Raw genomic sequence first — 69,062 nt, 5'->3', positions numbered from 1 at the left:
GAAGATATTAAAATTTGTTCTGTGAAAAAAGTATGATTAAATAATTGTAATTATTAATAATTAGCAGAAATTCCAAATTGATTTCTGGATTTGATGTGATATCTGAAAGTGAAAGTGTAAGACAAAAAAAAGAAAGGAGCCTCATCCACCAACTGTTCTTCTACTTTACCAATATTTTCATATTGTTCATAGGTATGAACAGAATCTACACACACTGAAATTGTCATTGTGTTTTCTTTAATTCTAAAGTTGTATAACACAGTAATTACAGTAATATTTTTTCATATATTGTAATATTTTTTTAAATTGTTATTATTTGCAAAGCATTATGGTTTTGAATAAACACCACACTAACACAGGCTGACTGTCCAACTAATAAACGTGGTGTGACTGGTGTAGTTGCTCCTCTCCTCCAGCTGGAGGCGCTGCAGGACCAACAGTGGTTGTAATGGACCAGAGGAGTTTGATGTCCCAGTAGTTTGGAGAGGAGCAGGAGGAGCAGGAGGAGCAGGAGGAGCAGGAGGAGCAGGAGGAGCAGGAGGAGCAGGAGGAGCAGGAGGAGCAGGAGGAGCAGGAGGAGCAGGAGGAGCAGGAGGAGCAGGAGGACAGGGTCCCGCTGTGTTACTCCGGCTGCACTACAGCAGCTATTCACAGCCGCGAGCCCACTACTGAGCGGCACGTGCGCGTTGACCTGCTCCGTGTCCGACCTGCGCCGGTGCACCCCTCCTTGAGAGCCATGTCGGTACCGAGCTCCACCGGTCCTCCAGCCTCCCGGGGACCTGGATTACAGGCGCGCGCCACCGCACCCGGCGAAGCATCCCTTCATTCATAGAAGGCTTTGTAGTTTTGCAGACGTGACGTCATCAGGGAGCATGCGGGCAGCGGCATTTGATGATGTGAAGAAATCCTGTAAGATTAAAAAGGATTTGGACTGTTAATTGTCCAAAGATCAGCTCCCGATAAAAAAAATTAAAAAACTTCTTTTGATAAAGAAAGCTTCATGTCCTTTAATCCTGCTGACACAAATGATGCTCCTCATGTTTTAATATGTACAATCTGCGATAGTAATCTGAGCATTTAGCATACAAATGGATGGAAAACTGTTTCTCACAGTCCCGCTGTGTGAAAATAAAAAGACAAAACAAGAAAAGCATAAATATGCAACAACAACAAAACAATAAAACAGACAACGTGGTGCAAATATGGGTCCTCAGTGCAAAGATTAGAGTTGATGGGGCGGGGGGGCGAGAGTTAAGCATTATGTAATAATATAATATTTATATGTCATGTGTAGGGTTAGTCTCATTTAATTTGTTTAATTGAAGTTTAATGAAATAACAGAGTAGTCATACAGACAGTTTTCTACCCAATGGCGCCGGATTGGACACTCTTGCCTGTGATTGGTTGTTTCGTTGTGGGCGGGTTAACGCTCGGAAGCAGTTGATTGACAGTGAGACATCTAATAAATTGCGTTGCATTGACAGCAACGGAGAATCGGAGGAAGTTGAGACTTTTATCTCCAAACTGCTGCTTTAAACTAACCGGTTTAAATAATGACGTCATGCCGAAGAGTTGCTGTGTAGTTAATTGCTCCAACAACGATGTGAAAAACTCTTATCTCCGATTTGTTTCCCTGTTATGTCCTAAACAAGATCCCGATAGAAGGTTTCTATGGAACCCCTCTATAGAAGGGGAGACTGAAGTGACTAATGAGAGATCAAATTCAACTTTATGATCTATCAGCGTTGTTCTCTGGCAGCAGAGTTCACGATAAACCGAGGCATGCTGCCCTGCGTCATTTCTGAAGTTATTTTAATCCGATGGTCTAAAACGGATCGGTTCAGTAACACTGTTTTACATCCACGTCTATGGAGAGAGTCGTATTTTTATTTTTATTTTTTTAAGAACTTTACAAACAGTGTATACAAGTACTCATTATTTCGTACAGAAAGGCAAAGGTGGAAACAATAGGACAGTGAACAGCACATCATAAAAGTAAAGAAAATAAATTAATAAAATAAAATATGAATGAATAAAGATGGATTCAAATACATAAATGTCCTTGATGCAAAAATATCAGAGGACAAAAAAGACAAAACAAGGGGGCGGGGACGTTTCTGAAAACCAAGGTTCCCGGATGTGTGATGCCGACGTTCTCCGACGCACCTGAATCACCGCACGTTGGAATCTGCGGCAATCAGTGACGTCATTACGTTGCGTTTGTTGTGACCGGAGTTTAAAATGGCTAACTGTGCCTGGTCAGAGAAAGTACTCCGACTCCTCCGCCGGATGAACAACTTTCATTCAGCAGGTAGACGACTGAACATGTCGCACACTGTACGGAGGACGTTTTTAAAGTAACCACTTCCGGCTTGTTCTCGCAGGCTCGTGCCGTCCCAGCTGCCTCAGGTTCGAGGTTGACGGAGCGCAGGTGGGCTGGATTCCTCCTCACGTCGCGCCCCTGCTGACCCGGTACCCGGAGGTGTTCTGCCCGCCGCGCGGTGGCGCTGTGTGCCTCAGTCCCGGGCTGGACTCGTACGGGAGGAGGTCGGAAGCGGTCGACGGCGTCCTGCAGAACCTCCGACAGGAGGGCACCCTGAGCTGCCTGAGAGGGTGGAGGGACGAGGTGAGGTGCTGCTGCACACCTTAGTGACGTCATAATGTCCCAAACCAGAGCAGGTGGGACAGCAAATGTCCTCACTGTCCAAAGGTGTCCTCACAGATACAGGAAGGTCACACGTGTACACACTCGGGTGTTATTCTGGATTATGGGACTTCTGTTTATTAAAGGTATGACGTCAGATTCTTCCCTTTGACCTGGTCAGGTGACCTGTTACACCCTAACCTGGTCAGGTGACTTGTTACACCCTAACCTGGTCAGGTGACCTGTTACACCCTAACCTGGTCAGGTGACCTGTTACACCCTAACCTGGTCAGGTGACCTGTTAGACCCTACCTGGTCAGGTGACCTGTTACACCCTACCTGGTCAGGTGACTTGTTACACCCTAACCTGGTCAGGTGACCTGTTACACCCTACCTGGTCAGGTGACTTGTTACACCCTAACCTGGTCAGGTGACCTGTTAGACCCTACCTGGTCAGGTGACCTGTTACACCCTACCTGGTCAGGTGACCCCTCCCTGATGTTCCTATGATCTGATCTTGTTCACTGATGTGTAACAGCTGCTTTCTTCCAGAGGTACAGTGTGATGCCGACGTTCTCCGACGCACCTCTGATGTGGATGGAGCGAGCAGCGACAGGTGAGCGTCTCCACGGGATGACGTCATGTGTTTGTTGTTGTTGTTGTTGTTGTGGGATCAGCTGACGGTGCCGCTCCTCCTCTCCCTGCTCCTCCTCCTCCTGCAGGTCTGTTCGGGGTGACCCGGTATGGAGTCCATGTTAACGGCTACACGATGGGGGGGTGTGGGGAGGTGAGCATGTGGCTGGGCCGGCGCTCCCTCTCCAAGCAGACGTACCCGGGCCTGCTGGACAACGTGGTGAGGACACGCCTCCTTCATACGTGTCCTCTGAAGCGTGTCTGCATCACGTGCTGCGTGTTGTGTGTCCCGGCAGGCGGCCGGAGGTCTGGCTGCCGGAGTCGGCGTCAAACACACGGCGGTGAAAGAGTGCCAGGAGGAGGCGCGTATCCCGGCGAGCGTCGCCGAGGAGGCTCGACCTGCGGGGACGGTCAGGTGAGCGCGATGAGGGGGGTCAAAGGTCAAGTCTGTGCACGCTCTGAGTTTCTCAGGTGAAACTCTGCAAACCAAAATACCTCCTCATTTAATAGTCTCAGCTCTTCATCATTAAAACAAACAAAACACAAAGAACTGGGATCAGAGGGGTTTATGGGAAATGTAGTCTTATCATGTGAACAACCGCTCAGAGGAAACGTGGGAAGTCAAGCAGGTGACGGTCTGATCTATCATTTATTAGGGAGTTCCACAACAACGGAAAGTCACCGTTGTCTTCGTCAACATGAAGCGAGACGAACAGGCGAGGTGACGTCAGAGAGAGATTTCCACCATGTGTCCTTTTACTGGAGGAGAAGCAGAACGTCCAGCGTCCTGACGCTTTATTTGGTGTACTAGAGGCCATTTAAAGGCTCCAGAGGTCACATCAGCAAACTGACATTATTTGCTTTTACTGAATTTAAAGACTTGAAAAAAAAGCCTGATAAAGTGAACAGAGACACGAGCCAGTGTTTGTTTCCTTCTGGAGAAACATGGCGTCTCCGCTGCCCGTCTAGATATGAAGCGCTCATTGTGAGTTCCACGTGATTATACTCTGTCCATTTTTAATATTATATTCCATTTCTGCCTCGTCAACTCAGCACACCGGACTGATAAAAGCCTTCAGGCTGCCTGATGAAAGTGACACGTGTTGTTGGGATCACGGCAAAGCGTGAATTAGACACGCTCGCATGGGAATCAGGCAGTTGGTGCTCGTCATGACGCAGAAGCCAATCTCAGACATAAAATAGAAAAGACACGAAGGTTAACGCAACCATCAACCAGCAGTGATGTCATCATCCATCAGTGATGTCACTATCCATCAGTGATGTCATCATCCATCAGTGATGTCATCGTTGGTTTGTGAACGTTATGAATCCTCCAGTTCAGATTCTGTCCGTCACCATCTTGCTAGTTCGGAGCAGTTTGGAGCAGGAAGTGACCATATTTGGACGAGCTGGGGGAGGAGCCAGCGGTGGATCTGACCGATCTGATCGGAAACCTGACGATACTACGTCCCGCCCACCGATAGCTGTAACCTGACTGCACCGCAGGCCTGTCAATCAAATGAATGAGGGATTATTTTCAGATTAAGCTCCTCCTCCAGTGGTATACGGTCGAACCGTTTTTCAGACCTGGAATCTGATACTCTGAACTTTGAGTTACAGTTTCATACATGAGTCATAACAGACTGCACTTTGTGTGTTCATTAATATGATTTAAAAATCATTTGAAGCTCTTATTCTGACAGCTGATGGACTCGGTGATGTTTAGTAACTTTGAGCTTCACCGTTCTTTAGGGTCAGAAAATTAAAGAAATGTTGAAAACGTTTCCAGGTCTTTCTGTGATGTCCAGCAGGTTTATTATTATCTGTGGAAGTGAAGACAGACAACTGTTTCTTCATCAGGTACTAGTTTGGAAAAAAAAACATTGACTGGGAATTTTTTGGCACAATTTTTAAGGAAAGCTGCCACAAATTTGAGTATTTTTAATCCAAAAAGTTGTCGGTGAAGGAGGAGGATCGTTGAGTGACAGCTGGACAGAAAGGTGAACTTTATTTATGATGAGCTTCGGCTCAGGTCTTCCACAAATGTGAAGACCTGCTGAGCTCACCTGTCTCTGCAGGAGTCTGGGGGGGCGGAGTCATCCCGGCTCCACTCTGAGGTGGTGGGCGGAGTCATGCCGTCTCCATTCTGAGGTGGTAGGCGGAGTCATGCCGTCTCCACTCTGAGGTGGTGGGCGGAGTCATGCCGTCTCCATTCTGAGGTGGTAGGCGGAGTCATGCCGTCTCCACTCTGAGGTGGTGGGCGGAGTCATGCCGTCTCCACTCTGAGGTGGTGGGCGGAGTCATGCCGTCTCCACTCTGAGGTGGTGGGCGGAGTCATGCCGTCTCCATTCTGAGGTGGTAGGCGGAGTCATGCCGTCTCCACTCTGAGGTGGTGGGCGGAGTCATGCCGTCTCCACTCTGAGGTGGTGGGCGGAGTCATGCCGTCTCCACTCTGAGGTGGTGGGCGGAGTCATGCCGTCTCCATTCTGAGGTGGTAGGCGGAGTCATGCCGTCTCCACTCTGAGGTGGTGGGCGGAGTCATGCCTTCTCCACTCTGAGGTGGTGGGCGGAGTCATGCCGTCTCCACTCTGAGGTGGTGGGCGGAGTCATGCCGTCTCCACTCTGAGGTGGTGGGCGGAGTCATGCCATCTCCACTCTGAGGTGGTGGGCGGAGTCATGCCGTCCTTTAACCTCCACCTTGTTTGGTTTGGTTTACTGCAGGTTTATTTCCTTTTAGTTCATCTTATTAAACGTGTTTTAGCTGCAGCTCGTGTGTTCTCCAGCAGTGAGGATGAAGCTTCGTTTCTGAGGATGAAGATCTGTTTTTCAGCTACACCTACGAGGATGACGAGGGTGTGTATGCAGAGACCCAGTTTGTGTTCGACCTGGAGCTTCCTCCTGAGTTCAGGCCCAGTGTGGGGGACGGGGAGGTGCAGGACTTCCTCCTCCTGCCCATCCATGAGGTGCGTCTCTGACGTGCTCTTCTTCAGGCTCCTTTAACCACACAGAGGTTTGGATGATGGGATGTTGGTGTGTGTTCCAGGTGAAGGAGCTGCTGGTCACCGATGACTTCAAACCCAACTGTGCCATGGTGGTGTTGGACTTTCTCATCAGACACTCCTTCATCCAGCCCGACACAGGTGAGTGGAGAAACCCTCCCCTTCAAAATAAAGTTCAACACGTCACATCTGTTTGTTGAAGGAGACGTTCCTCTTCTCAGAGCCGTGTTATCAGCACTTCATGGCTGGACTCCATCACACCTTATAGACCGGCGCCGAGGGACGACATCACATCCTGTCGACGTCACACCGAGGAGTCACGTGTTTACCGAGACATCAGAGGATCACAGGACGACTGATCATGAAGAACAGACGTGTGTCTCTGTATTTGTACTGTTTCTACTGTGTAGACCAGAGGTGTCCAAACTTTTTGCAAAGAGGGCCAAATTTGATAAAGTGAAGATGCCCGGGGGCCAATAGTTCCTTCTGACATTTTTTTAACCACAAAAGTCACATGAAAATACACACTGTTATAAAACAATTTTCATTGTCACAATTACCTTTATTTTTCAAATGACAATGTCACCAAATATAAGCCACTCAGGCAGACGTGAACAACTCTAAAAACACAATTCTGCCTTTCATTCAGTGAGATAACATTGAACAAACTGTACAGAATACCTTCAATTTCCATGAGTTAAATATCTTTGCCTCATGAACATTTAAACAGGAGTTATAAGTAATGCGAAGTGGTCTGTTACCATTAAACTATAAAACAAGTGAATTTTGCCTTTGTCTTTTACAAGATCTTTCAGAAAGCAATAGTTTGTGTCACATCTACAGGTACATAACATCAACAGTTATATCTTATATACATACATATACATATCTTATTCAAGAGTTTAATAACAGAAGTGCATTAGTGTGCTTTAGACTTTTCACTGTTAATAGTGACAGATGTTACCGTTCAAAACACTCAATTTCAGGTTGATCAAGGAACAGATAACTTGCTGACACTAATGGGAAGGGTGATACTGAGATCTAGATTTATGTAAAGAGGCCAGGTCTGGCTTGAGAGCAGTGGTTGAGATGCGTAAAATGTCACGCAAGTGGGAGTCACTCATCCTTGACCTCAATCGGTTCTTGTTAAAGTTCATGACTGAGAATGTTTGCTCACAAATATGTGGAGCCGAATAAGCTCAGCATTTTCTTAGCGAATGACCGCATTTCTGGAAACCTGCTTTTGTCCAGCTGCCGGTAAAAGTCAACAAGAGAACACTGCTGGTGTTTTCCGCGGCACTCATCGTCACACTGCAGCTCAATGAGCTCCAGCTGCAGCTGTGGAGGAGCATCGTTATGGTCCACGGAGAAGGGAGAAGAGAACAGCAACATGTCCTTTTCAATAACTGCAAAGTCCCAAAAGTGTTTGTTAAATTCCACAGAAAGAGATGCGATAGCTGTTGCGTAACTCTTCATTTGCGCACCGATGTTGTCCTGTGGGAAACTGTCAACGACCTCTTTCAAAGCTGGGAAGTGCACGGTGCAGGGCTCGGTTTGGGACGAGTGTCTTTGGAAACGTTGCAGTTTGGTTCCAAAAGCCTTGATGTGAGCGTACAGCTGGCTCACCGCTGCATCTTTTCCTTGAAGATTAACATTCAGCGCATTCAGATGCTTTGTTATGTCAACCAAAAAAGCCAGATTTGCCAGCCATACGGGATCGGACAGTTCTTCCATTGGTTGTCCCTTCTCACCCAAAAAATGTCCAATTTCCTCTTTGAGAGAGACAAATCGCTGCAGTGCGGCCCCCCGACCGAGCCACCTCACATCCTTGTGATATATTACGTCACCGTATTCAGCCTGGATGTCACGCAGGAACTGCTGAAACTGTCGGTGGGTTCGAGCTTCAGAGCGAATAGAGTTGATTGTCTTTGTCACTGGTTTCATAACGTCGTCAAACTTGAGCTGTTTGGCGCAGAGAGCCTGCTGGTGAATGACACAGTGAAGTTTGATAGCGTTACCTGCTTCTTCGCTGACTTTATTGCAGATCAATGTGGACAATCCACTTCGCTCACCAGCCGTGGCGGGCGCACCGTCGGTAATGATCCCAGAAACTTTACTCCACGGTAGTTTCATATTATCAACAGCTTCACAAACACAAACGAATGAATCTGTTCCTCTGGTTTGCCCTTGAAGGCTTTTGAGGTCAAGCAGCTCCTCTGTCACGTTCATGTTGTCATCAGCTCCTCTTCAAAATATAAGTAGTTGTGCAGTGTCAGATGCATCGGTGCTTTCATCGCAGGCTAATGAGAAATAATCAAAAGGCCCTCCCCGTCCCCCAGTTGTCTCTGAATATCTGACGATATGTCCTCAACTCTCCAGCCAGGAAAACATTCATAAATTCTTGCTTCTTCTCGGGGCAAATGCTCTCCACCATTTTTATGACACAGTCTTTGATGAACGCACCTTCACTAAAAGGTTTTCCATGTTTCCCTTTGACTCAGAGGCCCGTGAAGACTCTCTGTTGTGATGCCGGAGCAGCTTGGAGTTGCTTCACTTTTTCAGCGCGGCCTCTCCCCGTTAGGTTGCCGTACGTTGGAGCATGTTTAGTCTCGTAGTGTCTCTTTACGTTGAAATCCTTAAACAAGGCAACCGCCTCTTTACAAATTAGACAAACACAATTGCCTCGATTTTCAGTGAAGAAGTATTGTAATTCCCACCGCTCCTGAAAGCGGCGGCCCTCACTGTCAACTTTTCTCTTTTTTTTTTGCGGTTGCCATGGCAGAAATGATTTGAGAAGAGTTCACGGCACGGATGCAGAGCCAGATAGCATGAGAACGGTGCTGCCACCGTGTGGTGAAAGGAGGAATTACATCTTTACATTTGTATGATTTATTTATTCTGACAGAGCTAGCGAGCCATAACTAACACATTATAAGACCGAAGCTGCGGGCCGTATGAAATCTGACCGCGGGCCAATCACGGCCTGCGGGCCGGACTTTGGACATGCCTGGTGTAGAATAAAACAAAAAATAAACATCAATCAAAAGAAAAGTGTGGAATATTTCCAACATGGCTCCAACATGCCGAGCTCTTATTGGCTGCTTTTCCTTCAGTCTGTGCTCCATCGCAAACCATCTCCGTCTCGGCAGGAAGTGTTGCTTAGAATTCTGAATAAATAAGAAGCCACGCCCCCTTACCCTCCAGGCTCCGCCTCTTCCAGGGCTGCACGGTGAGAGCCACACCTGAAGACACCATCAGTTCACCTTCTCTGAGTCTCACTAAGACCTCCCAGGTGTCCTCTGGTCTGATGTCCTCTTCTGTCTGTTGGTCCCAGCAGGTCTCTTCTTCTTCATCGTTGTTCCTCCATGAAGGTCTGATTCACAACATCTCTGAGGATGATGATGATGAGTCTGCTGCTGGACTCTGAAGGACTGATGAGGATCCAAGCAGCTGTTGATCTCTTGCTCGTCCTCTCCTCTTCGTCAGAGACATCTTCATCACAGTCTGATGGTTGAAGAAGAAGAAAAAGAAGAAGTGTACTGACAGCAGCAGGTTTATCATTGTTAAATTTATTTCCTTTAAAATTCATTAAAAAAAAATTTTGAAAAATGTGAAAATACATTTCTATATAAAAGAATATTTTCATACAAACAACCCATTCTGTATTTCAGTGTGACATCATCTGCTTTTTAAAGTGTGAACCAAACTGTTTTAAACTGAGTCATAATAATACAAACAGCTGATGGGACATCACAGGACAGAAGAAACGTCACAAGTGAAATAAAAACCAACCATCAACCATCAGTGATGTCATTGTTGGTTTGTGAACGTTATGAAGCCTCGAGACATTTGATTCACTTTGGATTTGATGAGAGAAGTTGAATGGGAGTCTATGGAGCCGGAGGCTTTTTGGAGCCGACCTCTAGTGGCACTCGCTGGTATTGCAGCTGAAGACACTTCTGGATCAGAACCATTTTACAGACCTGAAGCTACAAACTCTTTTATATCCAGACTGTGGTTCAGTCACATCGTTTTCATGTGAAGCTCAAACAACGTGATGATGTCATGAGGTCACATCACCACCACGTAAAGAAAGTCTGGACTCAAACACTTCAGGGTGATTAGAGGGTGAAAGTCAGCAGAAAGAGTCTCTGCAGGGAAACACAGGAAATAAAAAAACACACCGAGAGGCCTTCATACAGACGTCTGTGTCTGAGGACGGAAGAGACACTGGACGTTCTCCAGAGGACTGAATGTGTCCTTGTCTCTGTTTCAGGTGACAGTATTTCAGTGTTAAGGTGAGCGCTGTGACTTTAATGCACATAACCTCCCTCCACCGACCCGTTTGGTTCTGTGACTCAGCAGACTCTGGAGGAATGACTCTATTATCCGGGTGTGTTCCCCCCTTCCCCCACTGACCCGAGCCGAGCCGGGCCGAGCCGACCTTCTATAGCAGGAGGCAGCCGCTCTTCCTGCCTTTTTTCTTGGCCTGCAGCGCAGCCCTGGTGGCCATCTCGAACACCTCCCTCACGCCGTCCTTCGTCTTGGCCGAGCACTCCAAGTACCCGAATCCGTTGATGCAGTTGGTCATTTCCCACCCATCCTCCAGCTTCACTGGCTCCTGAGTGGACAAACCAGAACCATGAATGAGGACCAGCTCACAACCAACAGTGTGCTTCAGTGCAGAGAACATGTGAAGAACACGCCATCGGTCACAGGAATGACTTCACTGGAAGACCTCCAGGCTCATAACAACACTGCATACGTTCCAGGATCCAGACTACCAGACTGACTACACTACAAACAGATTCAGTACGTCCCAGTACACAGTATGTTAAGTATAGTATGTCCAGGATGTTCTGCTACATCTGCAGGTCAGCATGCTGCTCTGGATGTTCTGACCCACAATCCTTTGCAGCAGAAGACATCACATCGACTGAGCTGCAGAGAGAGTTTTTATGGTGAAGCAGTTTGTCCCAGTTCTACACACCTGCAGAAATGATCAGAGACGCTCGAAACATTCAGAAATAACAGATTTCACTTCATTTATCATCATCGACGGAGAACTGTGGCGTGTTTAAACCCAACTTTTACCTTCAGAATCATCAGCAGGTTCGTTTTGAGCCCGACAGCAGAGTGACAGCAGGAAGCTGCAGCAGAACCCACAGAGAGGGCTGCAGCACTGGGTGTGTAAGCCCCGCCCCTCCGTGTCTACTACTATAGTAAACCCCGCCCCCTCCTGAGTTTCTAGGACCTGATGGTTCGGGTTGCAACGGTGAGAGATTTTCACAGGATGATAACCGTCTTAGAAAATATCACATTATGACTGTATCACTGTACACTGTAGTTAATATTGTTATTCTTCTCATTCTTATTAATGTTTTTATTAGAATCAGTTTCCTGGAGGTGTGTTGAGCTCAGCGTCAGCACCACGACCTGGAGAAGATGCAGCAAATCATTTCAACAGCGTATTTTATGATTTACATTTAAACAATCGTATCTGTGTGGAGAGATTCTGAAAGATGTGTTTCCTCCTTCTCAGACACTTTGTCCAAGTTCTTTTATAAACTAAATATTAAGTTTTAAGTCTGAAGTTATCGTTCATTGTTTTGTGTGTGTCTGTGAGTCTGTGTGGTGTGTGTGTGTGTGTGTGAGTCTGTGTGTGTGTGTGAGAGAGAGTCTGTGTGTGTGTGTATGTGTGTGTGTGTGTGTGTGTGTGTGTGTGTGTGTGTGTGTGTGTGTGTGTGTGTGTGTGAGTGTGTGTGTGTGTGTGTGTGTGTGTGTGTGTGTGTGTGTGTGTGTGTGTGTGTGTGTGTGTGTGTGTGTGTGTGTGTGTGTGTGTGTGTGTGTGTGTGTGTGTGTGTGTGTGTGTGTGTGTGTGTGTGTGTGTGTGTGTGTGTGTGTGTGTGTGTGTGTGTGTGTGTGTGTGTGTGTGTGTGTGTGTGTGTGTGTGTGTGTGTGTGTGTGTGTGTGTGTGTGTGTGTGTGTGTGTGTGTCCACTGCTGACATCTCGTTCACTGTGTGGCCTTCAGACACCTCTGGAAGATTTTATGAAGTGGAGCCGCTAATAAACGACATCAGTAGCTCTGTTTGACTTTTAAACTATTTTGATTTGGACTCACTGAGAAGAGAGAATACATTTCTATCATAACTCAGTCAGGAAGCTGAGATTTAAAAAAAGGTTGACGTGAAAAGTCTTTTCTATTACATCATCCAAAACTGGAATAATAATAAATAGCGACCTGCTTCATCTTGGACAGCTGCCTTCGCGTGTGCTCGTCGTTCCTCAGGTCCTTCTTGTTTCCCACCAGAATGATCGGAACGTTGGGACAGAAGGCTTTCACCTCCGGACTCCACTTCCTTTGAATGTTCTCTGAGGAGGACAGGAGGAGGACACGTTAGACACCAGGAGGACACCAGGAGGACATGTTAGACACCAGGAGGACACCAGGAGGACACGTTAGACACCAGGAGGACATCAGGAGGACAGGAGGAGGACACGTTAGACAACAGGAAGAACCCAGGAGGACACGTTAGACATCAGGAGGACATCAGGAGGACACATTAGACACCAGGAAGAACCCAGGAGGACACAAACACAGTTAACCACTATCAGAGAGGATCTATCAGAGGTTCTATCAGAGAGGTTCTATCAGAGAGGATCTATCAGAGGTTCTATCAGAGAGGTTCTATCAGAGAGGATCTATCAGAGAGCTTCTATCAGAGAGGTTCTATCAGAGCGGTTCTATCAGAGAGGATCTATCAGAGAGGATCTATCAGAGAGGTTCTATCAGAGAGGATCTATCAGAGCGGTTCTATCAGAGAGGATCTATCAGAGAGGTTCTATCAGAGAGGTTCTATCAGAGAGGATCTATCAGAGAGGTTCTATCAGAGAGGTTCTATCAGAGCGGTTCTATCAGAGAGGATCTATCAGAGAGGATCTATCAGAGAGGTTCTATCAGAGAGGATCTATCAGAGAGGATCTATCAGAGAGGTTCTATCAGAGAGGTTCTATCAGAGAGGTTCTATCAGAGCGGTTCTATCAGAGAGGATCTATCAGAGGTTCTATCAGAGAGGATCTATCAGAGCGGTTCTATCAGAGAGGATCTATCAGAGAGGATCTATCAGAGAGGTTCTATCAGAGAGGTTCTATCAGAGCGGTTCTATCAGAGAGGATCTATCAGAGAGCTTCTATCAGAGAGGATCTATCAGAGAGGTTCTATCAGAGAGGATCTATCAGAGAGGTTCTATCAGAGAGGTTCTATCAGAGAGGTTCTATCAGAGTTTCCTACCTAAGCTGTCAGGACTGTCCACAGAGAAACACATGAGGACGACATCGGTGTCGTCCAGAGGTCTCAGACGGATGTAGTCCTCCTGACCCGCTGTGTCCCACAGAACGAGCTCCACCTGCAGGAGGAAGGTGGAACTGCTTCACTACCACATCAGTGTCTTCATGAGTCAGACTTTCCTCTGACTTCATTAAAAAACCTGCAAGCAGGTTCCAGGTGAGAGATGAAACATCAGCTCACCTGTTTACCGTCCACCTCGATGTCCGCCACTTGGCTCTGAAAGACGATGGGCACGTAGACCTCCGGGAACTGGTCCTCGCTGAACACCACCAGGAGGCAGGTCTTCCCACAGGCTCCATCTCCCACCACCACCAGCTTCTTCCTGATCGCACCCATCTGAGGACACAGTGAGGACATCTAGCATCGGATCAGGGAGTTCACAGCTCCATGAATGTTCTTCAAGTCAGACAGACTCTACAACCTACAATCAGCTGCAGTGATTCATCCCAATGTAGTGATCAGTCCCTGTAAACGTCAGGTGTTCAGATGTGCTGCAGGTGTTCAGGTGTGTTCAGGTGTGCTGCAGGTGTTCAGGTGTGCTGCAGGTGTTCAGGTGTGCTGCAGGTGTGCAGGTGTGTTCAGGTGTGCAGCAGGTGTGTTCAGGTGTGCTGCAGGTGTTCAGGTGTGCTGCAGGTGTTCAGGTGTGTTCAGGTGTGCTGCAGGTGTTCAGGTGTGTTCAGGTGTGCTGCAGGTGTGTTCAGGTGTGCAGCAGGTGTGCAGCAGGTGTTCAGGTGTGTTCAGGTGTGCTGCAGGTGTTCAGGTGTGCTGCAGGTGTGTTCAGGTGTGCAGCAGGTGTGCAGCAGGTGTTCAGGTGTGTTCAGGTGTGCTGCAGGTGTTCAGGTGTGTTCAGGTGTGCTGCAGGTGTGTTCAGGTGTGTTCAGGTGTGTTGCAGGTGTTCAGGTGTGCAGCAGGTGTTCAGGTGTGCAGCAGGTGTTCAGGTGTGCAGCAGGTGTTCAGGTGTGTTGCAGGTGTTCAGGTGTGCTGCAGGTGTTCAGGTGTGTTCAGGTGTGCTGCAGGTGTTCAGGTGTGCAGCAGGTGTTCAGGTGTGCTGCAGGTGTTCAGGTGTGTTCAGGTGTTCAGGTGTGCAGGTGTTCAGGTGTGTTCAGGTGTGCTGCAGGTGTTCAGGTGTGTTCAGGTGTGCTGCAGGTGTTCAGGTGTGTTCAGGTGTGCAGCAGGTGTTCAGGTGTGCAGCAGGTGTTCAGGTGTGCAGCAGGTGTTCAGGTGTGCTGCAGGTGTTCAGGTGTGTTCAGGTGTGCAGCAGGTGTTCAGGTGTGTGCAGGTGTGCAGGTGTGTTCAGGTGTGCAGCAGGTGTTCAGGTGTGTTCAGGTGTGCTGCAGGTGTTCAGGTGTGCAGCAGGTGTTTTCAGGTGTGCAGCAGGTGTTCAGCAGGTGTGCAGCAGGTGTGCAGGTGTGTTCAGGTGTGCTGCAGGTGTTCAGGTGTGTTCAGGTGTGCTGCAGGTGTGCAGGTGTGTTCAGGTGTGCTGCAGGTGTTCAGGTGTGCTGCAGGTGTGCAGGTGTGTTCAGGTGTGCTGCAGGTGTGCAGGTGTGTTCAGGTGTGCTGCAGGTGTTCAGGTGTGTTCAGGTGTGCTGCAGGTGTTCAGGTGTGCTGCAGGTGTTTTCAGGTGTGTTCAGGTGTGCAGCAGGTGTTCAGGTGTGCTGCAGGTGTTCAGGTGTGCAGCAGGTGTTCAGGTGTGCAGCAGGTGTTCAGGTGTGCAGCAGGTGTTCAGGTGTGTTCAGGTGTGCAGCAGGTGTGTTCAGGTGTTGTTCAGGTGTGTTCAGGTGTGCTGCAGGTGTTCAGGTGTGCAGCAGGTGTTCAGGTGTGCTGCAGGTGTTCAGGTGTGTTCAGGTGTGCAGCAGGTGTTCAGGTGTGCTGCAGGTGTTCAGGTGTGTTCAGGTGTGCAGCAGGTGTTCAGGTGTGCTGCAGGTGTTCAGGTGTGGTGTGCAGGTGTGTTCAGGTGTGCAGCAGGTGTTCAGGTGTGCAGGTGTGTTCAGGTGTGTTCAGGTGTGCAGGTGTGTTCAGGTGTGCAGGTGTGTTCAGGTGTGCTGCAGGTGTTCAGGTGTGTTCAGGTGTTCAGGTGTGCAGCAGGTGTTCAGGTGTGTTCAGGTGTGTTCAGGTGTGCTGCAGGTGTTCAGGTGTGTTCAGGTGTGCTGCAGGTGTTCAGGTGTGCTGCAGGTGTTCAGGTGTGTTCAGGTGTGTTCAGGTGTGATGCAGGTGTTCAGGTGTGCTGCCGGTGTTCAGGTGTGTTCAGGTGTGTTCAGGTGTGCTGCAGGTGTTCAGGTGTGCTGCCGGTGTTCAGGTGTGTTCAGGTGGGCTGCAGGTGTTCAGGTGTGCAGCAGGTGTTCAGGTGTGTTCAGGTGGGCTGCAGGTGTTCAGGTGTGCTGCCGGTGTTCAGGTGTGTTCAGGTGTGTTCAGGTGTGCTGCAGGTGTTCAGGTGTGCTGCCGGTGTTCAGGTGTGTTCAGGTGTGTTCAGGTGGGCTGCAGGTGTTCAGGTGTGCAGCAGGTGTTCAGGTGTGTTCAGGTGTGCAGCAGGTGTTCAGGTGTGTTCAGGTGTGCTGCAGGTGTGCAGCAGGTGTTCAGGTGTCAGAGCTGCGTCGGCATGCTGTGAAAAGATGAAGATGAATCCATGAAGACCAGCTGAGTCCTGGATCCACATTTATTGCTGCCTCTCTGACCTGGTGTAAAACCACCAACCCTTCCGTGCTACACCTGCATGCAGACATGGAAATTCACCTGATGGTCCCGAGCTGAGCGGTGTCTTCAAAATAAAAGCATCAATGACGTAGTCAACAAAGTAATCTGTATTATTCAAACAAACAGCAACAAAATGGATAGATATTGTTTTAATTCGTAGCTCCAACATGTGCAGCATCTGGTTGTCAAATAGCAGCTTAAGTGGAGCCATGTTTGTTTTTGAGTCCTCTGTTGAGGCTCCACTGACTGGTTCATAGTTCTGTTGTTGGTTGAAACACAGTGACCCATGTGGAGCCAGTGTTCTCCCACTGCAGCGAGGTGTGCATGAATGCTTCATGGAGCGTTCAGGAACGCTGCCTTCCTGTTTCTGGAGTCAACACACACAGAAGCAGCAGTTTCATCAGTCGCTGTCCAGATGAGTAAAATCCCAGCGGCGGTTCCTCGGTTCCTGCTGCTGGAACCTGTGGGACCAAACGTCCTCCTCGCCGCCGTCCTTCGGCCTCATCACACGTTCACCTTCAATAACTGTTTTCCTGATAATCTCTCGTCTCTTCATCAGGAGGATTGACACATTTCAAGTAGACTGACTTGACTATTTATGATGTGTCAGCAGAAGTGAGCTGATATTTAACATGTAACTTTCATCAGTGTTCATCCTTTAGGAAACATGAACATCGAAACAAAATCTTCTGTCAATACAGCCAGTGTTTGTTCGATGTTGTTCTTACTGCATATAAAAACCACCACGTGATTCTGTCTTTAAATAAAACAACCAACCTGTCGAAACACTTTGTGAGCCAGTAAAATCCAAACCAACACTGACAAAAAAAATACAATTCAAAACAACCAACAACAGACTCAACATTTAACATCTACGTAGGCCTGAAAACAAAAAATAATGTTGGAGATATTTAGTTTGATCAAACTGAAGAAATCCCAGAATGTCCACAGAAACCATCTCATTCATTTGATCAAAGAATAAAACATGGACATGTGGGATACAAATCTAAATGTTAAACTATGTTGATCAAATAAAGTCTCAGGATAAACTGTGACGTTTACTGAAGGTTCAAATGTAAATCAAGTTCAATCATCATCAGGAGTTTAATCACACACCTGCAGGACATGAACAGCCTTTAATGTCCTCATGATCTGACGACGTTGACGTTGGATTTGAACTTCACTTCCTTCTTGCTTGTTTACCTCCAGAACAAAGACTCGAACTTCTGACTGAACTTTCATTTACACTCCTCGTCCTCACGCAGGTCTGAGTTTCTCTTTGCATCCTTTCCGGAAGCAAACGATTATCTCTCTAACTGAGTCTGTGATGACAGCTGGCCTCGTGAACCCGCTTCATAACCACCGACACGGACACCGAGACACCGACACACGGACACCGAGACACCGGGACATGGACACCGAGACACCGGGACATGGACACCGACCGAGCACGAACCGAGTCAGTAGTTCCTTGTGAATGATGTTTACCGTCTGAATGGTGAAACCTGCCCGTCTGTAGTTGTTCCTGTCGGACCAGCGGGGGGTGCCCCAACGGTGCTGCGGAGATGACTCCGCCCACTCAGCGGACTTCCAGCCAATGAGAGCGCTGCGAAGAGCCACACTGACTCGGTCCATCCGGGCAGTGAGGAACCTGTCAGCCAATGGGAACACTGTACATGTGTTTTCACGCCTACCTTTCCTTCGGCGCACCTGAATATCTTCTTCAGCCTGTTTGGTCGGTGAACCTTCTGGGAGGCTGAAGTCCTCCTAAAACGACATGTAAAGTAGGAAGATATGAATGCTGGCGCTGGATTGGACCAGCGGGGAAACGAACTGTAATTCGTTGTGGACTTAATGTTAAAGTTTGGTCCTCTCAAACATATGTATGACCAGTCAGACGGACGTCACAGAGTGCTCTCCGACAAGTCACGTTGCTTTTTCTTTGTTGTATGGAGAATTACTATGATAGTCCTTTTTCATGATTTAGTTCCCCTCCTACTTTATTTTGAAAGTCTCCCTGTTCTCTTATTTTGAAGTACACACACCCATATCGGAAGCGTTGTCAACATCTATTTATTGTTATTATTATTATTATTTATTAATCCAGGTCAGCAGACGTGTTGATTAATAAAACTCATTTGTTTTGATAATCCGGGCGCGCAGATTTCCACGTTTGTATTTTATCATACGCGTCGATCACGTGGTCAGGTCGGAGGAAGTTGACTTGTATGGACCAATGAGCGTCGAGCTGGTGAAGATAGCGTTCGGCCATTGGCTGGTACAAAACGAAGGCAGTTTGAACGCGAACGTTGCATCTCGCGCGGCGGCTGGTTTATTGTGCGCGTCGCTGAGGGAACAGACGGTGTCGGTGAGCTCTTCAACGGTCAGTACTTTAGTTGGACAGCAGGAACTCTTCCCGTTGACTCTGTCCACCTGAAGGCGGTGATGTTTGATCCGTGTTCGGCAGCGAGCTGATAGTTCGGTTCGTGTGAAGGTTGCTAACGCTCCGGTGGGAAGCTGCTAGGTGTTAGCTCGCCAGTTAGCTTCACTCCAGCTCAGAAATATGACGTCACGAGCTCCCACCAGGCTGTAACTGAACATTTCCTTCTTTCGTTCGTTTCTGGTCAGTTCGGAACAAACAGCTGTGATGATGGCCGACAGTGAGTCCGTTGGAGCCTCTGAGCGCTATGAGTTTGATGCTCCGTCCCACGTCGTGGACTTCAAAGATCTGCTGGATGCAGGAAGCGACGACCAGTGGTTCGGTAAGTCTGCCCTCAACATGTGGACCGAACCGGCAGCCGGGTCACCACAGCAGGTTGGAACTTTCCCAGCTGCTCTTGAACGCACCGTCAGGTCGTTCTCCGTCTTCGTGAAACTTGTTTGTGTGTCTGCTGATCAGCCCAACAGGCAGACAGTCACCTGATCACTCCTCTGAGGCCCGACCAGCCGCTGGGCAGAAGTGAAGAGCCCGGGGCCGCTGCAGAACCGGAGGTCCGGACGGATGTGGACTCTGGTCAGTGTGTCTGCAGTGAATGATGACAGCATCTGTACCGGTGATGTTCTGACCTCCGACCCGGTTAACGTGAGCCCGTCTGCTCTGATGGATCTTCCAGGTCCCGACACGTCCTCCTCTCCACCTTCCAACATCGTCACGTCCTGGGGGGCCGAACCCGGAGCTCGGCCCGACGGCCGGCGGAGGACCGGAACCGCTCGTGCGGCCGCTGCGCAGCCACGCAGGTACGCTGCTTCACCTGTTTGCTCCTCAGCAACATCCTCAAAGAACCCGTGCGCTGTCGCGTCCCTGCTTGTGATGGACGGACCTTCAGTGACTCCGGTTCTGAAGCCGAGTCCAGCGGACCCGTTGCGGCGGGACAGGGTCGTCGGTCCGGTTCCTCCCGGTTCTCCTGGTTTGGGTCACGAGTTGTGACGTGACGAGACGTGAGGAAGAGGAGTTACAAAGATGAAGACTGCAGCGGCTCAAAGAAAAGGAGCCGTTTCATGAGGGAAACTCGCCGGGACGGTTTTTGTTCTGGACTTGAGAGGAAACATCTGAACTGTAACAAACTCAGACACACTTCACGTTTCATCTGTTTGTTTTTCTAACCCACTGATTTTATTTCAGGGTTTCAAAGCGTAAAACGACCGGCGGTCCGTCAGCACCGCCGCCACCAAAGAAACAGAGAGAGTAAGTGTCTTCGTTGGATCTGAAACCCCGAAGAGGCTTCAGAGGTCCGTTTACTCTCCACAGAGAGCTCAGAACAAACTGGGTCAGAACCACTGCTTTGTGTTTCTGTAGGAGTCCTGTTGGTCAGAAATCCAGGAGTGGACCGATGAGCTCCAGGTCTGCAGCCAAAGGCCCTGCAGCCGCTTCCACCTCCAGAAGGTGAGTTGAATTCTTCCACCTCCACACGGTGAGTTGAATTCTTCCACCTCCACACGGTGAGTCGAATTCTTCCACCTCCACACGGTGAGTCGAATTCTTCCACCTCCAGGTGAGTCGAATTCGAATGAGTTGAATTCTTCCACCTCCACACGGTGAGTCGAATTCTTCCACCTCCAGACGGTGAGTCGAATTCTTCCACCTCCACACGGTGAGTCGAATTCTTCCACCTCCACACGGTGAGTCGAATTCTTCCACCTCCACACGGTGAGTCGAATTCTTCCACCTCCAGAAGGTGAGTCGAATTCTTCCACCTCCAGGTGAACCTCCACACGGTGAGTCGAATTCTTCCACCTCCACACGGTGAGTCGAATTCTTCCACCTCCAGAAGGTGAGTCTTCCACCTCCACACGGTGAATTCTTCCACCTCCAGAAGGTGAGTCGAATTCTTCCACCTCCACACGGTGAGTCGAATTCTTCCACCTCCACACGGTGAGTCGAATTCTTCCACCTCCACACGGTGAGTCGAATTCTTCCACCTCCACACGGTGAGTCGAATTCTTCCACCTCCACACGGTGAGTCGAATTCTTCCACCTTCCACCTCCACACGGTGAGTCGAATTCTTCCACCTCCACACGGTGAGTCGAATTCTTCCACCTCCACACGGTGAGTCGAATTCTTCCACCTCCACACGGTGAGTCGAATTCTTCCACCTCCACACGGTGATCGAATTCTTCACGCCCTCCAACAGCAGCGGTGATGTCACAGCAGGTTGAGACCAACCAATCAGGTGTTGGGACTGAAAGTGAACGCCGGTGTGATTGTTGCCATCAAAAATGTCTTATTTTCTCAAAAATTGCGATATAATTCGAGGAGATTTAAATGAATTTATTTGCCTGAAACTTGCATGAATTAGATAAAATTGCAACCAAAAAAAAGAAATTTAAGCACTACCTGATTCAGTAATAAATATGCAATGACTTCCTGTGATAATTATCATGCTGCACATCAGAAATATTTTAGTTTTAATCTGTTCTTTCTATTTATTTATTTATTTATTTATGTCCTCAGTAACTGGTATAACAGCAGGTGGTCCGTCTCTCTGATGATGATGATGAACTGTGATTGTGTCCACCAGGCCGAGCAGCTCTGAAGAACAGGAGCTGGAGCACATCAGGAAGCTGCAACAGGAAGTGTCTCTGCACCGTAAGAAGAACGAGGCCAGCTACAAGGCTGCTCTGGCTGGCAGTGAGTCCGTGTTCCTGCTGCTGTCGCACGTGGTGCTCCGCTCCTCCGTTTCAGGTGGACTTCAACACCGTCTGGATCTCTGTTGTTTCAGATCCACCACCGAAGAAGATGCTCCTGTCCAACACGGTGCCCAAAGACTTCAACTTCAGCACCAACAGCCGAGCGAAGGCGTCCGCTTCGTCCGACACGTCCCACAAGGACGTGGACTTTGTCCATCAGCTGCGCCGACCCTCGTCCCCGGTAAGAAGTTCTTCTGAGCTCAGCTGGAAGTTCAGCTGCAGTCTGAAGGATAAACTGTCCACTCATCCACAACACGCTTAGAAAGAACACGCTTAGAAAGAACACGCTTAGAAAGAGCACGCTTAGAAAGAACACGCTCAGAAAGAACACGCTTAGAAAGAGCACGCTTAGAAAAGGCATGTTTAGAAAGAACACGTTTAGAAAGAACACGCTTAGAAAGAGCATGCTTAGAAAGAGCACGTTTAGAAAGAGCACGCTTAGAAAGAGCACGTTTAGAAAGAACACGCTTAGAAAGAGCACGTTTAGAAAGAACACGCTTAGAAAGAACACGCTTAGAAAGAGCACGTTTAGAAAGAACACGTTTAGAAAGAGCACGTTTAGAAAGAACACGCTTAGAAAGAACACGCTTAGAAAGAGCACGTTTAGAAAGAACACGCTTAGAAAGAGCACGTTTAGAAAGAACACGCTTAGAAAGAGCACGTTTAGAAAGAACACGCTTAGAAAGAACACGCTTAGAAAGAACACTCTTAGAAAGAGCACGTTTAGAAAGAACACGCTTAGAAAGAACACGCTTAGAAAGAACACGCTTAGAAAGAGCACGTTTAGAAAGAACACGTTTAGAAAGAGCACGTTTAGAAAGAACACGCTTAGAAAGAACACGCTTAGAAAGAACACTCTTAGAAAGAGCACGTTTAGAAAGAACACGCTTAGAAAGAACACGCTTAGAAAGAACACGCTTAGAAAGAACACGCTTAGAAAGAACACTCTTAGAAAGAGCACGTTTAGAAAGAACACGCTTAGAAAGAACACGCTTAGAAAGAACACGCTTAGAAAGAGCACGTTTAGAAAGAACACGTTTAGAAAGAGCACGTTTAGAAAGAACACGCTTAGAAAGAACACGCTTAGAAAGAGCACGTTTAGAAAGAGCACGTTTAGAAAGAACACGCTTAGAAAGAGCACGTTTAGAAAGAACACGCTTAGAAAGAGCACGTTTAGAAAGAACACTCTTAGAAAGAACACGCTTAGAAAGAACACGCTTAGAAAGAACACGCTTAGAAAGAGCACGTTTAGAAAGAGCACGCTTAGAAAGAACACGTTTAGAAAGAACACGCTTAGAAAGAACACGCTTAGAAAGAGCACGTTTAGAAAGAGCTCAGCTCGACACGTACATGTGAAACATGTAAAAACCAACAGGATGTCTCCTCCGTCCGTGTTCCTGCAGGCGAAGGCCCGGAGAGGAGCCACGGTGCCCAAACCCTTCAACCTATCCACCGGCACCAAGAGGAAGGGGGAGGAGCCTGCTGCCTACGTGCCCATGGCCCAGCAGATAGAGCAGTTCCAGAGGAGAACCCCCACCCGCTACCATCTGCGCAGCCGCAGCAGTCAAGTGAGAGGTGAGCAGAAGCTGCTGGAGAGGTGGAGATGTTCTCCTGCACAGAGGGCTCACTCTGCTCACTGAACCAACACCTGTTTCTGTCAGGACCCTCCCCAGTGAAGGGGGACCACCTGAAGCTCACCCAGCCTCACTCCCCCCACCTTATGACCCGCCAGAGGAGCCGGCCAATCGCAGCGAAGAGCAGCTCTCAGCTGGAGGCGGAGGAGGCGGAGCAATTTCACAAGTGAGGCTCTTTACTTTGTTCCTGCTCGTCTGTCAGAAGCTTTTTGTAGCTCTCGTCTTAACATGTCTTTAAATATCATGTCGTTCATATGTCCTGCTGCTCCACCTGCTGCTCCACCTGCTGCTCCCACACATCACAACACTGCCTTCATTTATACTCTCCATGTCTGCTTCTGGAGTGGGCTGATGGTCCACCTGTTTACAGATGTAGAGCACCATCAATCTGATATTATACCAACATGCTGGGGTTGAAACTGAGGCTCCTGATTGGTCGGTGCAGTCGTCCTCTCTGGTTTAAGATCAAGTGCTGCTGCTTTAATCCCAGGTTTAAGATCAAGTGCTGCTGCTTTAATCCCAGGTTTAACATCAAATGCTGCTGCTTTAATCCCAGGTTTAAGATCAAGTGCTGCTGCTTTAATCCCAGGTTTAAGATCAAGTGCTGCTGCTTTAATCCCAGGTTTAACATCAAGTGCTGCTGCTTTAATCCCAGGTTTAAGATCAAGTGCTGCTGCTTTAATCCCAGGTTTAAGATCAAGGCCCTGGAACTGAACAAGAAGATCCTGGAGAGTGCCGAGGAGCTGAAGAAGCCGGCCGTGAAGGAGCCCACCGTCCCGCAACACTTTGAGCTGGAGATTGAAAGAAGGCTGCAGGAGAGACAGAGCAGGAAGCCTGAGGACGGCGAGGAGAAGCCCCCCGCCTTCAGAGCCAAGCCCCTCCCCAAGAAGGTCCTGGAAGGAGTCCAAGTGAGTTTAAAGACAGGAAGTTCCCTCTGAAAGTGTGACAACAGGAAGCTGTGCAGGTGTAAAAAGGTTCCTCCTTCAACAGGGGCTGCCAGAGAAGAAGGTTCCGTTTCCAACGGTGCCCGAGTCGCCAGCGTTCGCCCTCAAGAAGAGGGTTCGTGTGGAGCGACAGGTGGAGGAGGTGAGGAGTGTTTCAGGTCTTCAGTTCACCCTCCACCTCCACCTCCACCTGACTGTCTCTGTCTTCCAGGTCAAACCGCCCTCCCCCATCAAGGTGCCCCCGGTGCCCCACTTCGGCCTCCCCTTCCAGCCCCGGCTGCCAGAGAAGCACCAGGTGGAGGTGTGTCCTTTCTCCTTCGAGCAGCGGGAGCGAGAGAGACGGGCGCTGAGAGAGAAGAAGATGGAGGAGCAGCAGAGCCTGGAGGTGGCGTCTCCCCTCCACAACACCACTTCTCCCTCTGCAACACCAACACACCTGTTAAAGCTCTTTTCTGCTGCTGAACACCTGCAGGTCCCTCAGTTCAAGGCCCAGCTGCTGCCCCACTTCCACACGGTGGTCCTCCCCGAGAAGAAGAAGCTGGAGCCCACCAAGCCGGAGCCCTTCAGACTGCTGCTGGATGAACGGGGAGCTGTGAAGAGCAGCCGCTGGGAGCAGATGGTAGGACGGACCTGCTGCTCTTCTTCATGTGGATGTGTTCTCTGAAGTCCAACCATCATCTGTGTGTTCCAGGTGAAAGAAGAGCAGAAACATCAGGAGGAAGCAGCGGCCTTCAAAGCCCGGCCCAACACGGTGACTCACAAAGAGCCCTTCAGGCCCAGGAGGGAGAACCGGGCCGCACCGGGTAAGACGCCAACACGCCTCTGGACCGCCAGTCCACCGGAAAACGGCAAGATCCCAGCTGACGTGTTTCCCATTTCCTAACGTGTTTCATGTTTCCTGACGTGTTTCCTGGCGTGTTTCATGTTTCCTGACGTGTTTCCTGGCATGTTTCCTGGCGTGTTACGTGTTTCCTGGCGTGTTTCATGTTTCCTGACGTGTTTCCTGACGTGTTTCCTGGCGTGTTTCGTGTTTCCTGACGTGTTTCCTGACGTTTCCTGGCGTGTTTCCCGACGTGTTTCCTGACGTGTTTCCCGACGTGTTTCCCGACGTTTCCTGACGTGTTTCCTAACGTGTTTCCTGACGTGTTTCCCGACGTTTCCTGACGTGTTTCCCGACGTGTTTCCCGACGTTTCCTGCTCCCCTGTATAGAATATAAAGCGGTGTTCTCGGGTGTTTTCAGCTCCTCCTTGTTCTGCAGCCGTTGAGGCCTTCGAGCTGGCGACGGAGCGCCGGGCCCGGGAGTGGCAGGACTACGAGCGGCTGGCCGGAGAGAAAGAGGCTCTCAGGGCGCAGATGGAGGCGGGGCAGAGACGGGAGGAGGAGCAGAGGGAGAAAGAGGAGGTCGCCCGTCTGCGGCAGGAACAGGTGACTGAAAACAAACCCTTCCATCAGCCGTGGTTCTGTCCGGTCTGAATCTGTGACCCGGTTCTGCGGCTTTCGGTCCTCGGTCAGACTGAGCTTGTAGAAGCTCCTCCGGTCCGACCCGGTCCACACCGAGTCTGACGGCTTCCTCCTCCTCTGCAGGTCCACAAGGCTCGGCCCGTCAGAAACTACAAACCTGTAGCGGTGAAGAAGAGTGAAGTTCCTCTCACCGTCCCAGAGTCTCCCAACTTCTCCGACCGCTTCCGCCTGTGATGATCCGACTGGCTGCTTCCACAGAACCCCTTCACTGCTGCACGGCTTCAGGCCTGAAGTGGACCTCCACCGGTCCTGTTGGTCAGCAGGGAGCAGAACCCAACGTTGTACATACATGTGATTTGAGATGCTGACTGTGTTTCTGAGCTGTAGGTTTGAACCTGCTGCTGTACTTCCTGTCTGAGTCTGTTTTTACTTTTCCTTTAATAAAAGTCGTCAGATACCACCGATGGTTCTGGTTCTGAACACTTCATGTCTGTGACTGTTGGTGTTATTTCTGACCAACCTGACTGGAGGATTAAATCACACTAAATATAAAATAATAAATACATTCAACAATATGAAAAACTAATAAATCACAGATTAGTTGAACTGAATATCTGTTAGAAAATAACGACCCACATTTCAACTGAAGTCTTTCCATCCTTAATAAAATCCCAAATTCAGATGTTTTCAACATGTTTTTAAGAGCAGAATTCAGATCGTTGGTTTAGACCCGTCCAGACTATAAAATGACATATATTTACACTAAACATTAAGATGATGTCACGATACCATGGTTCTACTGGTTTATTGTTTAAATGCTCAATCACGACAGGAAGTGACTCCTGTTCCACTTTAATAAACCCGGTGAGCTGCAGCAGGAAGTCACGGGAAGCAGAAATTACAGGTGAAATACATGAAAATAAATAAGAAACCAGCTGTGGAGTGTTTCAGGTCAGAGTTAGAAAAAAAAAAAAAAAAAAGGCACAGTACGTGTAACTTACAGTAAAATTCAACAAAAAAAATGTAAAAAAAAAGAAGCTGGGGGTCTCCTGAGAGGATTTACGTGACCCTTGACCCACACCTCGCTCTGCAGACCAATCAGGAGCTCAGGCAGCTCCAGCAGCAGCACCACAGGGGGCCACGGTGCACGTTGCACCGTCTGACGCCGGGTCAGTGACGATGTCACCGATGAGGACGAGGCCTGAACATCAGGTGACGGCAGGTTTTTTCTTTTATGTTGCACACATTTTAAATTAAACTCACTTCATGTCCACGATGAAAAACAGGAGTCTTCATGGGACCCCTGAGCCTGAGCCCTGAGCCTGACCCCTGACCCCTGACCTCAGGGACCCTGGTGCAGCTGGTGATCCTACTTCAGGAACAGAGGAGCTCCCAAAAATCTTTACACTCCCGTAATGCAACTGTCCACTGAACCGTTTGTTCTTCAGAAAGGCAATAATGTTCCGGAAGTTAGTTTCACACTGGGACTAAAGTAACAGCCGTGTTCTGACATCATCATGATGTTGTGATGATGTCAGCGGGTTGGAGCGTTAGGCCCCGGGGGAATCAAACTGCTCGGTCGACTGTTTGAACATTAACGGGGCAGCGCCTCCACTCTGCCACACAGACTCTCTGCTGTTGTTTTTTGGTTCTGCTGGGAGGATCTCCATGTTTGGTACCCTGAGAGGACTCATGTTGTTATTTGGCGTTAAATAATAATTAGTCATGAATAAGATGTCTGCAGAACATTGAAACTACATTTAGATCCTTAACATGCTGTTCTACTCAAGTCCATCAAATCCTGATAAACCAACAAACACATGATTAACCTGGTCTATTAGGGGCAGGGCCACTGGCCAGCTGATGGTTTAGCTCTTCACTGATTGGTCAGATTACAGTCAGACTCATGTCATGTGATCAGGTGAGATGGTTTGAATGAAGTGTTACTTTTGTCCCAGTTTTTTCCTGAAGTGATAAAATGTTCATGTTTTCTGATTGGCTGCAGCACAGAGCTCTGGGTTTCTGATTGGTTGAAGGACAGAGCTCTGGGTTTCTGATTGGTTGAAGGACAGAGCTCTGGGTTTCTGATTGGTTGAAGGAGAGACCTCTTTGTTTCTGATTGGCTGAAGGACAGAGCTCTGTTTCTGATTGGTTGTCAGAAGTGAGACAAAAGCAGAATCATTTGGAACATGTGACTGAAAGGAGAAGAGGTCACCACTCTGAGGATGAAGAGGATGAAGAGCAGTTGTGATGCTGGGGGCGGGGCCTATGCGTCCTGGTCGGTCTGCAGCAGCAGGTGAGGTGAGGTCCTCTCTGGGAGTTCAGGGGTCCACGAAAGACACGGCGATGTAGCGGACCCCGGCGGTGGTGGGTAGGCCCTCGTGGTAGTGGGTGAGGCGGCCCGGGTGCATGAGGGCCCAGCCTTTACGAGGAGCCTGGATGGAGCAGTCGTACCGCAGGAACTTGCATCCTCCACCCTGCAGGCAGAGGGCAGATCAGCTGACACCACAGAAGAAGAAGAAGAGCTGTCTGTGAAGTTTGTAATGAACTCATGCTCAGATTAGATACTTTTCCACTGCAGGAGCTGAAGGTAAATGGCCTGTTTTAGTTCCATCTGCTTCCTGTTCACTTCAGGAAGAAGCTCCAAGAACTCAGGAACATAGAGAAACTCAGAGGAACATAGAGGAACTCAGAGGAACTTAGACGAACTCAGAGGATCTCTGAGGAACATAGAGGATCTCAGAGGAGCAGAGATGAACTCTGAGTTCCTTTGTGTTCCTCTGTGTTCCTCTGAGAAACATAGAGAAACTCAGAGGTACATAGAGGAACTCAGAGGAACACAGAGGAACTCAGAGGAACATAGAGGAACACAGAGGATCTCAGAGGAAATCAGAGGAACACAGAGGAACAAAGAGGAACACAGAGGAACTCAGAGGAACTTAGAGAAACTCAGAGGAACTTAGAGGAACACAGAGGTACATAGAGGAACAAAGAGGAACTCTGAGTTCCTTTGTGTTCCTCTGTTCCTCTGAGAAACATAGAGAAACTCAGAGGAACACAGAGGATCTCAGAGGAACATAGAGGAACATAGAGGAACTCAGAGGAACTCAGAGGAACATAGAGGAACATAGAGGAACACAGAGGAACATAGAGAAACTCAGAGGAACCTAGAGGATCTCAGAGGAACATAGAGGAACATAGAGAAACTCAAAGGAACTTAGAGGAACTCAGAGGAACATAGAGGAACACAGAGGAACATAGAGAAACTCAGAGGAACTTAGAGGAACTCAGAGGTACATAGAGGAACTCAGAGGAACATAGAGGAACTCAGAGGAACATAGAGGAACATAGAGGAACACAGAAGAACTTAGAGGATCTCAGAGGAACATAGAGGATCTCAGAGGAAATCAAAGGAACTCAGAGGAACATAGAGGAACACAGAAGAACTTAGAGGATCTCAGAGGAACATAGAGGATCTCAGAGGAAATCAAAGGAACACAGAGGAACAAAGAGGAACACAGAGAAACTTAGAGGAACTCAGAGGAACTTAGAGGAACATAGAGGAACACAGAGGAACATAGAGGAACATAGAGGAACACAGAGGAACACAGACGAACTCAGAGGATCTCTGAGGAACATAGAGGATCTCAGACGAACACAGAGGAACAAAGAGGAACATAACGGAACATAGAGAAACTCAGAGGAACTTAGAGGAACTCAGAGGTACATAGAGGAACATAGAGGAACTTAGAGGAACTCAGAGGAACACAGAGGAACAAAGAGGAACACAGAGGAACATAGAGAAACTTAGAGGAACATAGAGGATCTCAGAGGAACACAGAGGAACACAGGAACACAGAGGAACATAGAGAAACTCAGAGGAACTTAAAGGAACTCAGAGGTACATAGAGGAACTCAGAGGAACACAGAGGAACTTAGAGGATCTCAGAGGAACATAGAGGATCTCAGAGGAAATCAGAGGAACACAGAGGAACAAAGAGGGACTCAGAGGAACACAGAGGAACTCAGAGGAACATAGAGGAACTCAGAGGAACACAGAGGAACATAGAGGAACAAAGAGGAACACAGAAGAACTTAGAGGAACTTAGGGGAACATTGAGGAACTCAGGTACATAGAGGAACTCAGAGGAACATAGAGGAACTCAGATGAACTTAGAGGAACATAGAGGAACTCAGAGGAACATCTGACAGGCTGTTAAACTCCTGCAGTGGAAAAGTCAGCAGTTCTCTTCAGATCAGTTCAACAACACAGAAACAACCAGTCAGTGCAAATATGTTCCTTTAAATCTGAGTTCACTCACAATGAATAAATGAAATAGTTTAAACAATGAATGCTTCCTGGGTGTTTGTGGTTTTTAGTCCAGTTCACATTAACACTTCTACAGCTGGAGCAGCAGGAGTTTGTATGCAGCTCAACCTTTTATTTATTTATTTTAGAAATTCAACTCTATCTTCTCCCTCATTGGCTGTAAATGTATCCTTTCATTTGATTATATTTCCACTTCCTCCTGTAGAGGATTAAAATAAAATAAACATTTCCTGTTTAATTGTCATCTTTATAAATTCACTATAATTTTCACGTCGGTTTATTCTTCTATATCTTCAATAAAACAGAGAAACTACAAATAATCAGTAAGTGATGATGGGAAGTTTTCAGTGTGACATCACTGTTGATGTGCTGATGGGATCAGTTCATTGTCTTTTATCTGAGAGTTTCAGGTTGATGTGATTTGTGGTGAATGCAGAAGCTCTGCTGGTGTCGTTAGAACCATTAGATGCTGCATGTTGTTGGATCCAGACATCCTCACAGGACAACATATTACATATATGATGACATAACAAACTGATAAATGTGTTGCGATGCAGAAAACATCATGAATGCAACAATAAAAACATGTCTGCCAGCTCCAGCCTGACGTCATGCAGAAGAGACAGAACCAGAGACAGAGAGGACACGGAGACACGGTCCGTCCCTGCGGGACGTTCAGCTACATGCCAGAAACATGACGGAGGACCACTCTGACGTCAGCATCATGCATCCGATATGATGTTGATCATGCTGGTCGTATTGTGAAGCTCTGTCTTCCATTTCTAGACCACCTCTACTGTGATGTTATGATGGTGCAGTCAGACCAACGATGGCTTCGTGTCCAACATTTCAGCACCTGAGGACACTAAGCTCCGCCCACTTACATCGGAAACCTGACTGCACACTAGACTGGATATAAAAGTGTTCGTAGCTTCAGGTCTGTAAAATGGTTCCGATCCAGAAGTGTCTTCAGCTGCAATACCAGCGAGTGCCACTAGAGGTCAGCTCCAAAAAGCCTCCGGCTCCATAGACTCCCATTCAACTTCTCTCATCAAATCCAAAGTGAATAAAATGTGTCCATCAGTTATCTCGGTGTTGTTAGCTAAAGTCACTCCTTCTTCTTAGTTTTCTGGAGGTCCATCTGAAAATAATCCCTCATTCATTAGAAAAGAAGATTCAAGAAGACCTGTTTTGGGGGCGTGTCTGTTTGATTGACAGGCCTGTGGTGCAGTCAGGTTACAGCTATCGGTGGGCGGGACGTAGTATCGTCAGGTTTTGTGGAATATAGATCTGCTTAGTGCATATGAGGGCTCATATGTTGTATGCTAATACAATATAATTTGGGTTGTCTTCCACCTAAAAGTCATGTATATTGATGTATTCTTTGTTGGTTGGTGGAGGTGGGGGTTGTCTTCCTTCGCCCCCTGGAGTCCTCCAGACAGCCATCTGATAATGCCTCAAAGAACAACAGTATGTGACCTTTTGGTTTGGCCAAGCAGTATCACTCTCATTTACATACACAGCCTTTTGTCTACACCTTAAGATTGGTAGTGATGGTACGACCTATATGTAAGTAATATGATATGATATATATATATATATATATGTGTTGTATTGTTGTAAACATATCCTAGCACAGAAGCACAAAATATATACTGACTGTAAGCATTGTAGAACACATTGCTTATGCAGGAACTTAACACGTTGGGGTCACAGTAGGGTGCAACTCACTATCAGATCAAAAGGGGGATGTGGTTCAAACGGAGGACAGTGGAAAAGTACTGAGACAAACATACTATGCAAATGTCCCGCCACAACCTAGGTAACGCCTCTTCCTATAGTATAAGTGTATGTGCTGGAAAGGGGGAAGTCAGAATCCAACAAAGAGACCTCAGGTTGATGTTGGGCTCTCCAAGATGTCTTGTAAACTACGCTTAATAAAAATCAACTAAAACCGGTAACTGCCTAAATACTGCTTCTATCAACGGACTCGGGGAAAACAATTGGGGACAATAATTTGAGATACAACAGTTTCCAATCAGATCTGTCAGATCCACCTCTGGCTCCTCCCCCATCTCATCCAAATATGGTCACTTCCTGCTCCAAACCGCTCCGAACTAACAAAGATGGTGACGGACAGAATCTGAACTGGAGGATTCATAACGTTCACAAACCAACGATGACATCACTGATGGTTGATGATGTCACTGATGGATGATAATTGATGACATCATAATTTCTCGTGTAAACATTTACTGACTTTGTATTTCAGGAGAGAAGTTTAAGCTTTTTGAATGGGAGTCAGTATGGATGCCCCTAGTGGCCCTCAGTGGTATTAGACTGTAAGGCTTCAATTTTCAGACCCGGAAACGACAAACATTTTTATAGAAATTCTGTGACACAAACTCCCCTTTAACTAACCAGCTGTATCTGTTCGCTGTTTCATGGTTTGGTGGGATTGTTTGACGTGTGAACATCATGTGATGGATTTTAATAGATGTGGTGGCGATGTACCTGTTGGAAACATCCTCCTCTGAACACTCACCTGGTAATCAAGGCCCACTTGATTGAGTGCAAGGTTTATAGTGAAAGTGGAGGCATCGTGGTGCGGCCTGAGAGAGGGCTGCTCGTCTGGCTTATATCTAACTACAAAGGCCAAGTCAAACTGAGCCTGCAAACACACAGACAGAAAGGAAGTCATGCAAGCGTCGCCATGGAAACGGCTCCACAGGTTGAGCTCTTCGCAGCCCCGTTCGACAAAGAGAAGCACCAGCTCGGTCCCATCCAGCAGTCAGTCCAGAAGAGGAGCAGAGAAGCAGAGAAAGTGGGGTGCATGGTACCTGCAGGCTCCGCCCCCATTTACCTGGTAGTCCACGCCCTTCCTGTTGAGAGCTATGTTAATAGTAAATGTGGAGGCGTCGTGGTGAGGCTCGAGCAGAGGCTGCTCGTCAGGTTTATACCTCACCACGAAGTTCAGGGGAGAAGAGCACTGATGGAAGAGGAATAGATGGTAAACACACACACACACACACACACACACACACACACACACACACACACACACACACACACACACACACACACACACACACACACACACACACACACACACACACACACACACACACACACACACACACACACACACACACACACACACACACACACACACACACACACACACACACACACACACACACACACACACACACACACACACACACACACACACACACACACACACACACACACACACACACACACACACACACACACACACACACACACACACACACACACACACACACACACACACACACACACACACACACACACACACACACACACACACACACACACACACACACACACACACACACACACACACACACACACACACACACACACACACACACACACACACACACACACACACACACACACACACACACACACACACACACACACACACACACACACACACACACACACACACACACACACACACACACACACACACACACACACACACACACACACACACACACACACACACACACACACACACACACACACACACACACACACACACACACACACACACACACACACACACACACACACACACACACACACACACACACACACACACACACACACACACACACACATACATACACACACATAAATACACACACACATACACACATACATACACACACATAAATACACACACACACACACACACACACACACATACACACACACACACACACACACACACACACACACACACACACACACACACACACACACACACACACACACACACACACACACACACACACACACACACACACACACACACACAAAATCAGGCACCAACAGGAGGGCTGCTTATAATCAACCAGAGATAAACACAACAATTATACAACAACAACAACAATAAAATCATACGTTAACTTTAAACTGCAGATTTTTTTCTACAATTATTTGTCTTTTTTTTTTTTACTTAATAAATAATCTAATCATTATAAAAAAACGTTCTACGTTTCAGCACCAGCATGTTTTGATATGAATAATTATCCATAAAAATAAATTTACACTCAACAAAACTATAAACACTTTTATTTTCCATCAAGATCTCAGACTTTTTTAATCAACACAGAAGGTTTATTTCTCTCAAGTTATCTTCACCAAGTTATTGAAATGTGTGTCAGTGTGTTTTTCTCATGACCACCAGATGGCGCCAGACTCAGCAGTACTGAGTGGAGAACATTAAACCGACTGCAGAAGTACTGATGCACCTCCACTGGGAGTAAATATCCTCCATAATCACTCAGTAAGAAGCTGCAGTTGGTGTAAATCTTTCAAAATGTATTCTTTCCAGAATAAAATCCCTCAGAGACTTCTGGGTAATTTACATCAAAGACATTAGAGACAAGTTTCTGTTCCTGTGACTGACATTCAGATTGAATCCCTCCACCTGAGTGACAGGTGGATCCCCGTGGTCTTACCTTGGTGTAGTAGCCCGGGTACATCTTCTCCGTGATCGGTGCGACGAACTCCAGCAGGAACTTCTGCCACTCCTTCTCAAAGTTGATCTGATTCATGTGGATATCGATGGTGGGGACGTTCTCATAGCCGCCCTGGATCCTCTTGTCCTGGAAAGATGAGAAATCACATGACCTGGGACTCAGGCAGGCATGTAGAGTACAGGAGCTGTTCATGGCAGGTAGAGAGAGACACAACTACAACAACTCCTTTAAATAAACAAGTTGTTCCAGGATCATGTTCACCACTGAGCTGCATCAACTCTTCTTTTAACAACACTCTGGAAACGTTGGGGAACTGAGGAGACCAGTTTCTGGAGTTTTGAAAGTGAAATGTGGTCCCATTCTGGCCTGATAGAGGATTTCAGCTGCTCAACAGTTCAGGGTCTCCTTTGTTGTATTGTTCATGTCCTGATGCTCCAGATGTTTTCAATGATTGACAGGTCTGGACTGCAGGAGGCCAGTTTATCAGCGGACTCTTCTACTAGAGAACCATGCTGTTGGAATACGTGCAGAATGTGGTTGGACGTTGTTCTGCTGAAATAAACAAGACCTTCCCTGAAAGAGACGTTGTCTGGATGGCAGCATATGTTGCTCCAAAACCTGAATATATCATTCAGCATTAATGCTTCCTTCCAGATGTTCAAGCTACCCATGCCATGTGCACTAATGCATCCCTGTACCATCACAGATGCTGGCTTTAGAACTGAGCTGATAACAAGCTGGATGGTCCCTCTCCTCTTTAACCTGGAGGATGCAGCGTCCATGATTTCCAAACAGAATCTCAGATTGTGATCCATCAGACCTCAGGACAGTTGTCCACTTCACCTCAGTCCATCTTCAATGATCTCGGTCCAGAGAAGGCGGCGGTGTTTCTGGATCATGTTTCTATCTGGTTTCTTCTTTGGAGAGTTTTAACATCATTTGTGGACGCAGCGATGAACTGTGTTCACAGACGATGGTTTTCACAAGTGTTCCTGAGCCCATGCAGTGATTTCCACTCCAGAATAGTGTGTTTTTAATGCAGTGCTGCCTGAGGGCCCGAAGATCACCACCATCCAATATTGGTTTCCAGCCTTGTCCCTTGTGTTCAGAGATTTCTCCAGATTCTCTGAATCTTTTAATGATATTATGAACCGTAGACGATGAAATCCACTAATTCTTTGTAGTTTTACGTTGAGGAACATTATTCTTAGATTGTTGAACTATTTTCCAACACAGTCTTTCAGAGTGGTGAACCTCTCCCCATCTTCACTGGAGAGACACTCTGCCTCTCTGAAATCATCTTTTATACCCAATCATGTTACTGATCTGTTGCCATGGTAACCTCATTAGTTGTCAGATGTTCCACCAGGTGTTTTTTAGCGCTACAATACTTTTCCATCTTTTGTTGATCGTGTCACAACATTTTTTAGATGTGTTGCTGCCATCAAGTTCAAAATGAGCAGATATTTTTTATTAAACAATAAAATTTCTCAGTTTCAACATTTGATGTTTTCTTTGGTCTATTTTCTAAAAATTAAGAGTTAACATGAATCACAAATCATTGTATTCTGTTTTTATTTATATTTTACAGTGTCGCTACTCTTTTGGAAACATGGTTGTAAATCACAAGAACACACATGGAGTGAGATAATGACGTACCACGTTGCCTCCTCCTGACCAGCCTCCGTTATTCTCCATCTCTTCTACCAGATGGTCACAGGCCACATCAGAGAAAAGGGGGAACCAGTAGACATCAGGACAGGGCTGGAGGACAGGGGACAAGGGACAGGGGACAGGGGTTGGAGGACGGGACAGGGGAAAGAGGGCAGGGGACGGAAGACGGGATGGAGGACGGGGGGCAGGGGATGGAAGAATGGGGACGGAGGACAGGGGACGGAGGACAGAGGACAGGGGACAGAGGACAGGGGACCACGTCAGCTGCATGAGTCATTACAACCTCAGCATCCTTTGAATGTCTCAGGACAGGAGACAACGAGGGACACAGGAAGTGAGATGTCACTCACAGTCTCGATGAGCTTGTCCTTCATGATGTACGTGTAGTTCTCATGAATGTAACGTTCCTGCCAGTCCTGCAGGAGACACAGAGCACAGACATGTTGGAGCAGAGTTCATCACCATCATCACCACCACCACCACCACCATCATCATCATCACCACCACCATCATCATTGTCACCACCACCACCACCACCATCATCATCACCACCACCATCATCATTGTCACCACCACCACCATCATCATCATCATCATCATCACCATCATCATGACTCTTGATCAGCTGTTTTAGGAAACTACAGACCAATTTACAACCTGATGTTTATTTCTAAAATCCTTGAAAAAGTTGTTGCAAATCAACTTTGTGATCATTTACAAAGGAATGATCTGTTTGAAGATGTTCAGTCTTTAGAGTTCATCATAGCACAGAAACAGCTCTGGTGAAAGTTACTAACGACCTTTTATTAGCCTCAGATAATGGACTCATCTCTGCACTTGTTCTTCTGGACCTCAGTGCTGCTTTTGATACGATTGATCATACGATCTTATTACAGAGATTAGAAGACGTTACGAGGATTAAAGGAACTGCATTAGACTGGTTCAAATCCTACTTATCAGATAGATTCCAGTTTGTCCATGTCAACAATGAGTCTTCCAGACAAACAAGAGTTAGTTATGGAGTTCCACAAGGCTCAGTGTTAGACCCAATACTTTTTACTTTGTACATGCTTCCATTAGGAGATGTCATCAGGAAGCACTGCATCAACTTCCATTGTTATGCAGATGACACTCAGCTATATCTTTCTATAAAACCAGATGAAACTAATCAGTTAGTAAAACTTGAAGCCTGTCTAAAAGACATAAAGGCCTGGATGACCAAAAACTTCCTGCTTCTAAATTCAGACAAAACAGAAGTTCTTGTACTTGGTGCTAAAAACCTCAGAAACTCTTTCTGTAATCACTTAGTTACTCTCGATGACGTTGTCTTGGCCTCCAGCAAAACTGTGAGGAACCTTGGAGTCATCTTTGATGAGGATTTGTCCTTTAGACACCAGATAAAGCAAATCTCCAGAACTGCCTTCTTTCATCTACGTAATATTAATAAAATCAGGAAAATCCTTCCTCAGCGTGATGCAGAAAAACTCATTCATGCATTTGTTACTTCTAGACTAGATTATTGTAATTCCTTGTTGTTAGGATGTCCACATTACTCATTAAAAACCTGCAGCTGATCCAAAATGCTGCAGCAAGAGTACTGACAGGATTTAACAAGAGAGATCATATTTCTCCAGTTTTATCTTCTCTTCACTGGCTTCCTGTGAAATCAAGAATATAATTTAAAATTCTCTTGATGACTTACAAAGCTCTACATGACCAGGCTCCATCATATCTTAGAGATCTTATAGAACCATATAATCCCAGCAGAGCACTTCTCTCTCAGTACGCTGGTCTACTTGTGGTTCCTAGAGGTTCCAGAAGTAGAATGGGAGGCGGAGCTTCAGTTTTCAGGCTCCTCCCCTGTGGAACCAGCTCCCAGTTTGTGTTGGAGGGTCAGAAACCCTCTCTAGCTTTAAGATTAGACTCAAAACGTTCCTTCTTGATAAAGCCTATAGTTAGGGCTGGCTCAGGTAGACCTGAACCAACCCTTAGTTATGCTGTTATAGGCCGAGGCTGCTGGAGGACCTCGTTACATGCTGAGCTTCTTTTCTTTCCTCCTACTCTTTAACTGACTCATACCTCACCATCTTTTTCTCTCCCATAGTTTCTTCTTATTATCTGTTGTCTCCATTCAGTTCCTTCGCTCGTGTAGTTTCTGTTCTTTCTTTTCCAGATGTCCCGTCATGGAGCTGCATGTCTCTGCTCTGTACTTGTCGTCTCCACCAACAGTTCTTCTCTTCTATCTCTATGCTGTCCTTTTCTCTCTCTGCTCTCCTCTCACCCCAACCGGTCGAGGCAGATGCTCCGCCCACCTCTGATCCTGGTTCTGTTAACAGATGCTCCGCCCACCTCTGATCCTGGTTCTGTTAACAGATGCTCCGCCCACCTCTGATCCTGGTTCTGTTAACCGATACTCCGCCCACCTCTGAGCCTGGTTCTGTTAACAGATGCTCCGCCCACCTCTGATCCTGGTTCTGTTAACCGATGCTCCGCCCACCTCTGATCCTGGTTCTGTTAACAGATGCTCCGCCCACCTCTGATCTTGGTTCTGTCGGAGGTTTCTTCCTGTTAAAGAGAGTTTTTCTTCCCTCTGTTGGAGGTTTTTCTCCCTTAAAGAGGAGTTTTTCCCTCCTAGCTTGTGTGGGAATTGTTGAATTGTTTAATTGTTGGTTTCTCTGTATAATATTGTAAAGTCTTGCTGTAACGACGTGTTAAATACAATGAAATAACCTGTATTGTGATTTGGCACTATATAAATAAAGTTGAATTGAATTGAATTGAATCATCATCACCACCATCACCATCATCACATCATATCATCACCACCACCATCACCTTCATCACCATCACCACCACCATCACCTTCATCACCATCATCATCACCACCATCATCATCTCTGTGAACGTCTTACGCACATTAATAAAAACCTGTGAACGTCTCACCCCGTTAATAAAACCTGTGAACGTCTCACCCCGTTAATAAAACCTGTGAACGTCTCACCCCGTTAATAAAACCTGTGAACGTCTCACCCCGTTAATAAAACCTGTGAACGTTTCACCCCCTGTGAACGTCTCAATAAAACCTGTGAACGTTTCACCCCGTTAATAAAACCTGTGAATGTCTCACCCCGTTAATAAAACCTGTGAACGTCTCACCCCGTTAATAAAACCTGTGAACGTCTCACCCCCGTTAATAAAACCTGTGAACGTCTCACCCCCGTTAATAAAACCTGTGAACGTCTCACCCCGTTAATAAAACCTGTGAACGTTTCACCCCGTCAATAAAACCTGTGAACGTCTCACCCCCGTTAATAAAACCTGTGAACGTCTCACCCCCGTTAATAAAACCTGTGAACGTCTCACCCCCGTTAATAAAACCTGTGAACGTCTCACCCGTTAATAAAACCTGTGAACGTCTCACCCCGTTAATAAAACCTGTGAACGTCTCACCCGTTAATAAAACCTGTGAACGTCTCACCCCGTTAATAAAACCTGTGAACGTCTCACCCCGTTAATAAAACCTGTGAACGTCTCACCCCGTTAATAAAACCTGTGAACGTCTCACCCCCCCCCCCCCCCCCCCCCCCCCCCCCCCCCCCCCCCCCCCCCCCCCCCCCCCCCCCCCCCCCCCCCCCCCCCCCCCCCCCCCCCCCCCCCCCCCCCCCCCCCCCCCCCCCCCCCCCCCCCCCCCCCCCCCCCCCCCCCCCCCCCCCCCCCCCCCCCCCCCCCCCCCCCCCCCCCCCCCCCCCCCCCCCCCCCCCCCCCCCCCCCCCCCCCCCCCCCCCCCCCCCCCCCCCCCCCCCCAATAAAACTAATAAAACCTGTGAACGTCTCACCCGTTACCCGTTAATAAAACCTGTGAACGTCTCACCCCGTTAATAAAACCTGTGAACGTCTCACCCCGTTAATAAAACCTGTGAACGTCTCACCCGTTAATAAAACCTTTGAACGTCTCACCCCCGTTAATAAAACCTGTGAACGTCTCACCCATTAATAAAACCTGTGAACGTCTCACCCCGTTAATAAAACCTTTGAACGTCTCACCCCGTTAATAAAACCTGTGAACGTCTCACCCCGTTAATAAAACCTTTGAACGTCTCACCAGCGGGTTGTTGAAGATCTGCCAGAGGTCGTTGTGCAGGTGACTCGTCTGGTAGTTGTCTGTTGACAGGATGCGACCAAAGCTGTGCAGGTTGGTGACGTACATGAAGATTCCCTGACGGACACAGTCACATATTAAACTTTACATCTACTGTAGCAGTCCTGTTACCCACAATCCTCCTCTACTCCGACTCACCTTGCTGCGGAAGTTATGGCAGAACGCCATGTCGGCGTCTAAGAGGCGAGAGGTGAACAGGTCGTCCTTCAGCTCGGAGCGCAGCAGGTCGGCCTTCAGCAGGTACACGCTGGAAAGGTAGGGGACGTTCCACACGCCCCTGAACACAACACGGGGGACACATCAGGGACACGCCCACACCGGGACATCAGGGACACACCCACACTAGGACACCAGGAACCCGCCCACACCAGGACACCAGGAACCCGCCCACACCGGGACATCAGGGACACACCCACACCAGGACACCAGGGACATACCCACACCGGGACACCAGGAACCGGGACATCAGGGACACACCCACACCATCCATCTGTGTTCCTGTTCCTGCTCCTGCGCCAGTACCTGTACCTGCTACTAGTCAGTGCTACCCGGTCACTCCAGTACCCAGTCTGCTGCGGCTCACTGTGGAGGACCTCGGGATTCCCCCAGTGGAGCCATGTCTCCGCTGCGTTCAGCCTGCCTGTCTGTCTGCCTGCTGCCGTGTCTCCGGCTCCCTCCCAGATTTTGCCCGGACCAGAGCTGGTGCGTGTTCACACCAGCTGGCTTCGCCCCGGTGAGAGTCAGTGGAGTTTCCCTCCCGACTCGGGAGGAATAAGACTTTAATAACTTTAGGTACCTGACCCTGTACACAATAAAGACTGTTTTTTTTTTAACTTTATCCTGCCTGTTACCCGAGTCTGTGTGCCTGCATTTAGGTCCAGATACACCTCACCTCATAACATGTGCAGCTGTATGTTATATTTATTTCAAAGTTATGATTTACTTTCCACAAATATGGGGAGGACTCAAGGCCTGCATAGTTCTGTTTAATTTACCTCAATATAGGCCTACACATGCCAGTGTAGTTTTTTTTTCTCCTCTTCATAAGACTTTGATATTGTTATAACAGGTAAAATAGCAATAAAATGTCAAGAATTTTCTTTATTATTGTTCTATAATTTCATAAATGCAACAAACTATAGTTTTTGTATATATAGTATAACTATATATAAAACTTTATAAGCTGTGATATCAAATAGCTTTTGCGGCTCCAGACGAATTTTATTTGGTGGAAAATAGGGCAAAATGGCTCTTTGGATAGTAAAGTTTGCCAACCCCTGAACTAAAATATCTAAAGAACAAAGATATCTGATGAACAAAGATATCTCATGAACAAAGATATCTGATGAACAACGATATCCATGGACTCGTGTTTTTAACATTTTAGTTCTGTGTCATGTGTTATATTTCAGTGAGATGGTCTTTGGAGGACACTCACGCTCTCCGTCCCTGCACGATGTCCACGTAGTCCTCAGCCCGGGCGTAGTACCCGTCTCCGCTCAGAGCGCCCCAGAAGTTGCTCCACAGTCGGCCCACCCGAGTGATCATCGGTGCTACGATGGGACTACAGAACCAGAGATGATCAACACATCCATTCATCCAACCATCAGAGACAGAACTGATGTCAGTGGGACAGCAGACAGGAAGATATTATTAGAGATGATTAGAGAGTATTAGAGATTATTAGAGAGTATTAAAGAGTATTAGAGATGATTAGAGATTATTAGAGTATTAGATGATTAGAGAGTATTAGAGATGATTAGAGAGTATTAGAGATTATTAGAGAGTATTAGATATGATTAGAGTACGAGATTATTAAAGATGATTAGAGATGATTACAGAGTATTAGATTATTAACGATTATTAGAGATGATTAGAGAGAATTAGATTATTAAAGCATATTAGAGATGATTAGAGATGATTAGAGAGTATTAGAGATGATTAGAGAGTATTAGAGATTATTAAAGATTATTAGAGATTATTAGAGTATTAGAGATGATTAGAGAGTATTAGATATGATTAGAGTATTAGAGATTATTAAAGATGATTAGAGAGTATTAGAGATGATTAGAGAGTATTATAGATTATTAGAGAGTATTAGTGATTATTAGAGAGTATTAGAGATTGTTAGAGAGTATTAGAAATGATTAGAGTATTAGAGATTATTAGAGAGTATTAGAAATGATTAGAGAGTGCTAAAGAGTATTAGAGATGATTAGAGTATTAGAGATTATTAAAGATGATTACAGATGTATTAGAGATGTATTAGATGTGGCTGTGATGTCGTCATGACGATGAACTCACAGGTTTTGTTCGATGAGGATCTTCAGCGTGTTCTCGTTTTTCAAGACCACCTCGATGTCCACGCTGAAGAAGTAGTCACAGTCCTCATCCGTCCTGCACACGTCCCTGAAGGAGGTGGGGGGGGGGACACACACACTGGAGGGTTAACGCATGAAATCAAATCATTCTATATGGATGTAAAATCACACGCGTTTAAATATTTAATCTGCACCACGAAGCTCAAACATCCAGTAAGACATGAAGAAGAGTTTCAGATGTACGTCACGTATGATCCCAGTTCAGAAACACGTGATCTGAACACGGCCAGTGCCGGTGAACTCACAGGGCCCGGTTCCGGGCGGCGGCTCCGCCCGTCTCCTCCTCAGGTCCGATGATCTTCACGTCCTGATACAGACCGCCGTGGTCCTGCAGGAAGGAACTGACGTGGCGCTGGTGATGAGGCTCCTACAGGGGGAGGAAGAACAAACAGGAAGTAGAGCAGGCCGTAAGGCGGAGCTACACAGACAGACACACACACACGCACGCACGCACGCACGCACACACACACACACACACACACACACACACACACACACACACACACACACACACACACAGTGAACCACTCTGCATGGATGAACCATCAGTGTTTGTGAGGAGAGTTTTCAGCTGCAGATGTAATTCTGGATTCACTGAAGACCTTTAAAACCATCAGATTTAAATCTGAATATTTCTGAATGTTATTTATTTTTCATGCTCTAGTTCTGCTTTTTAATAACAGAGTTCCAACTCCAAGTCAAAAGTCAAACTCCCGTCAAGTTTCCGATCAGATCGGTCAGATCCACCTCTGGCTCCTCCCCCAGCTCGTCCAAATATGGTCACTTCCTGCTCCAAACTGCTCCGAACTAACAAAGATGGTGACGGACAGAATCTGAACTGGAGGATTCATAACGTTCACAAACCAACGATGACATCACTGATGGATGATGACATCACTGATGGTAGAAGACGCCACTGATGGTTATTGACATCACTGATGGATGATGACATCACTGATGGTAGAAGACGCCACTGATGGTTATTGACATCACTGATGGATGATGACATCACTGATGGATGCTGATTGGTTGGTCTTTGTTTCTTGGTATTCACCTGCTCACAACTGCATGTCTGAACAGAGTAACAGGCTCCACCCACCTGATTGTAGATGAGGATCTTCATCCTGTTCTTGGGGTACTGCAGCTTCAGCAGGCGCTCGAAGAAGACGGAGACGAAGGGCGTGGGCTGCTGGATGAACACGCCCACCACCACCACAGGATGCTTGCTGTCCTGCAGGACAACAACATGCATTAAAGTCAAAGTTCAAGGAGGGAGGAGTCACTATGTTTCTGTCAGGATGCTGAATGGGAGAAGAAGGGATGTTTATTATAACTGTAATCACCCTGAACAGAACCACATGTATGACACAACAGAACCACATGTATGACACCAGAACCACATGTATGACACAACAGAACCACATGTATGACAACAGAACCACATGTATGAACAACAGAACCACATGAATGACACAACAGAACCACATGTATGACACAACAGAACCACATGACACCAGAACCACATGTACACAAGAGAACCACATGTATGACACCAGAACCACATGTTAACACCAGAACCACATGTATGACACCAGAACCACATGTATGACACCAGAACCACATGTATGACACACAGAACCACATGTATGACACAACAGAACCACATGTATGACACCAGAACCACATGTTAACACCAGAACCACATGACACCAGAACCACATGTATGACACCAGAACCACATGAACCACATGTATGACACCAGAACCACATGTTGACACCACCACATGAACACCAGAACCACATGTACGACACAGAACCACATGAACCACATGACACCAGAACCACATGACACCAGAACCACAAGTATGACACCAGAACCACATGTATGACACCAGAACCACATGTATGACACCAGAACCACATGTATGACAACCGAACCACATGTATGACACAACAGAACCACATGTATGACACAACCGAACCACATGTATGACACCAGAACCACATGTATGACACAACAGAACCACATGTATGACACGACAGAACCACATGTATGACACAACCGAACCACATGTATGACACCAGAACCACATGTATGACAACAGAATCATATCTATGACACAACAGAACCACATGTATGACACCAGAACCACATGTATGACACCAGAACCACATGCATGACACAACAGAACCACATGTATGACACAACAGAACCACATGTATGACACCAGAACCACATGTATGACATGAAGCATATCAATCAGCGGCATCAAGTCCAACTTGCACAGCAAAACAAAAAAACTGAAATCACACACAGAAGAATAATTACACGACTTCACGTTTCTAAATCCAGCAGCTGGTCATCAAAGTAGAATTAAATATTCTGACTTACAATTAAGTTCCAAACAAAAACAAAAACATCACATAATGTCTGCTGGCGGCGTGCTGAGACACTCCTCCTTTCCTCCTCCACTTCACCTCTACTCCCCCTCCTCTCCCTCTCTACTCCCCCTCCGCTCTCCCTCCACTCCCACTCTACTCCCCCTCCTATCCCCCTCTACTCCCCCTCCACTCTCCCTCCACTCCCCCTCTACTCCTCCTCTACTCCTCCTCTACTCCTCCTCCCCCCGGAGAGGTGAATGTACCTTCAGATCAGTGAGGGGTCTCAGGTCCTCGTGACAGACGGTGCAGCCGCTCTCAAACGTCCAGCTGGTCGGTATGTAGTTCCCCAAGTAGTTGATCTGGAGCTGGAACAAGAAGACATCACATGTCCATTTAATGTCCATCACATGTCCGTCTAATGTCCATCACATGTCCATCTCATGTCCATCACATGTCCATCACACGTCCATCTAATGTCATCACATGTCCATCTCATGTCCATCACATGTCCAACATGTCCATCACATGCCCAACACGTCCATCATGTCCATCACATGTCCATCACATGTCCAACACGTCCATCATGTCCATCATACGTCCATCTAATGTCATCACATGTCCATCTAATGTCATCACATGTCCATCACGTGTCCATCACTTGTCCATCACGTGTCCATCACGTGTCCATCATTTGTCCATCACATGTCTATCTCATGTCCATCACATGTCCCTCATGTCCATCACATGTCCAACACGTCCATCACATGTCCATCTAATGTCTATCATACGTCCATCTAATGTCATCACATCCATCACATGTCCATCATATATCCATCTAATGTCCATATAATGTCATCACATGTCCATCACGTCCATCACATGTCCATCACATGTCCATCCAAGTCTCAGCCTCCACTCGGTACCTTCGTGGGTCCGTTTCCATGGATGACGACTGGCAGCGTGTCGTACACCACGTTTCTGGCTCGAACCCGACCGTCCTCAAACTTCAACACCACCTCGTCTGGACAGACACACACACACACACACACACACACACACACACACACACACACACACACACACACACACACACACACACACACACACACACACACACACACAAACATATGAATATTTAAAAATATATTAACTCTGAAATATTGCTCCTGAAACGAGACTTTTTGTTTGCAAATCAAAACCTTTTAAAGCAGTTTACTAAAAGACAAAAAGTCTACTTTAATTAGTAAAACTCTAAATTCTGTGACCAAAACTAACAAAATAAGGAGTGAATTTGTTCAGCATGCAAAAACATTCATTATCAATTCATATTTGCTTTCAAACCGTTTATTTATTTTTTTGCATCATAAAAACACAAATCTTCATAGAGATGAAATGTCCTGGACAGCCTTTAATCCAGTCCTGTTTATTAAAGCTTCATGATTTATGATCGTGTATCCAGTCCATTAAAGAAATGTGTTGAAAGTTATTCATGAGTCTATTTGTTTCAGAGAGATTTTTTACATTCCTACAATCTGCATTTAATATCTGAGTTCTAAATCCGATGTCCAGGTGTGGATGTTTGTTCCCAGCTCTCTCTGAGTCACTAAACATTTGGCTGCAGGATCTGTGCGAGGCAGCGGTCCTCCGTCGGTCCATTCATGCCCTGAATTCTTCACGTTGTCTCTGACACGTCCATCAATCACAGAGGGAACACATTCCTTCCACCGCCTGCTGCTCATGTCTAAACCTGTAGCTCCACCCACATCCCTGCACCAGGAAACCCCTCGGCTGTCACAGCTGCATTCAGTGTTACTCCTCCGTCACCTGTCTGTCTTTCTTTATTGTTTAGGGTTGTTTTTTTTAAATAAACCAATTTTGTCATTTTTCAGGAAAAAGTATTTGACTTCAGTTCCCAGACGTCCTGACGATCACGTTGATGTGACTCTAGTTCTTCTGCTGCTCTGAGAGGTTCTGACTGAAAGGAAAACATTTGGTGTGAATATGAAAAAGGAGTGAAATCTGCCATTTCTGCAGAAAGTCTCACTGCATAACGCCAACCTGCAGGGACCATGAGCAGGAGAGGATTCTGGGTCGTGTCCTTCTGGATGATAGCAGACATATAATCTCCTCCAATTGTCATTACCGGGCTTCACTTTACATTTCTAACACACTGAAGGAGGCCAACTCACCGAGGGCCCCGTGGAGGTTCTGGAACAACCTGCACTTGTGGTCCAGCGAGATGTTAATGGACGTCTGAAACAGGGAAACACTTTGTTTTAACCGTTTATGTCGTGAACACCTCAGAACAAACCGGAGCAACAGAAACATTCATTCTCATGGTATTTCAGGTCTCTGCTACTCTGCTGGTTTTTAGTTTATTGTTAAATCAGCAGCAGTAAACTTCAACTCTTCCTGTATTTAAATTAACAGCTGCAGGAACACAAAGGATTTTAACCTTCTGAGCTACTGGAAGGCTTTTAATGTGAAACACGTGTACAGGAAGTGCTGAGTCGCCCTTTTCTGAGTCTTCAGTCTTCAGAGTCTTCAGAGTCTTCAATCTTCAGAGTGTTCAGAGTCTTCAATCTTCAGAGTCTTCAGAGTGTTCAGAGTCTTCAATCTTCAGAGTCTTCAGAGTCTTCAATCTTCAGTCTTCAGAGTCTTCAATCTTCAGAGTCTTCAATCTTCAGAGTCTTCAGAGTCTTCAATCTTCAGAGTCTTCAGAGTCTTCAGTCTTCAGAGTGTTCAGAGTGTTCAGAGTCTTCAATCTTCAGTCTTCAGAGTCTTCAGTCTTCAGAGTCTTCAATCTTCAGAGTCTTCAGTCTTCAGAGTGTTCAGTCTTCAGAGTCTTCAATCTTCAGAGTCTTCAGAGTGTTCAGAGTGTTCAGAGTCTTCAATCTTCAGTCTTCAGAGTCTTCAATCTTCAGAGTCTTCAGTCTTCAGAATTTTCAGAGTCTCTGTCGGGTTCAGGAGTTCCTCAAAGTGCTTCTTCTTCCACCCAATGATATCCCCATTGGTGTAAATATAAACAGTAGTTTGATATTTATTTATTCATAACAATCAATTGCTGTTATAAATGTATTAATGTTACTTCTTTATGAAATAAATGTACAGATCCATAAAGATCTTACTCGTTTGGCTGGATCGATGTAAATCCTGGTGAAGAACAGCTGGTCGCTGTCCTGGTCCTGTCCCGTCCAATCAGAAACCATCTCTTTGATGTTGGAGATGTAGCCAATGAAACCTGAGGATGGATGAACCCAGAGACAGGAAGTGAAGAACAGCAGGCTGGATGTTGTTCATCAACATATTTTCATTTCCATGTTTGTGTACATGAAGTCTGTCCCAGTGTTTCCACAACATGCAGGAGGAGAAGATCCTGTGACCACCGAGCTGCTCAGTGTTTCCTGCTTCTGGAGCACACGGTGTTAAAGACCAGGGCAGGATCCCAGAGAGGACCAGGGCAGGATCCCAGAGAGGACCAGGGCAGGGTCCCAGAGAGGACCAGGTCATCATGGGAAGTGCTTTTGATATGATAAACCTGATGATACTACGTCCCGCCCACCGACAGCTGTAACCTGACTGCACCACAGACCTGTCAATCAAACAGACACGCCCCCAAAAACAGGTGTTCTTGAATCTTCTTTTCTAATGAATGAGGGATTATTTTCAGATGGACCTCCAGAAAACTAATAAGAAGGAGTGACTTTAGCTAACAACACCGAGAGAACTGATGGACACATTTTATTGAGCCGGAAGCTTTTTGGAGGCTTTTTCAGACCTGGAAGCTACAAACACTTTTATGTCCAGTCACATGACCTCTCCCGTCTCTGGGACGGACAGACGTACCTCCTGAACCCAGGAACCTGTTGCCCTCCCTGACGTGGGGGTGTTTGTCCTCCAGATGTCTGTCGGGCCAGATGAGGCTCTCCGAGGAGAACACCACCTTGTGTTCGGCCTGCTGGAACTTCTTGAGCAGCTCTTTGGGACCGGAGGCGAAAACCACATCGTAGCTGTGTTTAAAACAGGGAGATGGAAATAAAACGTTCAGCGTGAAGCCAGTGGCACCGTGAGGACAAATGAAGGGTTGGCCAGCGGTCATCAGCTACAGAGTGAAGCTGCCAGTGGTTGTGTTTACTGGCAGAGGAGCAGCTGCAGGAGGAAAACACTCAGGGTGTGGACCGTTCACAGGAAGCTTTAACGCCCATATAAGGCTACTTTAAACACCGTCTGGGAACATGTGTGTTTCTAGTTTTCTATGTGAGGTTGAAGACGGTGTTTGTACTTTCATACCTTCCAATTCCTCTTCCCTATCTTACCTCAGGTTTTATCCTACCTTCAGATTAACTGTAACTTTTGATCTTTTCAATACACTGTCCTATAATTTACATATTCTAGTTCTTATTTCACTCTTATTGTCATTTTAGCGTTTAATCTATCTTCTACATTTCTTTTGGTCTCAAAGTGGTTTTTAAATTGTTTTATTTTCCTTTTCATCATATTTTTTTATTTGTTCTCAAATTGATTTTATTTTTCTGGTATACCACTGTCTGTCTTATTGTTGACCTGTCAATCATTTGATTGATTTGATTGACAGGAGGACAGGAGCACCACAGCGTCTCCGTCTCTGTCCGACATGTACTCTGACATCAGAGACACTGTGAGGACGTCCTACCTGTCGATGAAGAGAACGTCCTACCTGTCGATGAAGAGAACGTCCTACCTGTCAATGACGAGAACGTCCTACCTCTCGATGAAGAGGATGTCCTACCTGTCAATGAAGAGGACGTCCTACGACCTACCTGTCAATGAAGAGGATGACCTGGTCCTCCTTCGTCTTCAGTTCCTCCAGAGCTGCTTTGAGGAGTCGCACCTTCTGACCTCCTCCAGGAGCTGACAGGTAGTCACCTCCTGCCCACTTCTGACCTCGGCCGAGAACCTTCAAACACACACATTTACAGCAGTGAAGACATATCATCACACTTCCTTATATATATATATATATATACACACACACAAAATATACCTCATACATTTTATACTATATTTTTTCTTCAGAACATTTAACTATACAATATGTATATGTATACCCTATACCCTATGCACACCACTCAAGGAAAATGCATGTCACTGATATACAATATTTCCTGACAAATTTACAAATAAAAATATATTTTTGATCACCTATGTGCAATAATAACTTTATTTATTCAGAAATATTTATACTTTATTTATTTTGTGTATATAGCTTGTGTGTGTGTGTGTATTTATACATTGGACCTTATTCTTTTTACATTTTTCTGAAAAAAAAATATTTTAATTGTTTTTTTTTTTTTTTTTTATTGCATGAGTATTTGTATGTTTTTTTTCTTTCTGTGTACTTATATCTTTCCTGGCTGTATTCTGAAGCCGCTGTGACGACTAAAATACCCACTGAGGGATTAATAAAGTCTCATCTCATCTCATCTCATCTCAGCCTCACATGGTTCTTTATGCCATCAAATAAAAACATATTTTTTCTGTGTTTCAAACGATTAAAAAAAAGTCTGAAACATAAAGCGACGGCTGCATCCGAGGTACAACAGGAGGAGGCTCCCCGTGGAGACGGCCGCAGGGTTCCTACCTGCACGGTGTAGTTGAAGTGTTTGGCCGACCTCATGAAACGCCTGAAGCCATCCGTCTCTTTGGTTGCAACGGTCACAACCAGCAGTTTGTCTGGAAAACAACGTGAGAGGAATTCAGACAGATGGTAGTGTAGCTGCTCCGTCTCTGCACGAGGCAGGAAGGAGCACCAGCTGACGGGTGGATGTGTGACGGGAACAACAGCAGCTCTGTCTGTAACAGAGGTTCAGCTTCATACCTCAGATCACAAACAGTCAAACTCTCTGCATCCATTCAGTGTCATCACCTTGATCAGAAAACTACATTTGAACATCAGAGCCCTGTTATAATAAATAATAAATAACACAGGTTCACCTTTGAAACTTTACTGTGGTGACGTTACCAGAACAAACTACGACATTAATTTAGAGGCAAAGAGAAAAAACAATTGGTCCTGCTGCTGCATTTCTCTCTGTCGTTTCCTGTCAGCTCTGCAGTGTCGTTTTCTAATGAAGACACAAAACAGCCCAAAAATATTTAAGGAGGAAAAAAAGCAAAGCACATCTAAGAATACAACTTTTTAGAGACGTGTTGCTGCCATCAAATTCAAAATGAGCATTTATTTTTCATAAAACAATAACATTTCTCAGTTTCAACATTTGATATGTTGTCTTTGGTCTATTTTATATTAAATATGAGTTTATATGAGGACTAAATTTGCCACTGTATGAGCTAATGATGCAGGAACTGCACGTGAATGTTGCACTTTATGGTAAAAACTGCAACTTTGCAATGAACCAAATCACTTTTTATCCATTCGATTTTATAAATAATTTTCCCCAGGAGATGAATTTACTAGAATGAAACCAACACAGTCTAATAAAAGTCTGAATAAAATGCACTCTTACTTTTCATATTGCTGAAATATTATGGATAAAAGTCCAATTATCTGTGATATGAACTTTGGTTATTACGTTATCTTACTTTGTGATGTTAAAGGCTTCATTTCATTCATCAGAACCAGTTACAAACTCAGTTTCATCCTCAATGTGAGGATTTATTGTCGTAGTAATATTACATTTATACTGTTTTCGTATTTGTACTTAGATATGGAGATTTTGTTTATGACTCCACAAATATTCAGTGTTGCTTTAATTAAAGAAGTGCATGTCAAGAAATCAACATATTCAGACTTCCACACTTTCAAGTGTCCTGAGTGTCACATCATTTTCAGCTATTTTCCAGGTTCTCTCCCATCAAAAGTCATTTATGAAACTATGTTTGCTCCCCTGTTGTTCTGTCAAACTTCTGCAGGAGTATTTGCTTCAAACTGAACTAGTTTCATAAAACCTGCTGGACTTTTCCTCCTCTTCATCACTTCTTACGCAGAATAACATGGAAGGTCTCTGCACTGAATGATGAACGCATGTGAATCTGGTTGAGTCCCAGAGTTACATGTATGTTCTTCACATGTGCATGTCAGCTGTAACGTGAAGTTTACCAGCAGCATGATGGCAGCCCGTCCACGTCCACGTCAGCGGCACGAGCCCTCCTCCGTCTGCTCACGCTATCATGTGAAGCTCCACTTAGGTTTTACTACAACCTTTTGACAACTTCTATTTTTTAAACGCAACATATTTAGTTATATATAACATAGTTAGTTAGTTAGTTAGTGTGACTTTAGCTAACTTTGAATAGTTACTCGGCGAACATTAAGGCTCGCGAGCGGCGCGTGCAACCATCAATCTCAGCTCCTATAAACCAGCTGAGTGTTAACCAGCAGAAATACACCAGAGACTTCACTCCACACTCTGATGGGAGGTCCGGCACCGGGGTCCGCACCGGGGTCCGCACCGGGGTCCGGCACCGGGGTCCGCACCGGGGTCCGCACCGGGAGGCTTTTATTCAGCCCGGAACCGTGTCAGCACATACCGAGCTGAACAGGTCCAAACGGCCCTGTTCGTCTGAAACAGTCCGACTGAACCGAGCTTCTGTTGGACCCGGACCCCCCCCCCCCCGGAGCCCCTCTGCCCGCAGCCCTCGCCCTGTTCTCGGTAGAACTCACCTCCGGGGCCTCGCTGCTCTTCACATGTTGTGGAAGAGAAAAGAGCGCAGATCAAAACCCCGGAACACAGCAGCACGGAGGGAAGCGTCATTTTGTCCGAAGTGAACGTTCAACCCGCTGCAGAGTCCCGGTGCGAACCGAACTGTGAACTTTTCCAGGAGAATCCTCCAGAAGACGGACCTCCTCCTCCTCCTCCTCCTCCTCCGGGGACCGCCTGCTCCCTCCCCGCCGGCCCCGTCAGTCAACACGGTCCGTTCCTTCACACACCAACCGCATATTTAACCAACCGCATATTTAACCAACCGCATATTTAACCAACCGCATATTTGCCCGCAGCAGCTGTTCAGTGTTCCACACTTTTATCACGCAGTGTTTTAAACTGAAATTCTCCACAACTTCCGGTCTGTCTGAGAAACCAGATCCAGCTGCTCCTCTGCGGACATGAAGCTCTGCACGTAGCTCCACATCTGTCTGTCTTCAGTCGTTATCAAACATCAGATCACGTCTTCCACCAGAAAACAGCAGGAGGAACAAGAAGACAGCACTCGTCCTGTTGATTCAGCCTTTACAGATCTGAAGACATTCAACATGAGATCAACACAAAACATCAAACTGAAACACAAACTGCAGCCTGCAAAAGTTCAGTCATCCGCATTCTTAAACAGGAACCTGAACATGATGTATAATTAAATAGAAATCACTGCTATTCACGAATGTTGTCCTCAGCCTGGCTGCAGCTCATGTAGGGAGAACGGGTGACGACCCCAGTGGTGTGGTCTGGGTTCATCCAGCTGTTTACCCGACCGGAGCAGCTCAACATGAACTCTGTTGTTTTGTAACTCTCAGACTTCGGATGTTTTTTCCACTTTCCTTCTTGTGGACTTTTGGTCTGAGGAGCTTGTGTCTCTGAGGCCGAGCAGACATGACATCATCGTGTCCTCAGCTTTCCTCCAGACTCACTGAGGACATCCAGCAATGGACGTCACCGCGCCTGTTCAAAAATAGTCCTATTTTTTATATATATAATTACTTGTCAGATGTTCCACCAGGTGTTTTTTTTTATTTTTTATTTTTTTATCTTTATACAACGTTTCCTGTCTTTTGTTGAACTTGTCACAACTTTTTAGAGACGTGTTGTTGTTATCAGATTAAAAATGAGAAGATATTTTTCATAAAACAATAAAATATCTCACTCAACATTTGATGTTGTCTTTGGTCTATTTTCAATCAAATATGGGTTCATGTGATTTGCAAATTCTGTTTTTATTTTCATTTTACACAGTACCCAAACTTTTTTGGAAACATATATTGTACATTCAATTTAAAATTTTATTTGCTTTTCAGATTTATTTTCACTGCAATTATTAATGTTGAGCAATTCATATATTACTGATTCAGTTTCCAGTGACACATATTTCTGCCCAAAGTTATGAAAAGAGGTGAAACATTGGTGAATACGTTAGTTTATCTGGTGACACCAGACACAGTTTAGTCACATATCAAACTAACAGGTCATACATTTTTTTTTCAGAATAAAATCTCACTTTGAAGAAAGACTATTTAATCATGTTTTCCCAAAAAGTTATAAAATATGAATGTTTTGGAGCAGACATATTCTGATATCTTTAATAATAAAAATAATTGCAGAAGTGAATTAACGTAAATAACACTTTGACATGTTCTTCTCCCATTGAAGTTGAATGAAGTTGAATGAAGTTAACACGTTAACACGTTAACACATTAACATGTTAACACGTTAACACGTTAACATGTTTGTTTCTGAAGCTGAATGATTGAACCGTCAGCGGGTTGGTGTCCACAAACAGGGATCATTTCATCTTTCTTTTCTTTCTTTCTTTCTTTCTTTCTTTCTTTCTTTCTTTCTTTCTTTCTTTCTTTCTTTCTTTCTTTCTTTTTTTGCTTTTCTTTCCTTTCTTTCTTTCTTTCTTTCTTTCTTTCTTTCTTTCTTTCCTTTCTTTCTTTCTTTTTTTCTTTTCTTTCCTTTCTTTCTTTCTTTCTTTCTTTCTTTCTTTCTTTCTTTCTTTCTTTCTTTCTTTCTTTCTTTCTTTCTTTCTTTCTTTCTTTCTCTTTTTGCTTTTCTTTCCTTTCTTTCTTTCTTTTTTTTGCTTTTCTTTCCTTTCTTTCTTTCTTTTTCTTTCTTTCCTTTCTTTCTTTCTTTTTTGCTTTTTTCTTTCCTTTCTTTCTTTCTTTCTTTCTTTCTTTCTTTCTTTCTTTCTTTCTTTCTTTCTTTCTTTCTTTTTTGCTTTTCTTTCTTTCTTTCTTTCTTTTTTTTCTTTTCTTTCCTTTCTTTCTTTCTTTTTTTCTTTCTTTCCTTTTCTTTCTTTTTTTCCTTTTCTTTCCTTTCTTTCTTTCTTTCTTTCTTTCTCTCTTTCTTTCTTTCTTTCTTTCTTTCTTTCTTTCTTTTTCTTTCTTTCTTTCTTTCTTTCTTTCTTTTTTCCTTTTCTTTCTTTCTTTCTTTCTTTCTTTCTTTTTTTCCTTTTCTTTCCTTTTTTTCTTTCTTTTTTCTTTCTTTCCTTTCTTTCTTTCTTTTTTGCTTTTCTTTCTTTCTTTCTTTCTTTCTTTTCTTTCTTTTTTTCCTTTTCTTTCTTTCTTTCTTTCTTTCCTTTTCTTTCTTTTTTTCCTTTTCTTTCCTTTTCCTTCCTTCTTTCTTTTTTTCTTTCCTTCCTTTCTTTCTTTCTTTCTTTCTTTCTTTCTTTCTTTCTTTCTTTCTTTCTTTCCTTTCTTTCTTTCTTTCTTTCTTTCTTTCCTTTCTTTTTTCTTTCTTTCTTTCTTTCTTTCTCTTTTTGCTTTTCTTTCCTTTCTTTCTTTCTTTCTTTCTTTCTTTCTTTCTTTCTTTCTTTCTTTCTTTCTTTTTTTCCTTTTCTTTCCTTTCTTTCTTTTTTTCTTTCTTTCCTTTCTTTCTTTCTTTTTTGCTTTTCTTTCCTTTCTTTCTTTCTTTCTTTCTTTTTTTCCTTTTCTTTCTTTCTTTCTTTCTTTCTTTCTTTCCTTTTCTTTCTTTTTTTCCTTTTCTTTCCTTTTCCTTCCTTCTTTCTTTTTTTCTTTCCTTCCTTTCTTTCTTTCTTTCTTTCTTTCTTTCTTTCTTTCTTTCTTTCTTTCTTTCCTTTCTTTCTTTCTTTCTTTCTTTCTTTCTTTCTTTCTTTCTCTTTTTGCTTTTCTTTCCTTTCTTTCTTTCTTTCTTTCTTTCTTTCTTTCTTTCTTTCTTTTTTCCTTTTCTTTCCTTTCTTTCTTTTTTTCTTTCTTTCCTTTCTTTCTTTCTTTTTTGCTTTTCTTTCCTTTCTTTCTTTCTTTCTTTCTTTTCTTTCTTTTTTTCCTTTTTTCTTTCTTTCTTTCTTTCTTTCTTTCTTTCTTTCCTTTTCTTTCTTTTTTTCCTTTTCTTTCCTTTTCCTTCCTTCTTTCTTTTTTTCTTTCCTTCCTTTCTTTCTTTCTTTCTTTCTTTCTTTCTTTCTTTCTTTCTTTCTTTCTTTCTTTTTTTCCTTTCTTTCTTTCTTTCTTTCTTTCTTTCTTTCTTTCTTTCTTTCTTTCTTTCTTTCTTTCATTCTTTTCAGGAGAATCCAGACAAACCTCGTCAGTACTTTTCTGTCTGATCTCCCTTCAAACCGACTGACTATAACTGTGAACACGTGTGAGACGGTAATCAAAGAAGCAGCTCGTTTCTGATATCTCACTATTATTTACATACAACAACAAAACAGTTGTTTTGCGACATTTCCGGTTCTTGCCTTCCCGTCGCGCTTTACGGCAGTCGTGACAAACCAGAAGCGTGTGCCCAGTTCTTCGCAGCGACAGGTGATTTGTACTTTCTGTCTATTAAAAGCGAGCACAAGGCGATAATGAGCTGAGATACGACGACCTGCCGCTCGCGACGCTCACCTGCCGGAGGACGTGACGGTGAAAACACGATGAGCGACAACAGCCGGTTTACGACCGTTTCCGTTAGCAGCGGGAGCTAGCAGCTAGCAGCTAGCAGCCTTCAGGTCCGGAGAGCGCGAGACGAACTCCATGTGACATCCCATAATTTCAGGCACAGCTGGTTTCATCCGCGCACCATGTGGCTCCAGCAGCGGCTGAAGGGGCTCCCGGGCCTGTTGTCCAGCAGCTGGGCCCGGAGGCTCCTGGTCGGGCTGCTGCTCCTCCTCATCTTCTCCTGGTACCTGGGAGCGGAGCGCCGCGGGAGGTTCTTCGGCGGCTCGGCGGCGCCCGGCGGCGCCGCGGGCCGGTGCCTCCTGGCCGAGATCCACCGCTGGAAGTCCCTGGTGGAGCGGGGGGAGGGCGTCTCCAGCACGCCTCAGGACCCGCTGGACGCGCCGTTCGTCTCCGGGAACGGACACGTCCTGGTCGACGTGGACTCCAACAAGCTGTGGGTGGCGGCGTCCTCGCAGCCCGGCGCGGCCCCGGTCCACCCGACCGAGTACTCCCCGCGGGTGGACGTCCACCTGGAGGGCGAGCGGGCCGAGGCGCGGGCCAGCCTGCTGTGGTTCCGGAAGGGATCCGTGCTGTCGGTGCGCTGCGCCGCCCTGCCGTCCTCCCGGGACTGCGTGAGCATCCGGGAGGAGTTCATGGCGCACCGGAGCCGACCCAACGTCCTCCTGCAGAGGGTCCACATCAGCAACCCGTCCGACCGGCCCGCCGCCTTCGACGTCTTCACCGGCGGCTCCGCCTTCCCCGCCAAGTTCTCCGCCAGCGTGGAGAAGCTGGAGGACCGGGAGGTGGTGCTGTCCTCCGGCCGGGTGCCGGTGGAGAACGGCCGCTCGGTGCTGGTGGTGGTGGTCACCAGGAAGCTGAGCCCCAGGATCCACGTCCCGGCCAAGTCCGAGCACAAGGACAACATCGTGTCCGTGGTTTGGACCTCGGAGCCCGTCGAGGCCTCCGGGCTGGAGGAGACCTTCCGGGTCCTCCGGGACGGAGCCAAGGAGGAGCTGGCGGGGCTGCTGCGGGCCGAGCTGGACGGGCTGGTGGGGGATCACCAGCAGGCCTGGACGGACCTCTTCATCTCAGGTGAGACCACCTGAGCGGGTCGGGTCGGTCCCGGAGGGGTTCTGGTACCAGGCGGGGGTTTCGATAGATCTGACTTTATGACTGTGCCACCAGTGCAGTGATGTGTGTCTGAAGGTCAAAGGTCACCGTTTACATACTTTCACCTGGAAATGTATTTATTTATTTATTGTTTTTAAAACGGATCAAAGACTATAAAACTCCTGTCAGATGGAATCGATCATTAAAGCAGTGATTTATGTGAGAACATGTTTACAGCTCTGCTCTGAATGAGCCTGTGAGGAAGTCGGTCTGCTTTAGGTTCTTGGCACCAGCAGGTCCAAACCCACATCCAGCTCATCAGGATCACCTTCACTTCACTCCTGAACCAGTGGAACAGGATGTTCACACGTGGTGCTGCAATATGAAGAAAACTCTTATTGTGTTTTGTTATTTTACATTTCTGAGAATGTCACATCTACAATGTGAAGCAGCCAGAAGGTCCAGAAGGTCCAGAACGTCCTCACTCAGCTTCTTGGACCAGAAAACGACTGCCAGAGCGGCTCTGTTTACAGTCGATGACAAACGCTGAGGATTCTGGGAACTCTCCTTTTTTATTTCTTCTCTTCTGAACAGTTCAAACTCTCTTTGATAACTCAAAGCAGCAGATCTGATCTCAGGTTGAATATTAAACTCTTCTGACCCGGTTCTCCGTCTGAACTGGACTTCACATGTTCAGAGAGAAAAACATTAATGAAAAGTTGGATGAAGTCCGTCGGAGGACTTTTAGTTTCCTGCAGGTTTTGTTGAAGTTTGTGTTCTTGTGTGTTTCCAGGTGTCGAAATGAGGAAGATCACCGACTCCCACACGCCGTCCAGCCGCACCGTCAACACCACCCTCTACTACATCCTGTCCTCGTCCACGGCGCCGCTGCTGGACCAGCGGCTGAGCGGCGAGGAGCGCGGCCGCCTGGAGTCCAGCCTCAACTACGCCGACCACTGCTTCAGCGGCCACGCCACCATGCACGCCGAGAACCTGTGGCCGGAGCGGGTCAGCAGCGCCGCTCAGATCCTGCAGCTGGTGACTCTGTGGACGCTGACGCTGCAGAAGAGAGGCTGCAAGGTTCTGGTGGCGGCCGGAGCCCACGGCGCCATGCAGGGCGTGGTGCTGAGCTTCGGAGGCCTTCAGTTCACCGAGAACCACCTGCAGTTCCAGGCCGACCCGGACGTGCTGCACAACAGCTACGCGCTGCGCGGGATCCACTACAACCGGGACCTGCTCAGCCTGGCGGTGCTGCCGGACGGCGAGGGGAAGCCCGTCCTGCACGTGTCCGTGAAGCCGCAGGAGACGCCGGTGAAGCTGTACGCCTGCGAGGCCGGCTGCCTCAACGAGCCGGTGGAGCTGACCTCCGAGGTCAAAGGTCACACCTTCCCCGTCATGGTGACGCAGCCCATCACGCCGCTGCTCTACATCTCCACGGACCTGCGCCACCTGCAGGACCTGCGCCACACCCTGCACCTGAAGGCCATCCTGGCCCACGAGGAGCACATGGCCAACCGGTACCCGGGTCTGCCCTTCCTCTTCTGGTTCAGCGTGGCCTCGCTCATCACCCTCTTCCACCTCTTCCTCTTCAAGCTCATTTACAACGAGTACTGTGGCCCCGGGGCCAAGCCTCTCTTCAGGAGCAAGGTATAACCGGACCGGGACCTCCTGACACTGAACGCAGCTGATTGGCTGTTCGGGCTGCTTGTTGTGTGTGTGGTGGCAAAGACTTCCTGTCTCTTCTGGGCTCTCCGTTCTGACTCTCCTTCTCTGTGCGTGAACTCTTTCCCTCCTCGTGGTACATCTGGAGCGGGTAGACAGCCTTACCCCACCCCACCCCCACCCCACCCCCACCCCTGCCGCCTGTCTGTCGGACCGCCTGTCTGTCGCGTGGATGTAAAGCGTAAAGTAGTTTCTGTCAGATTTGGAGGTTTGGTTTCCTCCGGTCGGAGGTCAGAGGTCAGAGGTCAGTGACAGCGTTACTTTAGGGCCATTTCTAACTTACAACTTCAAATGGTTTTGTCCCACAAACTAAAACAACTTACAGTATTTTTTTTTATTTTTACATTGAATTAATCTGTTTTCAGAACTTTTCTATCAGTTCTGTTTATTATTTATTCATTAATAAGACTTGCTACACCTTTAAATGCACAACAGGATGATTTGGGCTTCAGCAGCTTCCTTCTCTGGTGTCTGACTGAGCTCCAACTGACTGGAGAAGTTCTGGAAATGTTTGGATGAAGAGTATAAAATACATGTTTTTCTTTGCACGGGACAAAATGAGTGAACTGAGAGCAGCAAAGTGTTTTTCAACAAGGAATTCATTCGTTTTCACTGATTTACTTGCAGCGTTAAATTCATGTTTCAGACGTGTTTGAGTTACAGTGGACATCACGGCTGCTTTTATTTTGAAAATATTGTTGCTCAGTGTTCGACTTTTCAGTTCAAACTATAAAACATTAAAGATACCTGATGGGTCTGCATTCCTGCTGATGGAGGACAGACTGGCAGACAGACAGACAGACAGACTCACACACAGACAGGCAGACACACAGACAGACAGACTCACACACAGACAGACAGACTCACAGACAGGCAGACAGACAGACAGACAGACAGGCAGACAGACACACAGACAGACAGACACACAGACAGACAGACAGACTCACACAGACAGACAGACTCACACACAGACACAGACAGACAGGCAGGCAGACAGACTCACACACAGACAGGCAGGCAAACAGACAGACAGGCAGACAGACTCACAGACAGACAGGCAGACAGACACACAGACAGACAGACTCACACGCAGACAGGCAGACAGACTCACACAGACAGACAGACTCACACACAGACTCACAGACAGACAGGCAGGCAGACAGACTCACACACAGACAGGCAGGCAAACAGACAGGCAGACAGACTCACACACAGACAGGCAGACACACACAGACAGGCAGGCAGACTCACACACAGACAGACAGACTCACACACAGACTCACAGACAGACAGGCAGGCAGACAGACTCACACACAGACAGGCAGGCAAACAGACAGGCAGACAGACTCACACAGACAGGCAGACAGACTCACACACAGACAGGCAGGCAGACAGACAGACAGACTGACTCACAGGCAGACAGACTCACACAGACAGACAGACAGACAGACTCACACAGACAGACAGACAGACAGACTCACACACAGACAGGCAGACAGACAGACAGACTCACACACAGACAGGCAGGCAGGCAGACAGACAGACAGACAGACACAGGCGGAGGCAGACAGGCAGAAGGGCAGACAGACAGGCAGACAGACACACATGCAAACAGGCGGACAGGCAGACACAAACAGGTAGGCAGACATGGAAACATGGATGTAAAATATGGACAGAGTTATTTAGATTCATGTGATATTCAGGCTGTAAATTAAATAATAATAAAAACCCTTAAAGGGTTTAAAACCTCCAACTTTAAACCTGAGATCAGACAAAAGAATAAAAAGTCTGGTTTATTCTGAACGGAAAGTTTGATGTTTGGATGTTTTAAACATGGTGTTGATGGGGGGGATTCTGGGAAGCCATTGGTGTCGTCATAGAAACGGGTGGAGAGGATGAGGGTGTGTGTGTGAAGGGAAGCTTTGGGTCGGTCCAATGGGTTCAGAGGAGAAACAAACTGAATGACAACAACAGAACCACATGCTGCCTGTCCTTCAGGAGCTGTCTGGACAGAAGCCTCAGTCAGGTGGTTCAGAGTGCTGGTCACATGACCCGGGGAGGGTTCTCAGACAGGAAGAGATGAACACTGTCCTCTCTCTCTCTCTCCCTCTCTCTCTCTCCTCTCTCTCTCTCTCTCCCTCTCTCTCTCTCTCTCTCTCTCTCTCTCTCTCTCTCTCTCTCTCTCTCTCCCTCTCTCTCTCTCTCTCTCTCTCTCTCTCTCTCTCTCTCTCTCTCTCTCTCTCTCTGTGTGTGACTCTTTTTCTGCTCTTCCTCTGTTTTCCAGGTTTTATGATGTTTTATATCAAAATCACTCGATTAAATTAACAAGAAATCTGCTGGTGACTTTGGCTCTTTACTCTTTACTTTACTGGCTCCTCCTCTTCCTCCTCCTCCTCCTCCTGTGTGTTTCCTGTTTGGTGGGGAGCCCTGTGATTGGTCGGTCTCTAATGTCCCCTCTGACTTCACCAGGTCTCCAGTAAACTTGAGGACGGCTGCCCTGAGTCCTCAGACTCTGCTTGAACCTGCAGGGCTGCAGGCTCAGTCTGCTTGAGCTCGGAGGTGTGTGTGTGTGTGTGTGTGTGTGTGTGTGTGTGTGTGTGTGTGTGTGTGTGTGTGTGTGTGTGTGTGTGTGTGTGTGTGTGTCTGTCTGTGTGTCTGTCTGTCTGTGTGTCTGTCTGTCTGTGTGTCTGTCTGTGTGTGTCTGTCTGTGTGTGTGTGTGTGTGTGTGTGTGTCTGTCTGTCTGTGTGTCTGTCTGTGTCTGTGTGTGTGTCTGTGTGTGTGTGTGTGTGTCTGTGTGTGTGTGTGTGTGTGTGTGTGTGTGTGTGTGTGTGTGTGTGTGTGTGTGTGTGTGTGTGTGTGTGTGTGTGTGTGTGTGTGTGTGTGTGTGTGTGTGTGTGTGTGTCCCACCTGACTGCCTTTAGAAGGACTGATCCATCTGCAGAGCTGCAGCTCTTATTGATCCACTCATTACTTCACTGATTAATAAATTTGTCCGTAAAATACATTGGTGAAAATGGCTGAAAAACAATATCCAAATTTACATACTGTAATATAAAATTTTTGTGCTAAAGAAAACCGCAGAATGTTGGTGACTTCATCCGTTTCAAATTAAAAGCCTTTGTTTCAAATTAAAAGCTCCATATATATTTGTCTATTTTCCCATAATGCAGAAGAATCATCTGTTAGAGAGAAAACTTTTTCATTTTCTTGATTAAAAAAAAGTTTTTCAGGCAGCTGATTAGACGAATTAAAAAACACCTAATGACCGCCAGGTCCTGATGGTTATTATTAATGGAGTTATTGGTTGCAGCTGCACAGAACAGACAAGAACTGATAGAGAAATGAAAAATACTCCTGCTCCCTCAGACTGATGTATGATTATCTATGACATCAGTTTATTGATTGCTAACAGCTGGTCGAAGATGAAGAAAAAGTTCTGTTTTCACTTTATTAATTTTTTCTGCTGAGATATCGGATCATTGGGACAGTCCTGTTGAGATATCGGATCATTGGGACGTTCCTGTTGAGATATCGGATCGTTGGGACGTTCCTGTTGCGATATCGGATCGTTGGGACGTTCCTGCTGAGATATCGGATCGTTGGGACGTTCCTGCTGAGATATCGGATCGTTGGGACGTTCCTGCTGAGATATCGGATCGTTGGGACGTTCCTGTTGCGATATCGGATCGTTGGGACGTTCCTGCTGAGATATTGGATCGTTGTGACGTTCCTGCTGAGATATCGGATCGTTGGGACGTTCCTGCTGAGATATCGGATCGTTGGGACGTTCCTGTTGCGATATCGGATCGTTGGGACATTCCTGCTGAGATATCGGATCGTTGTGACGTTCCTGCTGAGATATCGGATCGTTGGGACGTTTATTGAAATGAAACCATGTGAAAAGTTTGGAGGGAACTTCACCGCCGAGTCAGAGACGTGTGAACTGAGTGGACCTACAGCAGCTCTAGGTTTTATGTGACTGCAGGATTTGTTAGAACATAATGAGATGATGAGTCAAACACTGCTGAGTGTTCAGTAAACTGGGCTGCAGTCTAAATGTTTGTGGGTTTCCAAAGAAGCTGACTGGAGTCGTAGTTGTGAACTCATTGTGTTTGTTCTTTCAGTGCTGATCACTTGGTTTGTTTCTAACTTTTGGACAGTAGACAGCTGCTGTGGTTCTGACGTTCATAAACTGGACTCGGATCACAATCACCTCTTTAATGAAACTGCTCACTGGGTGCATGATGAACCAAAAACATTTGATCGTTTTTCCACATGTGCTTCCATGTTGTGCAGCCTTCTGCACATGTGCATCAGTGCTTCTCCACCTGGCCCCGCCCACATCTACACCTGGCCCCGCCCACACCTTCCACTCAAACTGTGTAGGAGTACTAATGGCACTGCAGCTGGACACGGTGGGCTGTTTAGTCTCCCAGATGGAAGTGATTCATGTGGAGAAGGAGAGTTTGTCAAACCCGTGAGCTGGTTCTGATCCGTCTCAGCCCGCATCGATCATCTCGGGCAAACAGAACTCTGAAGATGCTAACCTGTTGATTTATTGTTAAAGATCGGGGGGGGGGGGGGGGGGGGGGGGGGGGGGGGGGGGGGGGGGGGGGGGGGGGGGGGGGGGGGGGGGGGGGGGGGGGGGGGGGGGGGGGGGGCTGATTCAGGCCTTCATACATGATTATGAGCTGTAAATAATGAGAGTTTTCTTGTCAGTTGTTTATGATTCACACGTTCTCTGATCCTGGTCTGTTTTCTGTCTCTCCATGTGAATTACTGAGTGCCTTAATGAAGAAAGTTAATTTATTGAGCTAAAAATAATAAATCAGTGAATTCTACTTGAATACTTTGTGATTTTGTAAAAATGAAAGGAAAAAAAATAACGTTTTATTTTGTCTCAGCAAAAATAAATCTGAATTATTAAGAGAAATGTTTTTCTGTTGTTGGTTTGTTCCTCATATTTCTAACAGTTAACATATTAAAGACACTTCTCAGAGTCTTTGAACAGTAACATGATCAATGTGGGTCACAGCTGTGATTTAGGTGGAGCGCAGTAGTAAACCTGTTAGAGGTTAGAGCTCGTTTCCTTTGTTGTTGTCTATCAGCCACTTCGTTCAGAGGGAGTTCTCATTGGCTATATCAGGCAATGCAGGTTTCCTATTGGAGGAGGAGGTTAAGTCCCACCCCTCCAGGTAGCAGGCTTAGTGCAGAGACGTGAAGACGGATATATCTATATATGTTATATACAAACAACCAAGAAACAGAGTCAACAGTGTTATTGTTGTTATCTCCTGTATCTGGAATGATCTCCTGGATTATTCCTCTCCAGGTTCCCCCTGGTTGTTCCTCTCCAGGTTCCCACTGGTTGTTCCTCTCCAGGTTCCCACTGGTTGTTCCTCTCCAGGTTCCCCCTGGTTGTTCCTCTCCAGGTTCCCACTGGTTGTTCCTCTCTAGGTTCCCCCTGGTTGTTCCTCTCCAGGTTCCCACTGGTTGTTCCTCTCTAGGTTCCCCCTGGTTGTTCCTCTCCAGGTTCCCCCTGGTTGTTTCTCTCCAGGTTCCCACTGGTTGTTCCTCTCTAGGTTCTCCCTGGTTGTTCCTCTCCAGGTTCCACCTGGTTGTTCCTCTCCAGGTTCCCCCTGGTTGTTCCTCTCCAGGTTCCCCCTGATTGTTCCTCTCTAGGTTCCCCCTGGTTGTTCCTCTCCAGGTTCCCACTGGTTGTTCCTCTCCAGGTTCCCCCTGGTTGTTCCTCTCCAGGTTCCCACTGGTTGTTCCTCTCCAGGTTCCCCCTGGTTGTTCCTCTCCAGGTTCCCACTGGTTGTTCCTCTCTAGGTTCCCCCTGGTTGTTTCTCTCCAGGTTCCCACTGGTTGTTCCTCTCTAGGTTCCCCCTGGTTGTTCCTCTCCAAGTTCCCACTGGTTGTTCCTCTCTAGGTTCCCCCTGGTTGTTCCTCTCTAGGTTCCCCCTGGTTGTTCCTCTCCAGGTTCCCCCTGGTTGTTCCCCCTGGTTGTTCCTCTCCAGGTTCCCCCTGGTTGTTCCTCTCCAGGTTCCCCCTGGTTGTTCCTCTCTAGGTTCCCCCTGGTTGTTCCTCTCCAGGTTCCCACTGGTTGTTCCTCTCTAGGTTCTCCCTGGTTGTTCCTCTCCAGGTTCCACCTGGTTGTTCCTCTCCAGGTTCCCCCTGATTGTTCCTCTCTAGGTTCCCCCTGGTTGTTCCTCTCCAGGTTCCCCCTGATTGTTCCTCTCCAGGTTCCCCCTGGTTGTTCCTCTCCAGGTTCCCCCTGATTGTTCCTCTCCAGGTTCCCCCTGGTTGTTCCTCTCTAGGTTCCCACTGGTTGTTCCTCTCTAGGTTCCCCCTGGTTGTTCCTCTCTAGGTTCCCCCTGGTTGTTCCTCTCCAGGTTCCCCCTGGTTGTTCCCCCTGGTTGTTCCTCTCCAGGTTCCACCTGGTTGTTCCTCTCTAGGTTCCCCCTGGTTGTTCCTCTCCAGGTTCCCCCTGGTTGTTCCTCTCCAGGTTCCCCCTGATTGTTCCTCTCTAGGTTCCCCCTGGTTGTTCCTCTCCAGGTTCCCCCTGATTGTTCCTCTCCAGGTTCCCCCTGGTTGTTCCTCTCCAGGTTCCCCCTGATTGTTCCTCTCCAGGTTCCCCCTGGTTGTTCCTCTCCAGGTTCCCCCTGGTTGTCTCTCTCTCCCCTTGAACCCAGTAATCTCCTTCATACCGGTCCACACCTCCCTCACGTTGTTCTGCTGGAGTTTGGCCTCCAGCTTCCTCCTGTAGGAGTCCTTGCACTCCCTCATCTTCTCCTTCAGGTGGCGCTGCACTCTCCTGAGCTCCTCCCTGTCCCCAGACCTGAAGGCTGCTTTCTTCTGATTAAGAAGAACTTTCAGGTCACTGGTGATCCATGGCTTATTGTTGGGGAAGCATTTTACAGTCCGGGATGGTACGGTGGTGTGTTCACAGAATTTGATGTATTCTGTGATACAGTCCGTCCTGCTGTTGATGTCCTCCCCATGTGGTCCACACAGCACATCCCAGTCCGTGGACTCAAAGCAGTCCTGCAGGGCGTCTTTAGCCTCCTGTGTCCACCTCCTCACAGTCCTGGTGGTCACAGGCTGCCTCTGCACCAGGGGGACATACCTGGGAGTCAGCAGGACCAGGTTGTGATCCGACCTACCAAGGGGGGGAAGGGCAGCAGTACTGTATGCATCCATGTCATTAGCATACAGTAAGTCCAGAGTTTTATTGTTCCGGGTGGGGCAGTTAACATACTGGTGAACAGTTGGCAGTACTTTATCCAGACTGGTTAAAGTCTCCAGTAACTAACAAAAATGCACCGGGATGATGAGTCTGAAGTTTGGACACAGTGGAGTGGATGGTGTCCACTGCTGCCTCTGCGTCAGCTGATGGAGGAACGTACACAGCGATAACAATGGAGGACGTGAACTCCCTCGGTAAATAATAAGGGCGCATCCCCACGGCTAGCAGTTCAATGTCCGGGCTACAAAAACGTTCCTTCACACACACGTGGTCGGGATTGCACCACCTCTCGTTCACAGACTGCAATCCCTCCACCTTTTTTCTTACTGCTCCGAACAACGTCTCCGTCCGCCCGAACAGTCCTGAAGCCGGGTACGGCCGCGCTGTGGTCCGGGAGATGTGAGTGCAGCCATGTCTCGGTGAAACACATGATGCTGCACTCCCGGTACTCTCTCTGGGTCTTTACCTTCCCTCCCTCCCTTCATCTGATGAACAAAGATATCTGAAGAACAAAGATATCTGAGGAACAAAGATATCTGATGAACAAAGATATCTGATGAACAAAGATATCTGAAGAACAAAGATATCTGATGAACAAAGATGTCTGATGAACAAAGATATCTGGTGAACAAAGATATCTGATGAACAAAGATATCTGGTGAACAAAGATATCTGGTGAACAAAGATATCTGAAGAACAAAGATATCTGATGAACAAAGATATCTGGTGAACAAAGATATCGGGTGAACAAAGATATCTGAAGAACAAAGATATCTGATGAACAAAGATATCCATGTTCTCATGTGTTTTTAACATTTTAGCTCCGTGTCATGTGTTCAAACCAAACCGGTCCAGCTAGCCTCCTCTAGGACTGTAAGTGCGTGACTATCCGTGGTGTTACGGTACGGGTGCTCGGAGCGACCAAAAAGGACCAAAAGAGACCCGACTTCACCAAATGGGTCATTTAATAGAAGTATAACAAGTAGAAACTACATTATATTACTTATTATATGAAACTCTATTCTAATTCTATATTCCCATTGAGGAGGTGGAGTGATATTTCTAGTGATGATGTCAGTTGACCAATCAGATCTCTGGGGCGGAGCTACCTGTTGTATAAACACACTTGGCAGACACAGAGATAGTCTGGAAAACTCCTCCATTTCTATATAGATGATGAATCACAAGCAGCTTTTTAAAGGTTTTTTTTTATTTCAAAAATAGAATAAAAAACATTGAAAAAAACAACTTTTCAGGCATTTCATGGCATCTGTAACTAAAACAGCATCAGGATGTGATGTGAGCTCAGCAGAGACTTCCTGTCTGTGTTCATTCACCTTCACAGTGGGGGGGTTGATCATGTGACATCATCATGTATGAGTGGTCTGACACATTTACATCAACCACATCTCATCATAGGAGGGGGACTTCTGACATCACAGAATTAGTTCTGATGGCGTTCACCCAAATACTGAACTAAAAAAATAAAAAGTAACACCCCTCCACACACACACACACACACACACACACAGACTGGAAAAAGCTACTAAGTGGGAAAGGAAGTTGTAAACTATTTTTTTTTTTTTTACACTCAATAAAAACATTAAAAAAAATAAAAACCCTGTACAATCAAAGAGGCTCTGTTCCATCAGCAGTGAGCTCAGTGTTGCCCCCTGGTGGACAGAAGATGTACTGTAGTCTTACAGTGATAAATACCTCTAGCTGTGTTTCCCTTCTGATACTTCCTGTTCTTCTGGTCGCTTGGACTTGAATGGACGAGATTCATATTTTCTAATATAATAAAATGAAACATTTAACAGCTGATGTCTATGAGGTCAGCAGGCCGAGAAAAATGTCCACTTGTTGAAGGCAGCACGTGGGATCCTGAGCACTTCCTGTTTGTCCAGTGACAGCAGAGGCTTTGGGAGAAGTGTGTGTGTTTATTTGTTTGTTTGTTTGAGGGGTCAGAGGGGCTACGAGTCTTTCAGCATGCTGATCTGAGCAAAGATCTTGAGCGCAGGTCCCAGTTTGATGTTCATGGTCCCCATGAGATGATCCTCCTTCAGCAGCAGCAGAGCCTGACCGTCGATCTCCTGACAGCGGAACTCTTCGGCGATGTCCAGACAACCTGCACACACACACCGCAGTTAGAGTACAGTCAACCATCAACCATCAGTGATGTCATCAACCATCAGTGATGTCATCGTTGGTTTGTGAACGTTATGAATCCTCCAGTTCAGATTCTGTCCGTCACCATCTTGCTAGTTCGGAGCGGTTTGGAGCAGGAAGTGACCATATTTGGACGAGCTGGGGGAGGAGCCAGCGGTGGATCTGACCGATCTGATCGGAAACCTGACGATACTACGTCCCGCCCACCGATAGCTG

General features: G+C 46.6%; 6 protein-coding genes across 9 annotated transcripts in view; 3 read left to right on the top strand and 3 right to left on the bottom strand.

Moving 5' to 3' along the window:
* Positions 1-2,236: 2,236 nt before the first annotated feature.
* On the top strand, positions 2,237-6,989 carry tpk2 (thiamin pyrophosphokinase 2). Its single transcript, XM_069725213.1, has 8 exons — positions 2,237-2,311; positions 2,385-2,626; positions 3,197-3,260; positions 3,367-3,497; positions 3,574-3,692; positions 6,108-6,240; positions 6,321-6,417; positions 6,498-6,989. The coding sequence occupies exons 1-8, from the start codon at positions 2,242-2,244 to the stop codon at positions 6,542-6,544; spliced, it is 903 nt and encodes a 300-aa protein (XP_069581314.1). The 5' UTR covers positions 2,237-2,241; the 3' UTR covers positions 6,545-6,989.
* A 1,627-nt stretch (positions 6,990-8,616) lies between these two features.
* LOC138636900 (rho-related GTP-binding protein RhoA-C-like) lies at positions 8,617-17,885 on the bottom strand. Its single transcript, XM_069725202.1, has 6 exons — positions 17,805-17,885; positions 13,806-13,961; positions 13,569-13,683; positions 12,519-12,649; positions 10,696-10,897; positions 8,617-9,780 (listed from the first exon to the last, which is right to left on the bottom strand). Exons 2-5 carry the CDS (start codon positions 13,959-13,961, stop codon positions 10,724-10,726), a joined length of 576 nt encoding a protein of 191 aa, XP_069581303.1. The 5' UTR covers positions 17,805-17,885; the 3' UTR covers positions 8,617-9,780; positions 10,696-10,723.
* A 714-nt stretch (positions 17,886-18,599) lies between these two features.
* On the top strand, positions 18,600-26,029 carry tpx2 (TPX2 microtubule nucleation factor). 2 transcript variants are annotated; one of them, XM_069725207.1, is made up of 17 exons: positions 18,600-18,699; positions 18,945-19,078; positions 19,216-19,329; positions 19,430-19,553; positions 19,939-20,001; positions 20,113-20,199; positions 21,336-21,445; positions 21,537-21,685; positions 22,908-23,079; positions 23,166-23,304; positions 23,827-24,046; positions 24,129-24,224; positions 24,294-24,467; positions 24,555-24,701; positions 24,774-24,885; positions 25,342-25,508; positions 25,668-26,029. In XM_069725207.1, the coding sequence occupies exons 2-17, from the start codon at positions 18,964-18,966 to the stop codon at positions 25,776-25,778; spliced, it is 2,100 nt and encodes a 699-aa protein (XP_069581308.1). In that variant the 5' UTR covers positions 18,600-18,699; positions 18,945-18,963; the 3' UTR covers positions 25,779-26,029. The 2 variants fall into 2 exon arrangements, with proteins under 2 accessions (XP_069581308.1, XP_069581306.1); XM_069725205.1 differs by having other exon boundaries at positions 25,324-25,508.
* Positions 26,030-26,226: 197 nt separating this feature from the next.
* On the bottom strand, positions 26,227-52,951 carry plod1a (procollagen-lysine, 2-oxoglutarate 5-dioxygenase 1a). Of its 3 annotated transcripts, none has more exons than XM_069725217.1 (19): positions 52,672-52,951; positions 50,629-50,720; positions 49,808-49,944; positions 48,855-49,018; positions 48,137-48,249; positions 47,198-47,261; positions 45,932-46,029; positions 45,272-45,373; positions 43,726-43,857; positions 42,872-42,993; positions 42,550-42,654; positions 41,684-41,809; positions 40,384-40,522; positions 40,189-40,302; positions 36,437-36,502; positions 36,072-36,176; positions 34,392-34,538; positions 32,738-32,863; positions 26,227-28,021 (listed from the first exon to the last, which is right to left on the bottom strand). In XM_069725217.1, the coding sequence occupies exons 1-19, from the start codon at positions 52,760-52,762 to the stop codon at positions 27,866-27,868; spliced, it is 2,199 nt and encodes a 732-aa protein (XP_069581318.1). In that variant the 5' UTR covers positions 52,763-52,951; the 3' UTR covers positions 26,227-27,865. The 3 variants fall into 3 exon arrangements, with proteins under 3 accessions (XP_069581318.1, XP_069581317.1, XP_069581319.1); XM_069725216.1 differs by lacking the exon at positions 32,738-32,863 and adding an exon at positions 32,420-32,545 and having other exon boundaries at positions 52,672-52,948; XM_069725218.1 differs by lacking the exon at positions 32,738-32,863 and adding an exon at positions 32,420-32,545 and having other exon boundaries at positions 27,884-28,043.
* A 3,476-nt stretch (positions 52,952-56,427) lies between these two features.
* kiaa2013 (KIAA2013 ortholog) lies at positions 56,428-59,549 on the top strand. The gene is made up of 2 exons (XM_069725219.1): positions 56,428-57,687; positions 58,499-59,549. The coding sequence occupies exons 1-2, from the start codon at positions 56,739-56,741 to the stop codon at positions 59,356-59,358; spliced, it is 1,809 nt and encodes a 602-aa protein (XP_069581320.1). The 5' UTR covers positions 56,428-56,738; the 3' UTR covers positions 59,359-59,549.
* Positions 59,550-67,726: 8,177 nt separating this feature from the next.
* The window catches only part of phc2a (polyhomeotic homolog 2a (Drosophila)), a 9,564-nt gene continuing 8,228 nt past the window's right edge, over positions 67,727-69,062 (bottom strand). The window contains exon 7 of the mRNA XM_069725222.1: positions 67,727-68,805. Within this exon, the coding sequence (XP_069581323.1) occupies positions 68,651-68,805 (155 nt within the window). The 3' untranslated portion in view covers positions 67,727-68,650. The remainder of the gene's footprint in view (positions 68,806-69,062) is intronic.

This window comes from Brachyistius frenatus, unplaced genomic scaffold, assembly GCF_029030835.1.
Source record: "Brachyistius frenatus isolate BFR_SWC_R1_liver_20210118 unplaced genomic scaffold, ASM2903083v1 Contig_414, whole genome shotgun sequence".
In the NCBI taxonomy this organism is placed as follows: Eukaryota; Metazoa; Chordata; class Actinopteri; family Embiotocidae; genus Brachyistius; species Brachyistius frenatus.
This window is presented reverse-complemented; position numbering and strand designations above follow the sequence as displayed.

What these genes read in the sequence shown, in the direction of transcription:
- tpk2 (XM_069725213.1), top strand. Translation starts at nt 2,242, where the DNA reads ATGGCTAACTGTGCCTGGTCAGAGAAAGTACTCCGACTCCTCCGCCGG. An exon ending in CGGGCCTGCTGGACAACGTG is followed by an intron (nt 3,498 to 3,573) that starts GTGAGGACACGC and finishes GTGTCCCGGCAG; the next exon opens with GCGGCCGGAGGTCTGGCTGC. An exon ending in CGACCTGCGGGGACGGTCAG is followed by an intron (nt 3,693 to 6,107) that starts GTGAGCGCGATG and finishes TCTGTTTTTCAG; the next exon opens with CTACACCTACGAGGATGACG.
- kiaa2013 (XM_069725219.1), top strand. Translation starts at nt 56,739, where the DNA reads ATGTGGCTCCAGCAGCGGCTGAAGGGGCTCCCGGGCCTGTTGTCCAGC. An exon ending in GACGGACCTCTTCATCTCAG is followed by an intron (nt 57,688 to 58,498) that starts GTGAGACCACCT and finishes GTGTGTTTCCAG; the next exon opens with GTGTCGAAATGAGGAAGATC.
- tpx2 (XM_069725205.1), top strand. Translation starts at nt 18,964, where the DNA reads ATGATGGCCGACAGTGAGTCCGTTGGAGCCTCTGAGCGCTATGAGTTT. An exon ending in AGGTCCTGGAAGGAGTCCAA is followed by an intron (nt 24,047 to 24,128) that starts GTGAGTTTAAAG and finishes CTCCTTCAACAG; the next exon opens with GGGCTGCCAGAGAAGAAGGT. An exon ending in GGAGAACCGGGCCGCACCGG is followed by an intron (nt 24,886 to 25,323) that starts GTAAGACGCCAA and finishes GGGTGTTTTCAG; the next exon opens with CTCCTCCTTGTTCTGCAGCC.
- LOC138636900 (XM_069725202.1), bottom strand. Translation starts at nt 13,961, where the DNA reads ATGGGTGCGATCAGGAAGAAGCTGGTGGTGGTGGGAGATGGAGCCTGT. An exon ending in TCGAGGTGGACGGTAAACAG is followed by an intron (nt 13,684 to 13,805) that starts GTGAGCTGATGT and finishes TTCCTCCTGCAG; the next exon opens with GTGGAGCTCGTTCTGTGGGA. An exon ending in GGACAGTCCTGACAGCTTAG is followed by an intron (nt 12,650 to 13,568) that starts GTAGGAAACTCT and finishes TGTCCTCCTCAG; the next exon opens with AGAACATTCAAAGGAAGTGG.
- plod1a (XM_069725217.1), bottom strand. Translation starts at nt 52,762, where the DNA reads ATGACGCTTCCCTCCGTGCTGCTGTGTTCCGGGGTTTTGATCTGCGCT. An exon ending in GACCCCTCACTGATCTGAAG is followed by an intron (nt 43,858 to 45,271) that starts GTACATTCACCT and finishes GTTGTCCTGCAG; the next exon opens with GACAGCAAGCATCCTGTGGT. An exon ending in ATCGTGCAGGGACGGAGAGC is followed by an intron (nt 40,523 to 41,683) that starts GTGAGTGTCCTC and finishes TGTTGTGTTCAG; the next exon opens with GGGCGTGTGGAACGTCCCCT.